The 71,566-nt window shown below is 47.5% G+C and overlaps 1 protein-coding gene across 3 annotated transcripts; it reads right to left on the reverse strand.

Annotated features, from left to right (window-relative positions):
- Positions 1 to 3,569: 3,569 nt before the first annotated feature.
- LYRM9 (LYR motif containing 9) lies at positions 3,570 to 20,819 on the reverse strand. Of its 3 annotated transcripts, XM_047708473.1 has the most exons (5): positions 20,756 to 20,778; positions 14,926 to 15,144; positions 7,988 to 8,131; positions 6,268 to 6,360; positions 3,570 to 5,114 (listed from the first exon to the last, which is right to left on the reverse strand). In XM_047708473.1, exons 3-5 carry the CDS (start codon positions 8,111 to 8,113, stop codon positions 5,097 to 5,099), a joined length of 237 nt encoding a protein of 78 aa, XP_047564429.1. In that variant the 5' UTR covers positions 8,114 to 8,131; positions 14,926 to 15,144; positions 20,756 to 20,778; the 3' UTR covers positions 3,570 to 5,096. The 3 variants fall into 3 exon arrangements, with proteins under 3 accessions (XP_047564429.1, XP_047564430.1, XP_047564431.1); XM_047708474.1 differs by lacking the exon at positions 14,926 to 15,144 and having other exon boundaries at positions 20,756 to 20,819; XM_047708475.1 differs by lacking the exon at positions 14,926 to 15,144 and having other exon boundaries at positions 20,671 to 20,779.
- Positions 20,820 to 71,566: the final 50,747 nt, after the last annotated feature.

Here is a 71,566-nt window from a genome sequence, read left to right on the forward strand (position 1 = left end):
CCAATGACAGTTTCTGTCTACCAGGACCCAAGGTTCAACCAACTTCCAGTCAATAAGGACCTAGCCAATCCCTCTCTCCGCCCGCAACAGCTCACTGAGTAACTGCAGTTTCCACGATGAGCACTGGAGGGCTTGCCCCACTTGATCCATCAGGGCTTGGTCACTCTTCCCAGTTTTCAACACTGAGAGCTTTTTACCCACTGTGGGGCGTGAAGAAGTCATCAAGAGAAGCCTGGTAGAAAAATTCAACTTCAGGTACCACTGAAGGGAAAAGACAATTGTTCCTTTCAACTGAGATAATCAAGAAGGTGAGAATTTTCTAGAAATTGGTGGTATTTAAGTGGTACCCTCCAGACACACTGATTTGTTTGGTTTTCTCCTGGCATTTGATGTCTTCTTGGCAGTTTTATTGAGATATATTTCATATACCATACAATTAACACATTTAAACTGTATAATTCTGGGTTACCTGGGTGGCTCAGTCATTAAGCGTCTGCCTTTGGCTCAGGTCGTGATCCCAAGGTCCCGGGATTGAGCCCCACATTGGGGTCCCTGCTCAGCGGGAAGCCTGTTTCTTCCTCTCCCCCTGTTTGTGTTCCCTCTCTCGCTGTGTCTCTCTGTCAAAAAAATAAAAAGAATATTTTTAAAAGTAAAAAATAAAAAAATAATAAACTGTACAATTCAGTGGTTTGCTTTTGTTTTTTGTTTTTGTTTGTTTTTGTTTTAAGTAGGCTCCACACCCAGCGTGGAGCCCAACAAGGGCCTTGAACTCACGACCCTAAGATCAAGACCTGAGCTGACATCAAGAGTCAGACACTTAACCAACTGAGCCACCCAGATGTCCCCAATTCGGTTGGTTTTAATGTATTCACAGAGCTGCCTAGCCATCACCCCGACCTAATTTTAAACTGTTTTCATCACTCCAAGAAGAAACCCTGTACTAGTGAGCAGTCACTCCCCTTCTAGAGAACACCTGTCCCTCTCAGCCCTGGGCTAATCTACTTCCTGTCTCCATAGATTCTCCTGTTATGGATATTTCATATAAATGGAATCGTACAATATATTCTTGTCTTTTGTGACTACTTCTTATACTTAGCACAGTGTTTTCAAGGTATATCCATTTCGTAGGGTGTATGAGTACTTCATGTTTTTTATTACCACATAATATTCTACTGCATGACTACGCTACATTTTATCCATCTGTTTATCAGTTGATGGACATTAGGCTGCTTTTTTTTTTTCTTTTTGGCTATTATAAAGTAAGCCACGAACATTTGTGTACAAGTTTTTTCTGTGAACATATGTCATTCCCCTTGGGTATATATACACAGACTTATGTACCGAATTGCTAGGTCATATGCTAACTCTATACTTAACATTTTGAGAAACTTCCGAACTGTTTTCCAAAGCAGCTGTACCATTTTACATTCCCACCAGCAGTGTCTAAGGGCTGCACGTTCCTCCCGCTGTGGTTTCTGATACAGCCAAGTATGCAAGGGAAAGACATAGCATCCTGAGCCAGAGCTAGCATGAAATCAACACCGCAGCCAAGATGAAGAAAGGGCTAAGAATGTTCCTTTACCTCCATACCTTGAGGCTGGAAGCTGAGGCTGATGTAGCAAGTTGTCCAAGAGGACTTGGACAAGTCCTCTTATCTCCCCAATTTGAGAATTTTAAGGATTTATGGTAAGAGGAAGGTGGCAATGTCAGAAAAAAAAACATCTTTTCAAAGTGATTCACCATTTTCCAGCCAGACTCGTTAGCAACAAATGTGTGTAAAAGTGGGCTAATATCTATAAATAGGAAAATTTTAGGGGCAAAAAACTTTTTCCTTGAAAAGGTTATGAAAAAGACTTCTAGATTCCCAGGGGTTATCACGGGTGCCTAAAACGAAATCTCTCCACACATTTCCAGAAACCAAACAGATCAGAAGGGGGGGCAAATTAAACCAACCACAATCTCACCTAGATGGAGACATAGATGTAATTTTTGGTACATACAAGGTGCTCAGTGTCTGTCCAATTAGTGAATTAGTGAATACATAAATGAATGGCAACACTACAGAGGAAATGAACCTATGAAGAATGGTTAACATGACAGAGGACAGATCCAACCAGTTTTCCACAAGAGAATGCGGTTCTGTGAATAAAGAAGTTTATTTAGCTCACATCTCAAATAATTGTGTGCTTTTCCTCCAGACAACTGTCCTACTTATGTGTGCAGTACAGGTGCTGTATGTATGTGTGCTTTTCAGCTCATTGCACAGAATATTTTTCCACTCAAGTGTTGAGACTTCACAAAATTAAGCATTTTGCTGTTTCATCAGGGACGTTTATGAGTGAGCCAGTGGTGATAATCCCTATCCCGATTCACGCTTAGGCACCAGCAGTTTTACTCATCGTTGCTTCTGTGCCATCACTGCAAATGTTCACGGACTGGCAAAGACAGTGTCTTAGTATTATTATGAACATAGTTTTGACTTTGAGGATCCCATCAGAGGGTTTGGGGGATTCCCAGGAGGCCATGGACCACACCTGAAAATCAATACTCCAGATATAATCTGAATAAAGCAGAATACAAGAAGGATTTTCACCTCCCTACTTATTGATCCCATGTCTTTCTTAATTTGGCCTAAGACTGCATTCATTTTTCAAGGAACCAGTGTCATCTGATTGGTCTGCATTCAGCAGTTAAGATGAAAAAAATCTTGGAAGGTGTAATGCCCCGGGGAGCAAATAACATCTTCGTAGAAATAATGCCTAAGCTCAGTCTTGACAGAGAAAAGATGTTTTCCAGGTGAATAAGGTAAGCGAAGAAGGGCACTGCAGACAGGAGGAGACGCTTAGGCAAATAACACAGAATGAGCAGGCTGGAGTGCTGGGAGAGTGAGGAATCCATGTGCAAGGTGCAAGGGTGCCAGAGGATGTCATGGACAGGGCAGGAGTGAGGTCAGCACTGGGGACAGGAAATGCACATCAATTCCCAAGAGTTTTTCCCTGTCATTCAACAAAGGTAGTCTGGGGTTTTTTGTTTTTGGTTTTGGGTTTGTTTTTTTTTTTTGCCCTGGATGCTCATGTTAATCCCCATCCCCCAGGGAAGCAAGATGGACAGTGGGACAGGTTCATTTAAGGAAGTTGGGAGAAGTTTGGGTCTTCATTCCTGACAATCCGTGTTTTGGAATAGGTCCTTTCTCTGCCTCAAGACAAACTTCTCGGAAGATGTCTGTGAGAGGCACCTAGGCCTGCCCATCATGTAGTAAGGGTAAGTGTTCCCCCCTCCAAATCAGCCCCTGAGCATCAGGGATAAGGAGAGGACTCCCGCACCCCCCCACACACACAACAAAGATTATTTCTTGGCCAAGAAATAATCACCACCTACCAGTTTCCCCCATTATTAGAAAACAATAAAAATCTCAACAAAAGAGAGCCATCTCCTCTGAAGATCCATCTCCCCCTGGGCAGCTTTCTATAGGCCTGTCTCCAAGTCCTCAACACCTAGTATGACAGCACACAGTAGGGAACAACATGTGTTTGGGGAATGTATGAGCACAGCATTCAAGATACCAGAGCTTTCAGAAATCAATATATTTACTTCATTATTTGCTGATCAGTCAAGTGCATACAGATGTCCGTGAGTCACTTTAAGTCCTATAATTCATTGCGGGATCATGAACGTGTTGGCTCATCCCTCTGGCTGAGAGTCCTTGGGGATACTCAAGTCCAGTGTGGCTTCTCCACTTTCAGCTGTTCCTCCTGCTCTGCCCAGTCACCAGTCCTTCCTGGATGCTTTCCCTCCCTTTGCTACCCCCTCTTCCCTCCCAAATCTGTAGTGTTTGGTAGATTCAGACAGAACTTGCTTAGTAGCCTGGTGACCTTGAAATGGAGTTCAACCCGTCCGTGCTTCCACCTGCCCATCGGCAAAGGAGGTCTCCCTAACCGTGGTACCCGGCCACAGCAGTGCAGCGGGCTCCCTGAGCCGGCTTCTGCAAGAAGGGCCTGGCCTGCGTTAGAGCTCAGTGCTCCTCACTGCAGCCCTGGCAGGTGGGCGGAGGCATCACTGCACTGGAGATGGGGAAACCAAGGCTGAAGCAAGCCAGGTAAGTTCCCCCAAGAGCAAACTGTATGGAGTTGGGATGTGACCCAGCCTGTTTCTCCGTGGGTATCAGGGTCACCATACCCCACAAGAATGCTTGCTCCCCACCTGCCTCCTTGCCTCTCTGCCTCCACCCTTCCTTCCAAGATGGTGGCAAAGCAGGGAAGGGCCAGCATGCCGGATCACAGGTTCACAGAAGCCTGCACGCTTGGGCATCCGCTGGAGCTGCTCTGCCCTTCTTCCTTGTCCACGCGGCCCGCGTTTCACCACTTCAGGGACACCAAAGACTCCCTGAAGGCATGGACCAGGACTTCACGGAAGGACAGTGCCTGGAGGAACGGCTGCTTGGTGGAGTGCTGGGCATGGTGGGGCCATGAGGGTTCAGGGACACCAAGCAGACGGGACGGGCCCGCACACTACCTGGGCCCGACGAGGAGTGCGCCAGAGAGACATGCGGAGCACTGTGGGCGGGGAGGAAGGAGCGGTAGAGGATAGCCTCCTCAGGGAGGGGACATTTACTTGCACCCCCATGTACCCTGCCCTGCATGAAGCTCTTCAACTTCCTCATACTTAATCTTCACACGGGAGGACGCTGAGCTCAAAGACAAGACCCTTGAAAAGCCGCAGAACTGAGATTCAAATCCAGACCTGACTGGTTCAAAAACCCATGCCCTGTCCTCTCTGGACAGCCGGAGGGGATGCCCACTCTGGGTCTCCAAGGACAACATCCAGAATACATGTGGCACCTTCAGAACAAAGTGACAAAATGTATTCTTCCCCAAACCTCCCATGGCAACGGCCAGGAAAGCGAACATAAAGGATGCCGGGAACACACACGTCGCAAGAAGAGCTGGCTCAACTGACGTCAGTTTCTCCTACCCCTGATTTCAGCCAACGAGGCCAATGGATATTCCAAAGCAGCTGCTGCTGCTGAGTTCCAGGAGAAGCAAGGTCTCTGCACTTCAATGTCTTCAGGACAGCTTCATTCTCTAGGCCTCAGTGTCTCAGTTTTGTTTTTTATACTGTAAGGCAGAGAGATCATTAGAAGTGGGTGAGGGAAGCCAATGGGGGAGGGAGGACCTAGGAAATCCTGAGAACCATGTTCTTTGGAGCCCTAGCTGCCTCCTGGGGGCTTCTCGGAGGTGATGAGGCAGCCACCAGACAGTCAAATCTCTAGCTGGCACACAGGGACCCTTTCTTCCTTAATGGAAAAGGAACCTGACAGGGTAGGAGGGCATACATAAGAAAGACAAAGAAGGGCGCCTAGGTGGCTCAGTTGGTTAAGCAACTGCCTTCAGCTCAGGTCATGATCCCCGAGTCCGGGATTGAGTCCCACATTGGGGTCCCAGCTCCGTGGGGAGTCTGCTTCTCCCTCTGACCTTCTCCCCTCTCATGCTCTCTCTCACTGTCTCTCTCTCAAATAAATAAATAAAATCTTAAAAAAAAAAAAAAGACAGACAGACATGGGAATGTCAGACAGGAATGTGGGGTGTGCCCATCCTGTTCTTTAAGCTACATCTTGGTTCAAAGAAAAAAAAAAATCTCAGGTAGAGGAAGACCCTCAGAAGTTATCAAGTCCAATCACTGAGTTTTAAAAATGAACCCCGGCCCCCACATCTGGAGATCCTGATTTAGAAGGATGGGGGCATGGGGCACGCTCCACCCAGCTCTCTGGGTTGTTCTAATACCAGTGGGTAAGGACCAGCAAGTTAATTTGTATTCCTGACTCCCTCCCTTCCTCTACCAAAATAGATGCTTGAATGTTTCCTCAATAACCCTACCTCACTATGAATACCCCTGGCTATGGGGAGCTCACTACACCCCAAAACAGCCTTCCCATCTGAGCCATCACAAGGCTGCTGCTAGTTCAGGCACTATTGCTTCCAAGAAGACCTTTCTCTTCCTTCTTCCTGCTACCCCGCCTTAGCTTATTCAGCACTGTTGGTGTTAGGGACTCAGAACTCCCCACCCCTGACAGAAAACAGATGCAACCAGAAAGGCATCTACCACCACCTCTGGGCTTCTGGAGGAAGGGAGTGGCTGGCTGGGGCTGTAGGGTGCCTCTGCCTGGCTGATCAGGCTCACGTGTGGGGCAGGGGCGACCCCTGGTGGCCACAGGGATTACTGCTGTCAAACCCCCCAGGGGGTAGGAAGAGCAGGGAGCCAAGCACTTACTTTGTTCATGATCCAGTCTGCATCTTCAATGGCTCTTTTAATAATCTGCTGGATTCTCTCAGGATTGTCTTCATCTGAATGAACCCGGAAACTCTGGAAGTTTAGGCATTAAAAAAAAAGGATGACAAGACAAAATTCGCAGGACCAGCATCTTCAGAGCACCAGGCACAGGCCAGACACACCATGGCCACTTCCCACTGGGCATGGCTCTTAGCCCTCCAGGGACAGTTAGAAGGATCTGTCCTACAGATGAGGAAAGAGGCTTGGATGCCCTAACCAGCCACTGTGCCTGGCGGCGGCATTCAAATCCCAGTCCATTCTAACTACACAGCCTGTCCTCCTACCTGCAGAGCAGCAGCAATATAGAAGACTGGCCCCCAAGGTACCCCAAATCAGGCTGGGCCCAAAGGTGATCAGGCAGCAGGGGCCCAAAGAAACTTCCATCTCTCGGTTCCATTTGTTCCCTACAAGGCATGATAGGAAGGAACAGTGCTGGAAGGCCAAGCAGAGTGGGGGCAGGGGACGAGTGACTAGAAACTCCAGCCAGGCCCAGTGCAGAGCAGCATGGGGCTGCTGTTTGCCTTTGACCAGAGAAGGAATGTGAGATTCAGGTTCACTGGTGTGGCATCAGAGCGCTTCACAAGGGTACCTGGTACCTCTTCTGCCCGGTCACTCTCGACCTATTTGTCTTCAGGAGCACCTCAAATGCTCATGCTGTGAAGCCCTCCCTGACATCCTCAGACAACTAGCTGCTTCCTCCTCCATATTTTCACAACCTGGCTGTTGCTACCTTGACTTTTTTTTTTTTTAACTTTACACATTACATTTGTATTCATTTAAGTTTTTTATTTTTTATTTTATTTTTATTTTACTTTATTTTTTATTTTTATTTTTTTTATTTTTTATGATTTTTTATTTGGAAGTAACCTCTAACCTACAGAAGCTTTTCTCTACCAGAATCACCAGTCATGAACATCTCACATTTGCTTTACCATTCTCTCTTTATATAGGTTTGTACTCAATTTTCTGGGAACATTTTGAAGTGGCAGACATCATGCCCTTGACCCCAAACACTTCCATGTGTTTTAACAAGGAGATTACAAAACCACAGTAGTCAAATTCAGAAAATGCCACATTTATATAATACTACCATCTCATCTACAACCCATATTCTAATTTCAGGAAGGTATCCAATAATGTCCTTTTTAAGCATTTTTTTTTCCTGTCCCAGAACCAATCCACTCATTATATTTCATGGTCATATCTTTTCAGTCTTCTTGAAAGCAGAGCATGTCTGCCTTTCTCAGTGCTTCCCGACCCTGCCACGTTGGATGAGCCAAGGCCACTGGTGTGGAGATGGTCCCTCCGTCTGGATTTACCTGATGTTTTCTCATGAGTATATTCAGGCTGTGCATTACTGGCAGGAACGCCTGTCAAAATGATGCTATGTCCTATACTCTACTTTAATTATCCATTTAGCTGCCTTATTTGAGCCCTGGCACAGAGCTGATGTGCTAGAGGATAAGCGTCTGTTTTCTGAGCAGAAATCAGAGAGAGGAGCTGGGCTATGGTCTTTGGTGGCTCTTACTAGTCTGCCACTCCTCCCTTCCACTACCACCCAAAAGACCCTCCCTGTCCCCTGCCCCCAACTCTGAAAGAGTCCTCCTGTTATGTGACACCTCCCCACCGCCACCCCGAGCTCAGTATCCCCTGCTCCCACCTGCCTGACAGCATGTTTGTAATGCTCCTGGATGCCCTTGGTTGGCAGCTGCTGGCAACAGCGCAGCAGATATCGGTAGAGCTGCAGCGGCCTCTGGACCAGCTCTGCCCCTGGTAGCGGGGCCATCTGCGAGTCCCTCTGTCCCTGGAAAACACAGAGCATTATTTCAAAGGCATCAAGCCAATCCCCGGCCCTGAGCCCCCTGTTCCACGGCTCTGTGAGCAGGTCTGATACAACATGGAGGCCCAGTCCCCTTCATGCCACACCGCACAGAACCCAGACCCTGAGCTTGGGCGGGGCATTCTGTCCTGCAGAAGCCTCAGCCCACAGTAGGCCTGCTGGGACCAGAGGCGAAATCACACAGCCTCATTCTTTCTGGAAGCCAACTTGTAGGGGGTGGGTGAGGTGGTGTCATGGACAGGCAGAGTAGGGGAGATGAGCAGGAAGATCCTGCACTGTAGACTGAGAAACCAGCAGACTACAGCCAACAAAGAGGAGAACGCCAGAGGTCTGAGCCTCACCACTCAAAGAATCGTCTTGGACCAGTAGCAGCGATGTCACCTGAGAGCTGGTTAGAAACACTCTTGCCCCAGATCTACTGGACCAAACCTGCCTTTTTTTTTTTTTTTTTTTTTTTTTAAGATTTTATTTATTTATTTGGCAGAGAGAAATCACAAGTAGGCAGAGAGGCAGGCAGAGAGAGAGGAGGAAGCAGGCTCCCTGCTGAGCAGAAAGCCCGATGTGGGGCTTGAACCCAGGACCTGGGATCATGACCTGAGCCGAAGGCAGCGGCTTAACCCACTGAGCCACCCAGGCGCCCCCCAAACCTGCCTTTTAACCAGATGCACCACAGGATCCTGCCTGGACCTCTACCACAGCATCTTGCCTGGTGTCTGTTCCCGTCTTTAGCCTGTCACTCTCCAGTCTCCTCCATGCTGACGCCAGAATGCCCACTGGAGCCAGTGGCCTCAGCTCAACCCCCCCAAACCAGCAAGTACCTCGCCTCTTGGTCTCTTGGCACAAGCAGCACCTTTAGCGTCAAGCTCCCCTCCTCTTCTCTGCCATGGGGGGGAACTCATGTTCATCCTTCCAGCTCCAGACCCGTGTCACTTCCTCTGAGAAGCCCTTCCTGACTGTCCTGCCCTGAGGAGCTACAGTGCCCTGTTTTGGAGCTGTTACAGTGCTTCCCACACTGCTGAGGATTCATCTGCTGCCAGGCCTGTGGAGCCTGGCCCAGGCACCAGGGCTTCGTGCCCTGTTTGTTGAGCTAGACTGAATGGAATCTGTTATCTGCTCTGTACAGATCGCCCCTCTCTGAGAGGGAAGCTCACAGTGTTCCAAACGAAGGAGCTAAAAGACCAAGATTAAGTGACTGGTCTTAGTTTTAAAGTGACATAAACAGAAGAAAGACAAAAAAGAAAAAAAAAAAGAAGACAACTCCCTCCCCCTCAAAAAAAAAAAAAAAAAAAAAAGAGAGAGAGAGAGAGAGAGAACCAGAATACTAAATCAGAGGTTCTTAAAACTACGAAAGGAAATTCATTAAGTAGCCGGTTTCAGAGGCTCCTTCATTCCATTTCCAGCATATTATCGTCCTGGCAATAATAACTGCCTGTTTCCACAGCTAAGTTTGCCAATGCCTCCCGGTACTCTGGGCTCCCGCCATGACACCGGGGCGGGCAGGTGGTGGTCTGCCCCCTATCTCAACCTTCCCCGCTTCTGCTAACAGCGCGGGACGTGTGACTGTAGATCCACCTCTCCCCTGGTCTCTGCCGACAGGTCAGGGGCTCCACGCCAGGTCTGACCAATCAGAGCTCTGCATCCACGTGGTCACAGGGATTGGGTCACAGGTGGGCACATGACGGAAGCTGGCCCAATCAGAACGCATCCCACTGCCTCTGCAGGGGTGGTCGGGAAGGCCTCCATTTTTTTCCCTCGATACTTGCTGCTGCAGGGATTTGTGCCTCTCTCCAGGGCGCCATCTTGCCTCCTCTGGAAGCCTGAGGCTGAAGCCACACAGCAGCAGGCAGAGCTGAGGGTGTGAGGGAACCACGTCTGAAGAATTCGTCTGAACCGTCCACCCGAAGGCAGTCCCACCCCTAGACTTTGTAATGACTTGACCCAATTAGTAATGCCCTTTGCCAAAGCAGCTTGGGTTACTCTGTCACTTGCAACCCAGAGAGTCCTAACTGATGGACAGATCTTGACCTCTCAAACTCTGCTTCCACGATGAGGTCTGATGCTTCCAGCTCTAAGGAACAGTACAAATAAGGCAAGGCCCCTAAGGTTCTCCTGCCACGAATATCAACCTGCCAGTCTGACTAGCTGTATTAAAGCACATCCCCCCCCCCCAAAAAAAAGAGGGGAACCCCATACAATGAGGGCAAAGACCTTCAAGGACCACTAGAGAGGACATACCACCGAAGTCCCCACCTGATGGGCAGACTCCACTGGCAGGCTTCCCCAAACTATATAAAGTGCTAATCAAATATTGTAAAATGCTAGTCGTGTAACAGATGGTTACCATCTGCAGGCTTCAAAATTAACATTTGGAAAGAGCACAACTTTGTTTCAGTAGATAAAAACCCAAGCAATACTTAGAAACCAACCCAGCAAGTATGGGCGGGAGATTATTTTCAGCTCAATTATAATACTTAGTCATTCTCAGTAATAAGTAGCAGAGAATGCATGTGTGGGTCCACTCAGAAGAGTTAAACTAAAAATGCTTTAATTTAATTTAAAGTGTGGGTTTGCTATTAAGGGGCAATGAACTTCACAGCATCATTGCTAAAACTGTAGTCAAACTCTGTAGCCCCTAACCATTACCTGGCGTATCTTGCTCTTTGCACTTGACTTTAGCCTCTCCTGAGCTCCCTACCTCTGTGAAGGTACCTCTGTCTTCTCAGGCAACCAAACCAAAACCATCACTAAGCCAACCTATACTTCTCTTCCTGCCTCAATCCCACGCCACTGTTTCTAAGTCCTATCAAATTCTACCTCTGAATGCCCCCTCACATCTGTCCCCACCTCTCTATTCCCACTGCACATCCTTGCTTCAGGCTCTTATCAGACCTCCCATGGACAACAGCCAGAATTCTGAGCAGGTCTCCCTATCTTCCAATCTATTCACCACTCAATAGCCATTGAATCTTTCTAAAACCTAAATCTCAGCATGGCATGTTCCTGCCTAAAACCTCAGATCTGATATCCACCCCTAACCCTGTCACTCATGACAACTCTCCCCAAATGTAGGAAAACTGTGAAATTATTTTAAGCAGTATATGGGTCAACATCTTTTTATTGTAAGGATTTTATATTTATTTTCATGTGTAATAAAAAAAAATCCCATAATTTCATAGGTAGTGTGGCTTAAATGTTTTAAAAAGGAATAGGAGTAAAACTGGTATTTTTAAATATATCCAGCAAAGAAGAATGCAGCTGAGATGTGGATATGAGAAAAATCATGAAAGTGGTACTAAGCTTTGGAAAGCACTGGCCTATGGAACAAAGTCCATACTCCTTCCTCCAAGGCCCCTGCCCACCCCTCAACCCTTCTCCCACCACTCCTCCAGAGTCCAGGCAAACTGAGCTCTGAGTGGCACATCCCATGAGTCTATGTCCTGTTTGCCTGTTATAGTCTCTGCACTGTGACAAAATGCCTGGCATATAGTAGAAGCATTAGAGTTCTCCAGAGACACAGAACCAATAGAATATACAGAGAGAATATATCTATGTTATATTCATATGTGTATACTATTTATAAGGAACTGGCTCACGTGATTACTGAGGCTGGCAAGTTTGAAATCTCACAGAGCAGGTGCCCCAGTTTGAGTCCATGTCAAACCAGGAAGAGCCAATGTCCCAGGCTGAAGGCCACCAGCCAAGAAAATCCTTTCTCACTCAGGGGAGTGTCAGTCTGTTGTTGTATTCAGGACTTCAAGTGCTTGGAGGAGGCCCGCCCACATTAAGGAGGGCAATCTGCTTTACTCAGTCTCCTGATTTAAATGTTAATCTTGGGTGCCTGGGTGGCTCAGTGATTTAAGCCTCTACCTTCGGTTCAGGTCATGATCCTGGGGTCCTGGGATCGAGTCCCGCATCGGGATCTCTGCTCAATGGGGAGCCTGCTTCTCCCCCTCTCTCTCTGTCTGTCTCTCTGCCTACTTGTGATCTCTCTCTGTCAAATAAATAAATAAAATCTTTAAAAAAAAATGTTAATCTCATCCAGGGGCACTTGGGTGGCACAGTCAGTTCAGCATCCAACTCTTGGTTTCTGCTCAAATCATGAGCTCAGGTCATGAGAACAAGCCCTGGGTTCAACTCAACGCTCAGTGCAGGGTCTGCTTAAAAGAATTCCTCTCCCTCAGCACCCCCCGCCCCTCTCTCCCCTGTTTAAAAATAAATGTTGTTAATCCCATCCAAAACACCCTCACAGACCCACCTGGGCATCTCATGGCCCGGTCAAGTTGACGTATAAATGGAACCATGATAGTAGATGCTTAATATTTATGTGTCAAATGAATCCTCCCACTCTTGCCCACAGTCTGCTTCCTGCAGGTCTCCTGATCCTACAACACTCAGATGATAGGTCCAGCACCTCCTCCTGGAAGCTTTCACTGACCCACCATCCCTGCTACCACGTTTAATGGGAGACCTCTGGAGAACCTCAAACAGGCCTCGCGACCCCACATCACTCTAGTTCGGGCTTCATCATGTGTTACCTGCATTACTGGGAGGGTACCTGCCTGCCCTTGGCCCCCTTCCAGCCATCCTCCACATGGCAGCCACAACGTCTTGTCAAACACCTTACTTCAAATCCTCCCACAGCTGGATGTGACGGGATATTGTGAATTATTATCAACTATGAATTTTCTCAGGTAGAACAACAGTGCGTCGTGTGGGAGAATGTCCTCATTCTCGGGAGACATGAGTGGAAGGAAGTGTTTAGGGCTGATGTGTCATCACGTCTGCAACTTACTTTCACATGGTTCCACAAGAGGCAACACAAAAAGAGAAAAGATAGGGTGAGAAAGATGTGGTGAAATGTTAAGATCGTGTTTAGAGGGCAGGAATAAGGGTGGACCTTGTGCTATTATTTCAATTTCTCTGTATTTTGAAATTTTTTTGTAACTTAAAGTTATTTTAGAAAAACCGTTCCACGACTTTCTCCTTACCTAGGGAATAAAGTCTTAAGCTCGTGAGGCTGGCACTGACTCCTAAAGCCTTCTTGCCCACCCAGAGTCACCCCTCAGCACTCCTCCACCTGCCAGGCACACTGACACACCACCTGTGGTTCCTTTAGTAATAATAACAAATCCTGAGCACTTAGGATGATTACGATCACAGCCTTACTGAGTATGTAGCATGGGAGAGACACTATTCTAAATGATGCACATGAATTAACCCCGTCTTCACAATAATTCATCAAGGAGGTTCCATTATGCTGTCCTTTTACAGATAAAGAAACAGAGGCAAGAAATTTGTCCAAGGTCACAGAGCTCTGAGCGCAAAAGCCAGGATTTCCACCTGGGAAGTCCGGCTCCAGAGTCCAGGTGGGTGCTACTCTTCCTAACGGCACCCCCCTCCCCAATTTCTTTTTAAGGAATGACTTCTTCCCATTGAGTCTGGCCTGCAGAAACTATTGTCTGTGGCTCCATCTCTCCTGGCCAACAAGGAGAACATGAGACCCAGGCGAGGCCAACTGAGTACTCCCCATCTCTGGAAACGGGCTCTCAAGCAAGGTTACAAAGAACCTGAAAATGAGTTCATGTGCTCTAGCAATGGCTGCATGACGAGCCTCTTCCTGCTCTGAACTGTCCTTGTAGCTCCTGCCTTCTGGCCTTCCAGAAATGTCTAGACTCCTGCCAGGTTCTCCAGCCTTCTCCCTTGATTCTGTGAGCCCTTAACACTCTTCCAGGAAATTTCTTTTTGGTTAAGTCTTCCTGTCTCCTCTTCCTCCCCACACAGAACTAGACTCTCTCCCTGATCTGTTTGCCCACAGCCTGTTGTGCCTGCTTAGATCAGCGGGAATCACCTGGGCTCTGAGTGTTTGCCTCTCAATCTTCTCTGACCAGACAGAACTCCCCTGAGGACAGGAACTGTGTCCGATTCCCCCATCTCTATTCTCTCAGTGCCAGCACAGTACAAGCTGGTACCAAGCACACTCCTCCATCAATGCTTCCTAGCTGATGAACCTCAGAATCTTCCAAGCCCTGAGTTCTCCTGCCCATCACCTCTGGCAGCAACATCCTCCCTTTCCTGCCCATCCATGCCAACCCTTTCCGGCCCTCTCAGCTTCCCTCCAGGTCACCTGCAGGAATTCCCTGCAGGCAACTGACGCCTCCTACCTCAGTCAGTCTGGGGAGGCCATCGGGCAAGAATATTTTCAAATCCCCTCTTCCATGAGATTTATCCTTGCCCGAGAGCTGACTGATGGGCTAAGAGAGGTGCTAGACATTTTTACAACCACCCTCGGACAAAAAAGCATTATCATTTTCACATTTTGCAGATGTGAAAACTGAGGCTGATCATGAATACACAACCAGGGAGTGGCAGCTCTGGGATGTGGACTCTGACTCGACTTCAGTGCTCTAACCTCCCTGAGTTCTTGAAGGAAAGGAGTCCCTCCTTTTCCTTGTCTCTGTTAGGCTCTCAGAGCCTCTCTCCTGGATTAATCCAACACCCCTTCTGACATGTCTCTTCTTCAATCCCTCTCTATGTGCAGCCAGAATGAGCAATGGAAGACAAAAATCTCATCTTTGAGCCCCTTGCTTGATATCCTTTAATGGCACACACAGAACAAGCTCTAAGCTCATCAGTATATGTGTGTGTGGGGGGGGGGGGTCAAGGCTTTCCCAGGCAACTGCCAATCTCTATCCCATTTGAAACCAAATTCCCCACTCCCTCCACCCTCTACCCAGCTCAGCCTCCTCTGTTAGGCGCATCTGGCATGCAGTGGTCCCTCAACAGAAGGGTGTCAGATTGAACCCTTCCTCTCTCCAACACCTTCCAGTCAACTCTCCCGAATCCGGAAGACTGAGTGAACACTGAAACTACATGGGCCCCCGATCATGGTGAGACTGATGGGAGGATTGAGTAAGGCATCATGCATGCCTGCCGGGCTCATGGCAGCAGCTCACTCAGTAGGGGGCCCTTTTCGGGGCCTGGAAAAGTAGCAAAAGGGAAAACAATACGTTATGATATCTTTAGGTGCTTCTATCTGAGACGAGACTGGGCTGCGGAAGGGAGCTGCTCACGCAAACTGACACTGGGAGAGGTGGTGGATTTCACTGATTTAGTGACCTCCACCAACATCAGAGAGAAAAAAAATAATCTTTTTTTCTTTGAAATCAAACTAAAGAGCACATGAAATTTATTTAGCTTTTTCCCGAAATCAGAACTGAACTCTGGTTATTCATGCTGTCGCCTCCGATGAATTAGAAAGTTCTAAAAATACTGAAGGTGGCATGGCCTGACTCATGGTAGACGCTCTCGGTCAGAGGTGTTAACTGAATGAGCAGAAAAGTCATCCAAAGTAGGGAGTCTCAAAACCAGAGCACCGAAGGCAGCCTTTTCCTATCCAGGGTAAAAGAAATCTCTTCTCCCCATCCCTGCCAGGGAGCTTTCCAGCTTTTCTCCCTTAATATGCTCCCTCGTGGCGGGGAGCTCATGACCTCCCAAGTCTGAGCTCTCCACTTCATTTGTGGATCTGAGCTCTGCCCTCTGGGGCTCAAGTCTCTACCCGCTCCCCGCAGCCCAACAACCTCCGAGGCCATTCTGTCATTGTTCAGTTAGTGATCCCAGCCCCGAAGTCATTCTCTTCCAAGATCCCCACCCTGAAGGTGCCACCCTCTCCTAGTGCCTCCCTGTCCCACTCACACTCTTCAGGACACACGCACCCTCAATATTGGTCTCCCTCTTAAACGTACTGTCCAGGGGGAAAGCCACAGTTCTGGATCCTGACCAGCTTCGTGGGTTCTGGAGCTCAGTGGGCAATGTCCCCTGCTTTACCTAGCAGTTCAAGAAAGGCTGCTCAGACGGCATTCTCGGCTCAGGCCCTCACGTGACTCTGGCATTCAGCTCAGAGGAACATTTTTTTCCATGAACACTTCTGAAATCTGTTTCCCACCTTGTATTTTACTAGTTCTGTCCAAAGTCACCATCTGCTACAATCTCTGGGGTACCTGACCCTGTCTGTTATCCAGCTCCACTCAATTCAGCACAACAAAAGCACAAAACAATCCCATCCCAGGCATGAATGGGGTCCAGAGAGAGAGACAGGAGCCCCAGAGAGCTGTGTCAGTCACCCACACAATGTCATTCAGAGAACCTAGCACGTGTATGGCTCTGGGCTCGGCCCTAGGACCAGAGACGGATGGCCTGGCATGTTACCTAGCTGTCCCACCGCGAGCTTTCTACACAGCTGATGCCATGTCGTACGACCTACTGTTCAGGGAGTGATCAGTAAGTGCCAGGAAGCGCCAGGACGGTGTTGAGCGCTTCATGTGTTACCCCGTGCACCCTCACAACAATCTTCTGGGGTATGAATCACTAGTTCCATTTTATAGATGATGAAACTGGGGCTCTGAGAGGGTAAGAAACTTGCCAGAGACCACACAACTATTAGATGGTAACGCCAGGAATCAAACTGAGGACTGTTGCCCCTTGCCCCTGCCTGCTTCTAACACCATCTGCTACGTCTGTATCTGAGCCATCCACTGAGTGCCGCCTGGATCCAGGCTAAGGACCCCACAGAGAACTCTCCTGGAGCCCATTCAGGACCAGGCCTGCATGCATGAAAGCACTTGACTGTGCTATTATCCCATACTTATTTTTCAACCTTCTCCATAAAACTTTGCTCCATGCTTTTCTGAAACCCAAGGCCATCATCTATAGCTTCCCACTGCATAAAGATGAAAAAAAAAAAAAAAGTCACAAGGCTGATGTCAATTACACAGACAAAGAAAAGGGGGCAGCTAAGGAAATACTAAAAAAGTTCTTAGGAAACCCAAAGGACACTATAACAGGATAAAGGAAAAGAGTGAGAATAAAGCCACAAAGGGAATTTCCTGGGAGCCAAGTGATATCACTGGTACAGATGCTGAGAAATAGGCCTACGGCCCCATTTAACCCCCCTCGCTATTTCCCTACCCTGTGCCCTGACATAAGGCACCTAAAAATAAGTGGGGAAAAGTCATATATTTAAAAAAAGAAAGAAAGGAAAGAATGGAACTACAGAACACGACCAGAAATTATGCCCTATTAAATACTGATACAAGGCTAAATTAAGCCTGTGCAGGCCATTGTTTAAATATGCAATTATTTCTCTGGATGGGGAAAGTCGCAATATAGAAGCAGAGTGGTCCTGCTCCCCCACCTCCCGGGCTCTAACTTGCACGTGCACGTTCCAAGCTAGAAAACAGGGCCGCAATTTGTGCTCCTCCAGTCCCTTTCCTTCGTGGTCAAGGCTCTCAAGACCCACCCTCCCCATCCTCAGTGACCACCCCAGCTTCACTCACCTGGACAGTACCTGGGCTCCTAGCTTTGGAACAATACCCTATTCAGACCATCCGACTATCACTCTCTCCAGTCCGACCGGAGGATACCTCCTCAAAAGCACACCGTGTCACTCGCCTTCTCCAGAACCTCTGTGGGGCGTTTACCCTTCTCAAATCTGCTTCCAACTTGTCTCGTCAAACTCATCTCCTGCTGTCTACACTCCCTACATTCTAGCCACATACTGAACTTAGAGGCTAAGTTTCTGGACCTTGGAGGCAGTCTATGTTCAAATCCTGGCTCCATCACTGGCCAGCGGTGGGACCTGGGCAAGCTTCTCAATTTCCACCACAGGGTCAGCTGCACATCTGTCCATTGGGCAACTAATGGTATCTCCCGCACAGACTCGTTGTGAAGACTCATGAATGCTCCTAAGTCACTAAGAACGATGCTCAGCACATATGAGGCACTTGGTAACTATTATTAATTGCATCTCTGAAACATGCTGTGCTCTTCAGCGCTTCTCTTTTCCTTACGCTGGATTCTTCATCTGCCTCAAGAATTCCTCTTGATCCTTCAAGATGTAGCTCCCACGTCCCTTCCTCAAGGCTCACACCCCACGCTGCCCATACTCCTCTATAAGATCTCACACTGTAATCCTTTCTATAAATGTGTGTTGACTTCCATTTACCAAAGAAGCCACTAAAGCCAGGAGGACAATGGCTGTCCTGGAATCACAAAGCCAACAGGTGGCAGAGCCAGGTCTCAGACTCGGGTCCTGGATCCTCAGCTCTTCCTCTCACACCTGTTGTCTCTCTCAGAGCCTAAGGAGCCACTCTGAACAGCCCTTGTGTCCGCTCAACCGCCCTGAGCTAGTTTGCCAGCTTCAAGTGAACCTGGTGAGCTAGCCCCATCAATGCAAACTGGAAAAATCAGACAAAAGGCAAACATGCTGATCTCAGAGCAGAGCAACCAGCAACATGAAACAAGTCATTGTGATGTTAGGCAATGGCCTCCCCCACACAGGCCACAACACACCACTGTGGTTTGAGGGCAAAAGAAGGAAACCATTACACATCCACCAGGTGTCTGCCACGTGGCTGAGTACTTCACGGGGGCTACTTACTCTACAACCCTAATACTCCCATTTTGCGGAGGATGAAAAACTGAGGCTCCGGGTCACACAGAACTGGGTGAGAGCGCAGCTAGGCTTTGTACCTAGGTCTCTACCCTCCTAACAAGCTCTTTCTACACATACGCAGGGCTCATCTCAAAGGACCCTTGAGCTGAAAGCTCCCGATTTACCCTTCTGTCACTCTCTCCCTTTCTCCCTTACCCAACAGCTCTTCCAGGCACCCACATTGCTCTGCCCTAAAGGAATCCAGGTCTCACTTAAGAGGACTTTCCTACCACTCCGCAGTCCCTTCTATCTTTCTTCCTGGCACTTTTCACCACCTGACATCTCTGTATTCCCCCCACTGGAATGTAAACTCCATACAGCAGGAAGTTAATTTATTTTGTTCATGGCTGTCTCCCTAATACAGTACGGTGCCTGATACATGGTAGGCATATGAGCACATGTATTGAAATAGTCACTGAGCATCAAGAAGGTCTACGTACTGGGGTTACAGAAACAAACAGAAGGCCCTGACCCTATATACCTTACACATTAACACAAAATTAAAACTAACTATTCAGTTATAATTGCTACAAAGGGGAATTCGGGTCCCTGAAAGAATGGCTCATGGGGTCCCTCACCCAGTCAAGGGTCAGAGGTTTCTTGAGAAAAGGGCATTCAATCTGAGGTCTGAAGAAGAGTAGGATTTGGTGAAGGGATGGTGAAGGCGGAAGGCAGCTCGCATGAAGGCTCAGGCCCTCCAGAGTCGGGGGAGGGGTGCCAAGGGAGAGCAAGAGCTAACAAGATGATGCCAGGAAGTCTGAGTCAGATCCAGAAGGGGCTTGGTAGGAGGTGAAGAGTTAAGATTAGTCCTAAGGTCCATCAACTGATGAATGGATAAATAAAACATGGCACATTCATAGTGGAGTATTATTTTGTAACATGGGACGCCTGGGTGGCTCAGTTGGTTAAGCAGCTGCCTTCGGCTCAGGTCATGATCCCAGCGTCCTGGGATCGAGTCCCACATCGGGCTCCTTGTTTGGCGGGGAGCCTGCTTCTCCCTCTGCCTGCCATTCTGTCTGCCTGTGCTCGCTCGCTCTCCTCTCTCTCTGACAAATAAATAAAATCTTAAAAAAAAAAAAAAAGAAATGAAGTATTGATACAGGATACAAAAATGGGTAAACCTTGAAAACATTACTGTAAGTGAAAGAAGCCAGTCATAAAAGACCAAATATTGTATGATTCCATTTACAGGAAATGTGCAGAATGGGCAAATTCATAGAGACAGCAAGTAAGAATAGGGATTGCCCAGGGCGGGGGTGGGGGAATGGGAGTTTGAGAGTGACAGCTAAAGGAGAGATTTCTTTTAGGGACAATGAATGTGTTCTAAAATTGATTCTGAGTGTGGATGCACAACTCTGACTATACTAAAAGACATTCGATGGTGCACTTTAAGTGAGTGAATTGTAAGCTATGTAAAACAAACAAAAAAACCACATGGTGACTGCTGTGAAATGTGTAAGCCTGAAGATTCACAGACCTGTAACCCTGGGGTAGACAATACATTATATGTTAATAAAAATAATTTTTAAAAATAAAAATAAATAAAACAAAACAAAACAGTCCTGAGGACCAAGGGGTTTCGCACTCCGCGGGACTTGACCCATCATGCAGACGCATCTATCAGAACGTGAAGGTCACTCCAGGCAAGCGTGCTCCCCGGGAGCTAGCCGGGGGCAGATGGGCCGCGGAGGGGCCCCGTCTGCTTTTATAAATGGCCCAGCCGAGACTGAGCGCGGAGGTGTGTGCCAGACAGTGGGCATTTCGCAGAGGTGTCTGGAGTCCCCCGGGCTCCCTGCGGCCCTCCCAGCAAACTGGGGCCTGCCCCGCTTCCCCGAGCCGCCCGGCGAGGCCTGCGACGGGCCCCAGCGCGGCCGGGAGCCCCACACCGGGACACCTGGCCCTCCGAGGCCACGAGAGCAGACGCGGAGGAGACGGGGGCGACAAGGAGCCCCGATGGGTCTTCCACGGGCCGCGCAAGACCGAGGACGGCCGAGGCCTCACACCCCTAGCTCACCCCGCCGCCCCAGGCGGCTCCGTCCCTCTTGCGCCCTTTCGCGCACGGCTCCTCTCCCGCCCTCCGAAAGCCCAGCTCGGCTCACCCGCCTCCACCGAGCAACGTCAACCCCGGACGCGACGGACGCCGCAGCCACGAGCGCGCCTGCGCCCCAGGATCGGCGCGGCACCGCCCCCGCCCGTCGGCTGTTCGTCGAGCGCCCTCTGCCGGCCACATGCGGGGCTGGAGTCTGTTTATAAGGAAACCCTACAGGCGAAAACAGTCTGGGTGCCCCTTGCCTGATCCAACCCCACCCAGCTGAAAAAGAAGGCTGTCCCACTAACAGTTGCCTTCTCTACCTTAAACACCCACTCTTCCTTCTGGCTATTGCTACCTCGGATATAAGCCCTGAAGGCAGGCTCTCCCCCATGTTACTGAATACGGATCGCTGCTAAAACATTAGGGGTGTTCAAGATTGGTGAAAAGGCTTGCTGGAGGACTTTCCCTAAACCTCTCGTGCTGATGACAGGAATTGTATTTGTAAGGGAATCTGCGTTTTGAGTCATTTCATCAAATTACAGTCCCATAACACCTGTCAAAAGAATAAATATGACAGTAATAGGCATGCTTCCTTTCAGTCCCATCTATAATTATAATTGAGGAAAAGAATACAGAATTTAAACTCAGAGCTACTGCCAGTATCATTCTTTGAAAATGAAATAATGCTGTTTTATTAAATAGGCTCTCCCCGCTCTCTAATGTTTAAAGCTAAAGTGCTTCTCTGAATTGATTTAAATACAAGTTTTATATCCTGAAAGAAATAAAGATGAGTCTTTATCTTAAGACAAACCCCTGTTCAATGATGCTGCTGATCTTCTCTCAGCTGTCTGAAAGAGAGTTGGGTTGTTAGTGGATAATATTGTTTCTGTTCACGTCTCACTTCTCTAGGGCTTTTTAAACCCATTTGTAATGAAAAGGCTGATTTCCTTACACAGACTGACTCCATGTGTAGCTGATTTAACAGAACAACTTTTTTCTTTTTTTCTTTTTCTTTCTTCTTCTTTTTTGAAAGGAAACTATTACTCCCTGGTAGCATCTGAGAAGCTATTTTTCTCCTTCTAGACTGAGAGAAGCAGGGGCTATTTCTTAACAGAAGTGGGGTTTTTTGTTTTGTTTTTTGGTGTAGGCTTTTCTCTCTTTTTTTTTTTTTTTTTTGCTAACTCCCTTTACAGTTTTTCCTCTCCGGTTTTTGGGTTTTTTTCTCTTCACCTAATACACTAGCCTTCACCTACCATACAAATCATGTGGGCGTTGCTTCCCTGAAATATTCTGATAACCCTTCAATTTATTTTCAATATGTAGACTTGGACCAAATATATCTGAAAGATATGATTGTACCCTCATAAATCAGCCCTCTTAGTTACACACACAGAGTTAGGGGCACATCATTAGTGAAGATCCAACCAATAAATCATTAAGCTTTTAAATCCCTTATTAGGAAAAATCTGCAGTATCCCCATCCATTGCTGTTTTCAGCCTTGGGATCGCTTGATTATTTTGAAGAAATTTCACAGTCTGTTCCTTGGCCCCCATCTCCTTTTTGTTCCTAGATCGCTGTGTTCCTGCATCAGAAACATTGTTCTAATACCTAGATCTCATAAAATATTTAAGATGCAAGCTGTTCACTCCACCTCAGAAAGACACCACCTCCAGAATTACTTGTGCCTCTTCTGTCCTTATAAATACATATAATTTTATGGTTCACAAAAATTCTTTATAAACATCCAAACAACGGGCAAAAAATAATCCAAAGTTGAAAAACCTTGTTTTTCAAAAATAATTGGATTATAATACTTTGAACTTGACAGCAGTCTTAGATTCTTGACAGCTTCAGTAGTAAAACTAAAGCATTCTTGCCGGGCCAAACACTACAATGACGCCGGGCCCCCTAATCTAATGAAAATCCAACCATTCTTACTATGTCATTTTCCTTTACGTTGAAATTGTAGCAGATGAACACCCTCGTGTTAGACAGTGCGGGATGTTTTACAGATAAATGGAATTGAAAGACTTCCTTGAGAAATTTGTCACCCAAGAGTTGACTGTCCAGGGGACATGTTCTCACAGGGGAGTTTATCGACTTTCCCAAGAAATACATCGCCACATTTCTGACATTTTGTCATTGAACCTGATAACTGCTGGTGTGTAACCAATATTTGTAGGAAAAGATACAAGTGGTGATGCTTCTTCCAGTTCAAACCTGTTTTTAGATTTCAAAGAGAAATGATACATTTGCATCCTCCGGTTAAATCAGGTTATTGTCTCAAAGGTTGACCATGTAAATAATTCAAATGAATTCATCACTGTACAATAGATTTAATAAGCATAATAAACACTTGGAAGAAAACACTTAGGACCCTCGGTCTGCCTTTGCCCTCACTCCCATTATCTCAGATTTCCCTGTGAACAGAATGAGTGTATGGTGTTGTTCCCTTCTATTTAAAATATGCAAAGTTGCTATTTACCAGTTTGCAATTTGCATGTTTCAAATCCTGCCAGAGCACAGGGTGGGGGGCATAGGGTGACTGGTGAATGTGCCAAAAGGGGACACCAGGGCAAAATTGGAAAACCCAGTGAACAGATCATCTCCATCTCAGGCTGTAGCAGAACATACCCTTTGTTTTTAAGACAACAAAAATATTGGGTATAAAAGGTTATGTGAATTCTCAGACACCGACTGTCTTTTCTTCTTTAATTGCTGGGCTGAAGAAGAGATTTCAAGATTTTTATAAAAAGGAGTACAAGAGGGATGCCTGGGTGGCTCAGTCCACTGAGCGTCTGACTCTAGATTTTGGCTCAGATCATGATCTCAGGGTGGTGGGATCGAGACCCACATGGAGCCAACATCAGGCTCTGTGCTCAGCGGGGAATCGGCTTGGGATTCTCCCTCTCTCTCCCTCTGCCCCTGCCCTTGTCTCACTCACTTCCTTTCAAATAAATAAATCAATCTTGAAAAAAAAAAAGAAAGAAAGAAGGAGTACAAGAGAGAAAAGAGAACAGTGATGACTGTTTACAACATATGCCAGGAGATTAATTTACAGCCTGGGTTTTAGCGTTCCTGGACCTCTGTCCTGTGTTACTTTCTGAATTAGTTCCCTAATTCTAAACTCACTGACTGGTATATATCATTCAGTGTCTCCTGGTGTGTTCTGTAAACATGTAGTCACCGCAGCCACACGTGAGAGCACATCGATGATCACATGTTCGTCATCTCTGAATATGAGTCTGAAGATGAGTAAGAGGGCCACAGATAAGAGTTCAATGCCCCAGTTAATAGAAATGGAGAATGCAAGATTTGATGAACTAGATTAAATAGGATTATTTGGGAAGAGAGGTGTAGAGGAAAAGGTAGGAAAGAGAAGAAGAGAGAAAAACAGGGCAGTGGATAATGAGAAAAGGTAGGAGGGAGTCATCGCTTTGGTGCTGTCCCAAAGAGAAAGGCCTAATAAAGTGGGGCATCGTTAATTAAGGAAAATCATTATTCATATCAGCCAGGAAATAGGGTGTTCTGGTCAATCAGATATGTAGTTAATAGTTGCCTTCCACTTCAGCAAATATTTGTTGAGACTCCATCCGTGCAAAGCCCTGGGCCCCTGCAGAGGCCTCCTGACCCCCTCTCTCCTGCTCCTTTTCTCCCCTCTTTCTCTATTTCTTGTTAGGGGCAGATCCCATCTTGTCACTGGCCAGCCTCAGACCTCTCAATGGCCTCTCAGTGTTCTCTGCGTAGATGCGTCAGACTCCTTACCTGCAGTGCCTGGCCTCTTGGGCTTCACTCCACGGCCCCAGTCCCCTTCTGTGGCCTTTCTGACCCTCAAATGCACCATGTTCCATTCTGCTCCTCCCTTAGACCCCAAGTCACAGGTGTCTTTCTCAACTTCCCTGATGTGCCTACTACTCCCATTTGACACTGAGGTAGATAACCCTTCCCCTCTCCCGGCCCCGGAAGAATAGCCTGTACCTTGCCCTGTGGCATGTGTCATAGTTTATAATGGTAGATACCTTACTTTGGAATCCCCCAGAAGAAGACTTGGAAGCTGTTAGTGAGGGCGGTGAAAACAGCCCCGAACTGACAGGTTTTGCTTTTAATTTGTGATCTAAACTCAAAGGCATACTGGATCCTGCCTGGGAAGAGAATGACAGTCTCTTTGAGCACCCACCCTCGCTCTCAGAGGATGACCTCAGTGAAAAGTTAGACACCGTCAGTGGGGTGCTTCCTCCTCTTCACACTCCCTCTTCTTTCCTGGAGAGTTGCCTTCTGCCTTTGAAAAACCAGTCCCTCTGCTGGTTCTCTGGACCCTCTCCCCTCTGCCTTCCTAAAATCTTTGCTTCTGCAGTTATTGCCTCTTTCCTGCTCCATTAATTTCCTTTTCTTCACCGGTTCATTCTAAGCAACATACCAATGTGGTCTAAGGGCTTTGCTACTCAACATGGGGTTCATGGACCAGGAGCTCTAGCCTCATTTTGGAGTTTGTTAGAAAGGCAGAATCTGGAGTGCCTGGGTGGCTCAGTTGTTTGAGTGTCGGCCTTCGGCTCAGATCATGATCCTGGGGTCCTGGGATGGAGCCCTGTGTCAGGCTCCCTGCTCAGTGGGGAGTCTGCCTCTCCCTCTCCCTCTTCCCATCCCCCTGCTCATTCTCTGTCTTTCTCACTCTCTCTCCCTCTCTTGTGTGCATGCTCTCACTATCTCCAAAAATAAATAAATAATCTTTAAAAAAAAAGGGGGGGGCAGAATCTTCCACTCTAGAGTATTAGAATCTGGATTTTAATGAGAGTCCCAAATATGGTTCCTAGGCATACTAAAATTTGAAAAGCATCGGGCTAGTCCTCCACTCTCTATTTTAGACAAACTTTTATCCATCCATTCAACAAATGTGTATAGAACATCTTCAAGGTACCAAGCAAACTGTCGGGTTCTGGAGATAAAGGAAAAAACAAACTAAAACCAAAACCAAAACCCACCACTAGAATCATATATGTGTGATGTCCCAAGGGCAGAGAACAACAAAGAAAGCAAGAAGATATGATCAGGTCATAAGTAAGTGCTTTGCAGAGAAATTAAATATGGCCACGTGATAGTGACCAGATGGCTACTTTAGATGACTCCAAAGAGGCGAAACTTACTCTGAGATCAAAATGACAAGAAGCCATCATTAGAGTTGTCTAGACAGGCTGTCTCACCTCCTCACTCATTCACCCATTCATCCTCCTGGCAGTACCATTGGCTCCCACCTTCATGCCACCAAAACTGCTCTTCGCATAGTTTTGGATGGCTTCCATATCGTCAGAAGCAACGGTTCCTTCTCTGTCCTTAGCCTCTACTTCTCAGCAGCCTTTGGGTCCGCTGACCACACCCTTCTTCTTGAAGCATTGTAAAATTAAGTTAGTCACCTGAGTAACATTTTCCTTCCATATAGTGTTCAATGTAGCTATTGTTAGGGGGAAAGAATGAAAGACTTTAATGAGGAAGAGAAGAGAGGGCAGAGAAGAGAAGGGGAAGGGGAATAAAAGAGATCCCTTTTGTTCCAGTGTTTGTGTGGAATTCCAAATCAGGAAAAAAAAAATACATTTTAGTTCTAAAACCCCTTTGTGGGGCACCTAGGTGGCTCAGTTGGTTGGGCCTCTGCCTTCGGCTTGGGTCATGATCCCGGGGTCCTGGGATTGAGCCCCACATCGGGCTCCCAGCTCGGCGAGGGCCTGCTTCTCCCTCTCCCCTGTGCTCATGCTCTCTGTCTCTCAAATAAATAAATGAAATCTTTAGAATAAATAAATAATAAATAAATAAATGAAATAAAACCCCTTTGTTATGTCAGGTGCATCTGGAAAGTGAGATAGGTAGCTGCTTTGATGCAGCTCACAAAGGAAAAAGCTGGTTCAACATGCCTCTAGGGCTGCCTCTCTGAGCTCAGAGCTAGGTCTCAGGGAGTCTGGGTGGGAAGGAGACCTGGCAGGGGCTCTGGGGTTTCCCACAGGACCACCAGTCTAAACTCCAGACTAGTCCTGGAGGGCAGGTTGGTCTTGTGAGGGGCATTGGGGGTGGGCAAAAGTTGGAGAAGAGGAAAGTCACTCGCTGGAAAATGTATCGCCTCACAGGAGATGGATGGAAGTTATTCTTAGCTGCTAATGTGCAGAGAGACCTTATGAAGCACAGGGAAGGTAACTGAGGGAAGTCAGTGTCTAGCATCTAAAGTGTGGGGTCATTAAAGCAGAGGACGGTCTGAGTACCACACACATATGGTCATAACACTTGACCCAAGTATTTGTTTTTTATTACCAAATACTGTCAAGCCATTGGGAGCACACAGCCCTCATGGGACCCTAGTGCTGGATGCTGAAGCTTGGTCCTGGCCCACAGCAATGAGCATAACACCTGCTGAGGGGCGTGTGCACCCTTAGTGACACCCGGCAGGTCCAGACTCATCAGCCCTTGGCTCTCTGCTTATGGGGCTAGGGCCAATGGTAAAGAGAAACTCTACAGGTTAGAAGATAGTTCTAGGGGCACCACCTGGGTGGCTCAGTGGTTAAATGTCTGCCTTTGGCTCAGGTCATGATCCCAGGGTCCTGGGATCAGGGTCCTGGGATGGAGCCCCACATCAGTCTCCCTGCTCAGCGGGAAGTCTGCTTCTCCCTCTCCCTCTGCTGCTCCCCCTGCTTGTGTTCCCTCTCTTGCTGTGTCTCTCTGTCAAATAAATAAATAAAATCTTCAAAAAAAAAAAAAAGGAAGAAGAAGAAGAAGATAGTTCTAGCTTCACATCCCTGCCCCACCCCTAATAGCCGGGGATGGTTAGTACAATCAAAAGAAGAATATTTTGTGACACGCAGATATTTTACAGTAGTCATATTTCAATGTGGACAAGTCGAGTTTTACTGGAACGGCCATTCATTTACTTGTCTGCTGCTGCCTTTGTGCTATGGTGGCAGAGTTGAGTCAGCTGGGAGAGAGACCTCATGTCCCCCTAAACCTAAATATTTATCGTTGGCCCTTTAAAACACAAAAACAAAAACAAAACAAGTTTGTCGGTCTCTGGTCTACAGAAAGCGTGCCTCTTCTAGGTTCTGCTTGGTGGAGCCCTGTCCTCCCTGCATAGCATTATCTGTGGGGCTTTCCTTCACATTCCTTCCTGGAATGGCTCTAGTAAACATATTGTTCTTCATTTAAATGTCATGCTATCCCTCCTCTGTGTTTTCTCCCTGCCGTTCCTCTTGTCTGGAAGCCACACCCAATACTCTCGATTTGCTTTTATACGAATTTTCCCCAACCTTCAAGCAGGCCTTCCTGAATCTCTCAACTATAATTTATTTCTCCATCCTCTTTTGGCCATAATTCTTTCTGTACTGTCTCATGACAGACCAGTTTCCTACTTTGCATTATAATTATTTATGCACATGTTTTATTCCCCCTCTAGACTATAAACTCCTTGAAGAATGCATTGGCTCATTACAAAATTAGCATTCTGAGAACCCTTATTTGCATCACACATAAGATCTCTTGTCTTCAGCAAAAAGAAGTATACTTATGACACATTTAATTGGCACTTATCACACAAATCAATGATAATGGGGAACAAGGGCAAGACGGTTAATTAAAACCCACAGAAAATTCCTCCAAAACTCATTTTTGCCCTTACCATTTTACCAACGTGATACACACTGGTTTGGACAAAATGCCCTTTCCACCTACATTGTGGATGTGTTGGCCACAAGGCAGTTAGTGGGAGCAAAAAGATCAGAAGTGAAGAATAATCCACCAACCGAAATCATCAGGCATCCAGTAATGGAAAGCTTTTGGGGCATCCTTCCAGGGGAGGTTATGAGCCTCTGAACTTTCCACCCTGAGGGCTCCATAAAGATTCGAATTTGTGTGTGTGACATTTGGAACTTAGACATGGAACAATAATCTTTCAGTATGGCCTGGGTGCTCAAAAGAATAGATAGATTTCAAGTGAAAGAGAAAGAAAGAAAGAAAGAAAGAAAGAAAGAAAGAAAGAAAGAAAGATAGAAAACAATCAAGTTCCCCGCACATATGCTTGATTAAGCAAGCCAAATATTCTCTTGCAAACATTAATTCAACAAGAAATGATAAGGCAATAAAATACATACGCAGTGTAACCCTGCTTTGCCAAAGCAGCATATGCGTTTGGGCTGATTCTCTGCACCCATGACTAGTGTACACAAATATTGTGTTAAACCTCTCCTCCTAATAGCCTCATTTCTCACATGCTCTTCAGAGGGAAAAATGTGATGCTAATTTAAGATGACTTATCCTGCTAAGCACATAAATAAAAAATAGTTCAGAATCCAGAACATGACAGAACTCCCCTTTCACGTCTAATTAAGTACTTTTAATTGGCAATTCAATTGGCAGACTGTATATTTTGTGCCAGAGAGTGGAAAGCAGAAGAGACCCCTAGTAAGATACAAAAGAGATGTGGGCCGTGGACAATTGCTCTACCGTATGTGATGCAGAGAAGTTATGTTAGGCATGGGGAAAAAAAAAAAAAGGCAGCTATCTGTACATCTGGGAAGGAATTAGCAGTGAACAGGGCAAATGCTAGAGGATCTGATCATGATTATAAAATGTCATTTAGGAAGATATTTACATTGTTAATTAAGCAATGAAGCTGATAACTGCTGCTCTGTAAATTGTGCTAATTACCCCTGTGCCTTGGAAGGTTCTCTAATCAGCCAGATCAATAGGTTCCTGGTTTATGCTAATAATACAGCGTCATCGTCCTTCTGAAGTGCTTTGCTTACAGCATTCTGAACTCGGTACAGCTCCCGCCCACTGTCCTGCGCTAGAGGCAGCCAGCATTCATCTGTCTGCCCACATCACAGCGGTGAGGCTGATGCGCACTCACCCCCAAGGCTCACAGCGAGAAAACAAGAATCCTACCGTGCACTGCGTCCCCATCCATTGTTCACGGGAGTGCCCTGAGCCTTTGTGTTTCATGAGATTTGTACGTGGTCACAGCCCCATTTTCTTCCAACAGTTAGAAAGAGCCCATAGTCCGGGGGGGGGGGGCGGGTAAGGGCCACGAAGGAAGACCTAGATTCGAGGGTCCGCTCTGCCATTGACTTGATGGCATGACCTTGAAGCGGGACATGCCAGTCGTTTTGATGAGCATGTGTGTGGATCAGGAGGATCAATTCGGTTCAGCTACTGTGTGGACTTCCAGGGGTTTTTGTCTGTTTTGTTTTTCGCTGAATTGAGGGGTTGTTAGTACAAACAGACTGGGCTTTTGAACCAGAAGAACCAACCTCTGTCATCAGTATCTCGAAGGTACCAGCATGACACTAGGCGATACTGAATGTAACACAGGCCAAGACAGTGTCATGCCAAGGGTTCTCATGGGTTCGCCGGGCTCTTGGTCATCCAAAGGAATGGGGAGCATGTGCATGAAGGAGACCTAGAGACAACTGATGTACCTCATTGCAATTTACAGTTTCTCTTTACTCCACCAAACCTCAAACAAACAAACAAAAAAATCACCAGCTGGTAGCCAAGCGTCCTGGGTTGAAGATTAACTTATTTGCTTTCTCTCTCATTTCTTGGTAGGTGGCCAAATGAACAGTCAAAATCCCACCTGGAGGGGAACAGGGTAGAAAACAGAATTAGCCAAGGCCTCGGGGAACTCATGGATTGGTAGCCAGCCCCCAGGTAACTAACTGTGAGCGGATGACCCAGGAGCCATGGCCAAGAGCAGGCTTGGGGGGGAAAAGCCAATGTGAGAGGGGTGCAGGAGCACAATTAGGGTTGGAAACAGCTGGGATCCATTTCTTCACTTGAGAAATAAAACTCCTTCCGTGCACCTCTGCGTGGGACTCCAGAACTTTCATCGCTGGCCACCCAGCCCCCGCGGGCAGAGCCTCGGAGTTCAAGGCCAGCTCCCGGGCTGGGTTTTGGGATGGAGCCAATTTGTCGAGTTGTTTCAGTGCTTTGATGTGTAAACTAATCATCCGTCATTGTGCTCTAATTAAACCTAAGTGGTGCAATGGATTTGCTGTCACAGAGGCCAGGGCCCTTCCCGGACTGGGGGAGGGAAGGGCAGCATCCGCTGAAAAGCAACCCAGCCCCAGGAGAGCCAGAGCAAGGAAATGCCAGATATGAATATGAAAGAGCTGGAAACCCTGTCCTGGTCTAGGAGGGCTGGAAAAAATGTAACAAACCAGAAATCTACGTGTTTCTGATTCCCTGGGTGATGTTGCCCTCGGTGTGAGCGTCTAGACATAACAAGCTCAGGTCAAGTGGGTAATCACAAGGTGACCTTACTGTTTGCCATGGTAACAGACCTCGCAGGGGCCAGCGGGCCCTGGCATTGTCAAAATGCAACCCAGTTTCATAAGGCGAATGAGCAATTTCCACCGCTACTCCTAAACCAGATGACTGCAATGTAGAGGGAGGGCGGCTTCAGGACTCCTTAGAAAATGCTGATCTTTGGGACTATTTTCCTTTTCCCTCCAAATTTTGGCATCCTAACTCAAAGGATGTGCTTCTAAAATTATGAAAGGGAGAGTGGACCCTCCTTAGGAAGGAGAGCCAGGGGACAGGGGAAGAAGATGGTGGTGGTACAGTTGACACTATGACATGGGTCCTGGGAGTTCAGCCACCTAGACTCAGATCTGACTCTTCCTTGGCTCAAGTGCATTGCCAGAGAGGGCAGGCAAGAGGAGGTTTAGGTTCCTATCTGCTCCACCATTTTGTGAGTTCTCAACGTGGATAATGCTGATTTATTCATGCCCTTGGCCCAACACAATCGACAAATCCAACTCCACAGGGTAATGGCGTAATGAAGAAGCTCGACTCTTCGTCAACCATGTATCCATTCAGCACTACTGATTGAACATCTCGGTACAAGTCATGCTGTAAGCTTGAGGCTGTGCAAGATGCAGATGAAAGAACTCAAGCTCTCAGAGGACAGATAAGATGACCACACATGACTGGACAATTGCAAGTAATTCAATAGTCAACGTACCTTGGAAATAAAGAAATAGGTCAAGCATAGCTTATGGAAATATCTGGATGCCTAGGACAGGGCAGCGTAGGAGAAGAAAGTGTGGCAGCCGCTGCCCCCATCCCTGCCCTCCCCATGCCTCATAGTCTGCTCTCCCCTTCTTTGGTCATAGAAATGTAGTCTTCAGTGGTTGCTCAGGTACAAAACTACCTTTCCCAGACCACCTTATATAGCTAGCTCTGGCCCCACGACGAGGTCCCAAGAACGGGACCTGAATGGATGTGATATGTTCTCTTTTCAGTTTGCACGTTTAAAAAGATAGCAGCCTGTCTTCCCTTCCCTCTTCACCCCTTCCTGAGGGTGAGAACGCAGATGTGATTCAACCATGCAAATGAAAGGCATGTACTAGGGGGAGGGGGAGGTAGGGAGCGACTAGCTGGCACGATCCCGGACAGCCTGCCTCACAAAGGCTCTACAGCACTTTGGACCACTTCTACTCTTATTCATCCATGGAAACAATACAATACACTATGTTATTGAAATCACTGATGTAGGGACACCTGGGCGGCTTACTCAGTTGAGCATCTGCCTTGGGCTCAGGTCAGGATCCCAGGGTCCTCAGATAGAGTCCTGCATTTGGCTCCTTGCTCAGCAGGGAGCCTGCTTCTCCCTCTGCCTGTTGCTCCCCCTGCCTGTGCTTGCTTTCTCTCTCTCTGACAAATAAAATCTTTTTAAAAAAAAATCACTGATATAGGGGTGCCTGGGCTGCTCAGTGGGTTAAAGCCTCTGCCTTCTGCTCAGGTCATGATCCCGGGGTCCTGGGATCAAGCCATACGTTGGGCTCTCTGCTGGGTGGGGAGCCTGCTTCTCCCCTTCTCTCTCTGTCCACCTCTCTGGCTACTTGTGATCTCTCTCTGTCAAATAAATAAATAAAATCCTTAAAACAAAAATCACTGATGTATTAGCCTTTGCTGTCTCAGGTGTATCCTAACCAAAACAGAATGACACAAACCAAATAGCAAAGAGGTGCCTAGGAGAGGAAAACCATTATGAAAAACATTCAGTTAGTCCAAAAGTATATATTTTTTTAATCAAATACCTGTTATGTGCCAGGCACTGTCTTGTCCCTGGGAATTCATGCGTGGATGAAACCAAGTCCCTGACCGCAAGAAGGAAACACCCAAAACAATCATTTAATGTGGCAATAACAGTGATAGAAATAATCACAGGGTGTCACGAGGGAGTGGGAAATGGACAACTGTTTTGGCCTAAAGGAGTGACACATTTCTTTAATCTGGGCCTGGAAATACCAGGTTGGATTTTCGTGGTGCAAAGAGCACAGGAAAACCTGCTGGCAAGAGGCTGCCTCCTTGACTGGCCTGTGTTGGTCCCCTGCCGGGAATGGATGCCTGGGGAGTTCTCCAACAAGACTGAGCCACTAGCTTGATGGACTTCTCTCTCCATTGAGATGAAACTCCTCCAGCGCTGGAACGATGTTTTCTGAAACTCTGCGCATTGCACTCAGCACATGGCCCAGAGCCTGGAACTGGGAGCCCAGAGCAATGAAAAGAGAACTTGGACTTTGGACTGAGGCTGACCTGGGTTTAAGTCCCAACTGGCTGTGTGTGACCTTGAGCAAATTACTTATCCCTCCAGGCCTCACCTTCCTCCTACATGAATATAGGAATAGCAGAACCTATCTGGAAGAACTGTTGTAGCTACTAAATAAGATAGTGATTGTAAAAGTACCTAGCAGAGCGCCCAGCACAAAGATAATTTCTTCTCTTTTGTAAAATAATTATTTGTTGGGATGCCTGGCCGGCTCAGTCAGTAGAGCCATGCAACCCTTGATGTTGGGTTGGTGAGCTCAAGCCCCACGTTGGGCATGCAGGTTATTTAAAAATAAACAAACAAGGGGCTCCTAGGTGGCTCAGTGGGTTAAAGCCTCTGCCTTTGGCTCAGGTCGTGATCCCAGGGTCCAGGGATGGAACCCCGCGTTGGGCTCTCTGCTCAGCAGGGAACCTGCTTCCCCCTCTCTCTCTGCCCGCCTCTCTGCCTACTTGTGATCTCTCCGCCTGCCTCTCTGCCTACTTGTGATCTTAAATAAATAAGATCTTTGAAAATAATAGTAATAAACGAACAAGTAAATGTCTTAACTCTGCACATTATATTATTTATTAGAAACTGCACTATAGGGATACCTGAGTGGCTCAGTCGGTTAAGTGTCTGCCTTCAGCTCAGATCATGAGCCCAGGGTCCTGGGATGGAGCCCCGCGTAGGGCTCTCTGCTCAGTGGAGAGTCTGTTTCTCTGTCTCCCTCTGCCTCTGCCTGCGGCTCCTCCTGCTTGTGCTCCCTCTCTTTCCCCCGCCCCCTCCACCTCTGGCAAATAAATAAAACCTTAAAAAAAAAAAAACCCACCCCAACGTACAAGCACTCTGCTTATTCACATTGACAACAGTCTGAGGAGTTTGGGAGATTCCCCTCTATACGGCCTAGATTCAACTTGTTTAAGTGTTATCATTGTTGCTGGTGCTAATCTGGAGAGATGTGTGTTGAACATGTGAGAGGCAGAGAAGGGGAGTTTGCTCGTCAGTCCTGGACCTTGTTTATAAAGTCGGTTATTTATTAAGCCTTTAGCACTTGCCAGATTGGACCTACAAAGCAAAGATTGTTGTCAGCAACCCAAGCTGGGAAAACAGATCATTCACGTTCTGTGTGCCTCCTGGAAGCATTGCTCTTGCAGAGAAAGGAGATAAGGCACAGTATTTGCAATTGCCTGGCCTTGAGTTTTTTTGATCCCTCCCCAACACAGTCTCCTACCACCCCCACCCCCAAAAAACCCTATCCGTGCCCTGGACTTCCCTGTGTCAATAAATGGTACCACCATCTCCCAGTTCCCAAAGCCAGGTACCCAGAATTTGTCCTTGCTTCTCCTTTCCCTCGTTCCAGATAGGTCCTTCAGGAAGTCCTGTCAATTCTATCCCCGCCTATCTCTTAAATCCATCCTCTTCTCTCCATCCCTCCACCAACCTGGTCCAAGCCCCCGTTGTCCATAGTTTGTTAGAAATGCAGAGTCTCAGGCCCTGACCTAAACCTAGAGAATCTGAATCTGTGTTTTTTTTTTTTTAAGATTTTATTTATTTATTTGTCATAGAGAGAGAAGCGAGAGTGAGCACAGGCAGACAGAGTGGCAGGCAGAGGCAGAGGGAGAAGCAGGCTCCCTGCCAAGCAAGGAGCCCAATGTGGGACTCGATCCCAGGACGCTGGGATCATGACCTGAGCTGAAGGCAGCTGCTTAACCAACTGAGCCACCCAGGCATCCCTGAATCTGTGTTTTAATAAGATCCCCAGGTGATTCGTTTGCACATTAAAGTTCAAGAAGCACCCCAAATCCTGCAGGAAACTAACTGGTCTCCCCCTCTTTCTGGCTGCCTCTAATCCATTGGTTTGGGATCAGATCTGCCAATCCCCACACTGTTCTGCTTAATTATTTGACTCCACCCCTCCACGTGGCACCAGATTGAGATGTTTTATGATTCTTTTTTTATGCAAGACAAAGACAAGATTTCCAGCTTTCTCCCTGGGTTGCTGAGGGAAGGCATTTTAGCCATTTCATTAGGGGATGGGGGACCCCTTTGAGGGTCCTAACTTTATGAAGGGTTTCAGTTCTAAGCCCTCTTTATAAGTAGGTCCAACCCAGTCCCTTGTCCCAGCACAAGCACAAAAACTCCAGCTCATACCCATTAGGGTTTGTATTCTGGAACTTTTCTCCAAGCCCATTCCCACCTCCAACCAGCCAGAATCCACTTGGAATGATCCTGCCATGTCTTTAACTCCCCTCTAACCCTCTGCCCCAAGATAATTTGGATTTCTTTCCATCAAACTCAAATACACAGTTCAGTTTAGTTTTGTTTAGCTTTGTTTTTTAAATGAAGGCATTTCTGTATGTTTGTGGCAGGGAGGGGTCTCTAGTGACCCAATTTACCCCGTTACCAACCAGAGCCACCTTTTTAAAACTGAGATCAGATCCCGTTTAAAACAGATCAGTTGTTTCTCTTCACGTTTAGGAAAAATCCAAAATCCTGAGTAGGCAGTCTGGTCCCTGCCTACTCAGCTCTTCAGCCATTTATGCCCACACAGCCGTCCTTTCCGTATCCCCCATGCCGAGGGCTTTCTGGCCTCTGGGCCTTTGCACTGCCTCTGACCTCTGCCTAGAAAGGTGTGCCCCCTCCTCACACTGCCGCTTCCTTCTGCCCTTTGGGTTCTAGCTCAGATGTCCCCTCCTAAGAGAAGTCTGTCCACTCCTTCTGCCCAACATGTTCAAGCTCAAGTGTCCCCCCAAGTTACTCGGACGTAACTGTTCATCAAAACCTATAATCACCTTGTATGTTTGCATGTTTACTTTATGTTGTCCTCTCTGGAATGTAATTCCACAAGGTCTCAACTGATGTAACGCCTCACAGGTGCTCATATTCGAGAAATGAAGCTGTGGAAAGAGCTGCGGTCTATAGCTATGTCATCCACTACAACGGCCACTAACCACACAGGGTTTCTGAACATTCAAAATGTGGTTAGTCCAGACTCAGTTGTGTGCTCAATGCAAAATACACAGTGGATTTTGAGGACTTAAGATGAAAAAAAAAGAATGTAAAGGGCGGCTGGTGGCTCAGTTGGGTTAAGCATCTGCCTTCGGCTCGGGTCATGCTCCTGGGTCCCACATCGGGCTCCCTGCTCAGTAGAGAGCCTGCTTCTCCCTCTCCCTCTGCCTGCTGCTCACTCCCCCTGCTTGTGCTCTCTCTCTGTCAAACATATAAATAAAATCTTAAAAAAAAAAAAAAAAGAATGTAAAATACCTCAAAAATAAATTCTCATATTTTTACATGTTGAAATGATAATATTGGGGATCGTTGTGTCAAATAAAATGTATCTTTAACATTAACTTCATCTCCTTAAAAATAGAGGATTTTATTTTTATTTTTTTTAAGATTTTATTTATTTGACAGAGAGAAATCACAAGTAAGCAGAGAGGCAGGCAGAGAGAGAGGAGGAAGCAGGCTCCCTGCTGAGCAGAAAGCCCGATGCGGGGCTCGAACCCAGGACCTGGGATCATGACCCGAGCCGAAGGCAGCGGCTTAACCCACTGAGCCACCCAGGTGCCCCCAAAATAGAGGATTTTAAATGATGCTTGTGATATATTTCTATCGGACACTGCTGTCCTAAGAGTGAATGAAGTCCATGGAACCCAAGGCGATGACAGGTATCATTTGAACTCACACCATTTCTGTTTGTTCGAGTAGTCTCCTTCATGCCTCTGGGAGGCCCTGTGATTTGGGAAGCCATTCATTCCATGGACATCTAAGCTCATTCCTGACTGTGTTGAGGGATGGACCACCTCCGTGGGGGGAAAAACAAACAGCCCCATCAGGCTTTGTTCTTAATGCTACTCCTAAGTGCTGACGATACCCCTGCTGGGTCCAGCCTCCAGGGGAAACAGTGGGGAACTGATTGACAGCCATTAAGAAAATGGAATCGAACATCTCATATCAGACATCGCGGCAGAATCTTTATCAAGCAAGCCCTTGTCGGCTCTCCAGCTAAGAGGAAGGCTTGCTTGCCTTAAGGAACTTCCTACTTGGGATTATGTGATAGTCTCCTCTCCTATTTAATATTCCAGAATTAGAATTGTAAAAGGACGCTATTGTGTAACTGCTTGCCATTCATTAGGCGTGTAGGCAAGTTAGTTAACCTCTGTGTCCCTCGGTTTTCTCACATGTAGAGTAGTGATAATAATTGCACCTACCTCACTGAGCCGGTAAAGACAAGGGGGAATGCCAAGCAGTGCCCTTAGAACACTGTTCAGTACACACTAAGTGTTTGATAGAGATCAGTTGCTTTCATCATGATTGCTATTTATGTTTCATATGAAAACTTACATAGGGGGCCTGGGTGGTTCAGTTAAGTGTCTCACTCTTTGTTTTGGCTCAGGTCATGATCTCAGGGTCCTGAGATTGAGCCCCGCATTGGGCTCGGCACTCTGGGCAGCATCTGCTTGTCCCTCTCCCTCTGCTCCTCCCCCTGCTCTCTCCTTCTCTCTTTCTCTGTCTTGAATAAATAAATAAACAAAATCTTTTTTTTTAAATCTTAAACTAAAGCTGAGAGATGTGCTTCTTATAACCCCGCAAGCCCGAGAGCCTTTTCTGGAGGCTGGTGATGAATCCATCCAGAAACATTTTGCGAAGAGAGATTCAAATGAGGACTTTTCTGCTACTGTAATGGTCATAAACCATTTTGGCTGTCACACATGCATACCCTTTTTCATAGCCCCCCAGTTTTCTTTTGGGAAATAAATCTCCCCTCCTGATGTAAGCGCACGCCTCTCTCTGTGTCCAGGGACCGACTGCGGCAAGAACGTGATCTAAGCTGCTCCCTGGACCAATGTCCTCCTGGGCACCTTGCCTAAAGGAGAAGGGGCCAGTTCCAGCTTAGTCTCTGCAGTGGCAGCGGCCTCACCAGGCTGTCCCTGCCGTGAGACCATTGCTAGGGCTCTCGTGATCCAGCCCTAGGGTCTTTTTCCTCTGAGCTGCCCGCCTCCATGCTATTCTTCTCATCCTTTCCTTTCTGGGTAACTTGATGAAAGTCAGTTTCTGTTGCAACCCAAAAACCCACTGATAAAACCCTTCTTCCTCCCTTTTCTCTCTCCCTGTTCCCCACCCCACCCTTTCCTTCAGATGCCACCAGAATAGAGAGCAGAGCAGATGGTCAGAGGAATTGTACTTCTGTCGGTTCTTCCGTCAGATTTTGAGGGTGAGGGAGTGGTCCGTGCTCCATCAACAGCCCGAAATCATAGGTCTTCTCGCCTGCAGCTGAAATGTTATGACCAGAGCGACAGCATCTGACGTGGGAAGTCAGCTTTGTAGTGAGAGAGACAGGGTTCAGGTCTCAGCTGCCCCTTCTTGGTTACATGACCCTGTGCAATTATTTTATTTCTCGGATGGTCTGTTTCCTTACACGTCTACCCACACACACTCACATCCACACACCCATGATGGTGAGGGTTGGTAAGGCTGGAAACTAGGGCAGGAGTTAATGATGGATCCCAAGGCAGAATTTCTTCTCCGGAAAACCTCAGGTGTTGCTCAAGACTTCAACCGATTAGATGAGTCCCACCCACGTTATTGAGTGTAATGTCCTTCACTTAACTGATTGTAGCCACTAACTATACCAGCAAAGCTCTCACAACACCTAGATCAGCGATTGAGTAGCTCGGTACTAGAGCCTAACCAAGTTGATACATAAGAACCTTCATAGGGATCATAAGACAATTTTGTATCCTTGAGGGTGAAGTAAGAAATGCATATAAATGGGCACCTGTGTGGCTCAGTTGTTAAGCGTTGGCCTTCAGCTCAGGTCACGATCCCAGGGTCCTGGGATTGAGTCCCACATGGGGCTCCCTGCTCGGCGGGGAGTCCGCTTCTCCCTCTCCCACTCCCCCTGCTTGTGTTCCCTCTCTCCCTGTGTCTCTGTCAAATAAATATATAAAATCTAAAAAAAAAAAAAAGAAAAGAAAAGAAAAGAAATGAAATGCATATAAAGTACTTAGCACAGTACCTAACATTTAGTAGGTACTTAATTAGATGGTAGACACTATCACAGGCAGGAAAGAATAATGTCATTTATGCAATGTCTTATACTCTGGACTGTTCTAAACAATACAAATATAATACAATACAATACAATTAACTTTTTAAAGTTTTTTTTTAAATTTTTTAAGGTTTTATTTATTTATTTATTTGACAGAGACATAGTGAGAGAGGGAGCACAAGCAGGGGTAGTAGGAGAGGGAGAAGTAGGCTTCTTCTGAGCTGGGAGCACGATGCGGGGCTCGATCCTAGGACCCTGGGATCATGACCTGAGCTGAAGGCAGACGCTTAATGACTGAGCCACCCAGGCGCCCCCAAATATTAATTCTTAATTTACTTTCCAGCAACCCTAGGGCTCAAGTGATATTCTTTAAATGATGAATTAGAGGTCCAGGGAGGCTAGGTAAGTTGCCTGAGGCCAAATAGCTGGTATGGTAAGCCCGGATGCATGAAATTGTCCCTCTGAATCAGCTCCCCCCCCACCCCTGCTGAGCTATTTCCCCAGGATGTACAACCCAACTCAAAATCCTCACCTATAGTGTGCCTTGCCTTGTCGTTTTAAGTAAAGCCTCACCCAATCCCACAAACATGGCCAGATTTAGCTGCCAATATGTTTTAGAATATTTTAGGGTAGAATATCCTACCCAGCGACCCTCCCCGCTTCACTCTCACCCCCTACCCACGATGATAAAAAGCCATCACCTTTCCATCTATGAAAACTTGGCAGCAGTCCCCACACACATGACGAAGGGCTCCTTCTACCCACTCCCACCAGGAGCCACACACAACAAATGAACTTTCCAAACAAAGAAATGTCAAGGCAGAAATAAAATCACTGGTTAATTGTGATTTTTCTGGAATGGATGACTATATAATATCCTGATCAAAGAGTTGGAACCATGCTTGTTTAGATAAAGGCTTGTTAGAAAAAAGATGGCCGTAAAAGAAGTCTTGACACTATGGGTACTTCTCCCAAGGCCAGTCTCCACTGATATGGGCAGGTGCCCAGCAAGTGTCAAGGTGTCAAATTTTGGTCAAGTTCAGGACTCTAGGACTCCAGCAATGTCCCCTTGTGTCTACAGGTTCTTTCAGGGGACCCCAAATTCTACTTCCACTGCAGCCATTAAAGCCTTCAAGCAGCTCCCCTACCAATTTGCTAGAATCTTCTCTCATAGTGGTGTTTCTTTGTGTTTTTGAGAATGTGCTGGGAATTTTTTTTTAAAGATTTTATTTATTTATTTGACAGAGATCACAAGTAGGCAGAGAGGCAGGGAGAGAGAGAGAGAGAAGGAAGCAGGCTCCCTGCTGAGCAGAGAGCCCAATGCGGGGCTCAATCCCAGGACCCCGGGATCATGACCCGAGCCAAAGGCAGAGGTTTTAACCCACTGAGCCACCCAGGAGCCCCTGTGCTGGGAATTTATAAATTAACTTATATTAATATTAATCTAGGGTGCTTGGGTGGCTCAGTCGGTTAAGTGGCTGCCTTTGGCTCAGGTTATGATCCTGGGATCCTGGGATTGAGGTCCATGTTGGGCTCCCTGCTCAGCGGGGAGCCTGCTTCTCCCTCTCCCTCTGCCTGCTGCTCTACCCATGTGTGCTCTCTCTCCATCTCTCTGCCAAATAAACAAAATCTTTAAAAATATATATTAATTTGTGCTACTAGTCAGTAAGATTGAATGCCATGGTGAAGATGTTTAAAATCAAGGGCCAAGGAATTCTCTTTTTTGTTTTTTTCAAGTTTTTTTTTTTTTTTTTTTTTTTAAATTTGAGAAAGAGCGAGAGAGACACAGAAGGAAAGGGAGAAGCAGACTGGCCGCTGAGCAGGGAGCTTGATTTGGGGCTCAATCCCAGGACCCTGAGATCACAACCTGAGCCGAAGGCGACACCCAACTGACTGACCCACCCAGGCGCCCCAACAACCAAGAAATTCTTAAATGTGACTGCTTTTATTTGGGCAGAAGACAATTCCATATGGTGGGTGTGGGATAGTAAATACATAAGCAGACATTCCTATGTGTTACTTTCCTCTCGGAATAAGAAAGATCTCCCACAGACCATGGGCCATGCCTGAGTGCAACCATGAAATACAGACAGCTCATCTTTGTCCAACCTCACTTTTTTTTAATGCATTTTTTAAAAGATTTTATTTATTTATTTGACAGAGAGAAAGAGAGATCACAAGCAGGCAGGCAGGGGAGCGGGAAGCAGGCTCCCCACTGAGCAGAGAGCCCTATGTGGGGCTTGAACGCAGGACCCTGGGATCATGACCTGAGCTGAAGGGAGAGGCTTAACCCTCTGAGCCACCCAGGTGCCCCAGCCTCACATTTTTTAATCTATCCTTGTTCCTCCCTGACGTCAGGCTTTGTCTCTTTTCCCCAGAACCTAGACTTGGGAGCCCCAGATCTCGATACTGGGGTTTCTAGTTGGGCAAAGAGCTCCACTGGGTGACAATTCCAGAAGTTACTCTTTGCTTCCAGACCAAGTTGTGGAAATTGGGATTCCAGGCTGACATGATCCTGAGAGCCCGAGAATTAATTTGGTGGAGCTTGAATGATACCAGTTACGCCCTGGGGTTTGGCTTCTCTTGTGTCTTTATCTGTCAATGTCAGTGTCAAATTAGGGAGAGAAATGAAATAGGACAAGCCAAGGGCAGCCTTTCTGGGAGTTATGCCAGGCTGGCAAGATAAGGCAGTGTGCTGGCAGGAGGTCACGACCAGGTCAGATGACAGAGAAAGAGGTGTGTGCAGGGAGAGAGACAGCGGCGCTTTGAGTCCAGAGGACCGAGTTAAGGTCAGAGGTCGGGGTGGGGGGCGTGATAAACTGGTGTCAGCAATTCAGAAACCCAAACTGGAAAAGAAATGTGTGGTCTAAGCGTGAGCTCCAGGCCAGTCACGGAGAGAAACAATCGCAATGCAGCCACGCTTTCCAGGCCTAGGGACAGAGAGAAGACATGGAGCACGTGAATAGTAAGGGAACACATATATTTATTTATTTATTTATAATTTTATTTATTTATTTATTTGACAGAGAGAGGGAAAGAGTACAAGTAGGCAGAGAGGCAGGGAGAGGGAGAGGGAGAAGCAGACTCCCCACTAAGCAGGGAGCCAGATGCGGGACTCAATCCCAGGACCCTGAGACCATGACCTGAGCCAAAGGCAGATGTTTAACCTGACTGAGTCACTGAGGCGCCCCACGAGGACACATTTCTCTTATTCTCATTCCTGTCAGCACCTTCAGCAGCACAAGGGGCCCTGCAAAGATTCTCCTAACCCACTTCCCAATCGTTTCCAGGAGGCCAGAGGGGTTCTCAAGTGGTAGCCACTGAAATCAGTGGGAGGGCGACCATGAGGCTCTCGTTTTTCCCTCTTCGGCCTCGGCCCTCCGTTCTGCAAGGTTCCCTGGAGGAACCCCCACTGTCCTCACAGCAGTAAGCACTCGCTTCCTCACCAGCAGCCCTCACAGGCCAGGCAAGCTGTCCCCCCACTGCACGCCATGTGCCTGGCTCTCTGTGGGACCCTCAGGAGAGTTACGTTCTGGTTTTCCACAGCGGTACCTCAATTAATGCATCTTTCCCTGCCTCCTTTCCCTTCCCTGTCCCACTTCCCTGCATCTGTCCTGGCCTTTCTGGGACCCCTCCCAAATATACTTCTCACGCTAAATTGCCTAACTCAGGCTGTGCTTCCAGGTGACCCCATGGTACGTCTCCACCCAGCCTATCTCCCTGCCCTGTCACTGGTGACTCTTCACGTAGCAACCCGAGTAGCCTCTGATAACATCCAACAGAGCAGGTCCCCTGACTTGCTCAAAACTTCCCAATGGCTTCTCCTTACATCTAGAGTGAAAAGGTAGAGACCGGCTAGAGAGCTGCAAATATTCTGGGCCTGGGTCATCTGGGTGTGTTTGCACGGGTTTAAACATATATAAAAATGGATCGGGGTGCACATTTAAGATATATATACAGATAAGATGTGTGTAAATTACATCTCGATAAAAAAAAGTGAGAAGAAAAAAGAAGAAGAGAAAGAGGACAATAGACTGAGGAGGAAACTAGAATTTTCTAGAAACAGCTCAGTTCTCACGTTAGGCCTAATTAATATCAGAGCTGCTATGGATATGTTGGCAAAGAAGAAAAAACTGAAGCTGAAAAAAGGCTCTCACAATGATTTATTAATTGCAAAGGGAAAATGATAGCTTCATAGTAAAAAACAAAAGCCACCAAAGCTAATCCCCCAATACAGAACCAACATCCTACGTCCACTGATATAATGCCCTAAGAAGGACACAATATCACTTTACTGATGTTTCTGCCAAAAAATGCAGAAGCTGAATCTGATCATGAGAGAAAACCAGACAAGCACAAACGTAAGTACGTTATACAGCATAACTGGTCTTTAATCTTCAAAAATGTCAAAGTAAAAAATACAAAGACAGGCTGAGGAGCTATTCCAGATTAAAGAGATGTGATAATTTAATGCAGTGAGTGATCCTGAAATTCATCATAGACCTGGGAACATATCTATAAAGGATATCATTATAATAATTGGGAAAAAACTTGAATATGAATTACCAAGTAGATGACACTTTTGTATCAATATAAAATTTCTTGATTTTGGTTCTCACCGTGGTTATGTGGTTGTTTTTAGGAAACATACACTGAAATGTGCAGATATGAGAGGGACGATGTCTCCAGCTTACTTCTTTATGGTTTAGAAAAAAAAGCAGGGAAAAAAAAGCAGTGGGGCAGAATGTAAACAATTGGTGAATCTGAGTGAAGGTCATATGGGAATTCCTTGTCCTCTTCTTACAACATTTCTGTAAGTTTCTTTTTTGTTCGTCCACTCGCATTTCTGTAAGTTTGAAATGACATCAAAACAGAGTGATTTTAAAAATCTAAAGCAAAGCAAGATGATTTAATGAACAAAACAACATCTGTCTATATAAATGTAAAGACTTTTTTTAAAGAAGGGGATTGTGAATTATGTCTCCCTTTCCCTGTACCATTACTGTGGGAAGCGCAGGGCCAAGGCCGGGTTTACCAAGGAAAGGGAACACCATTTCTGCCCAGGGTAATATGAATTTCCTCGCTTGAAACAGGAAATGAAAGAGGCACTCTTGGACCAGCATATCTGGACAAGCAAACAGAATACAACAGACAGCTGAAGGACCAGGCCCTCAGCTTCAGGGATTTCCTGGCTAACCTAATAAGACATTACAACATTTTCTTCAGTAATAATAGCATAAAAAAAAAAAAAAGTTTCTGCAGCAAAGGACTAGCCTGAGACCAAGGTCTGTTCATCCTGAAGTGACAATATCTCAGAGTTACACGCTAAATGTTAAAGTTACATCCCTTGGAGGAGTTTGTTTGCTCTGGGTTTAAATGCAGGCTCCACCACTTATGACATGGATGGCCTTGGGGAAGCCCATTTGATCCCTGTGGGCCTCAGTATACTCAGCCTTGAACCAAAGCTTTCAATAGTATCTATCTCTTAGCCTAATTTGAGAAATAAATGAGAGAATGAGCAATAGGCACTCAGTACCGTGGATGCCACATAGAAAGTGTTCAATGTGGAAACAAAAATATATTAAAAAAAAAAAAAACCCACAAAAACAATCCTGTATGCCCGGGTTGCAGGGTCAGTTAAGCACCAGAGTCTTGGTTTTGGCTCAGGTCATGATCTCAGGGTCGTTGAGATGGAGCCCCGCATGGGGCTTGCCATTCAGCGCAGAGTCTGCTTGAGTTTCCCTCTTTCTATCCCTCTTCCTCAAAATAAATAAATAAATCTTTAAAAAATAATAATAATCATCCTAGGAGTCAGATGTGTTCAGAAAACTGGTTAGGGGCTGAAGCATTTCCTAAGAATAACTCATAATATTTATTAAATATTTACACCATGCCTGGCAGATGGAAGACTTCACATCATTTAATTTTCACAACCACCCAATGAGATAAGCATTGTTCCCATTTTACAGAGGAGAAAATAAGACCTAGGATGATTAAGTCACTTGCTGGAAGTCACGCAGCTAACAGAGTTAAATCCACTCTAGAAAGTTAAGGCAACCTCGTTTGGTTCAAAGACAAAGGGGTGATATGAACACAGCCAACTCTCTGTCTCTGAGGTTGTCCTTTAGCAGGTTACCTTGAGGGTCCTGACCTTTACTTGGGGATCAAGTGGGCTCCAGGTTCAAGGGGGCCACAACGACTTTTAAAGAAAAAGCCATTGCTTATGATACCCCAACCTGGGCTCTAGAAGCTTAGACCACAGCCAGCGATGACTCAGAAATGGGTCTGGCTGCAGCAGGAAATGGTCTTCTTGGCACAGATAGAACAGCTCTCAACACTGGGCCCTGGCAACCTCAGCAGAGATGCTGACAGGCACCAGCCGTCATGTATCTTTGGTTGGTATCAGCAGGAAACACCTGGTGACAAGCTGGAGTCCTAGAGCAGGAACACAGGGCTAGGGTGGGAGGGTAGGACAAGAGGACCAGACCTAGTGACACATATTAAGACCACTGCCGGGGACTCCAGTCACAGTGGGAGAGGAATCAACCACAGCTGGACCTCCTCAGGGCAAGTGGCAGGAGACCAAGCAGTATTACTGCTGGGTAAGAGGATCGTATTTTTCACCCCGGATCAATGGAGGCCGGACGATTAATTATAGCTTACATATCAGAGAAGAATTCTGACGCTCACATTATACTAGCCAGACAGTAGACAATCACCAGACCATTCATTTTTCTTGTTTCTTACATTAGTGAAAGGTTCAGGGTTTGTCTAATAACAGTCTTCATTTAGGTCTTTGCAAACAGCGTTGAACGAGAAATGTCCTTACAGGTCTGGGAATATACTAGACCCAGAAGGGACTTTCTTGGGGTGAGACTTGCCCATTGAACCTCAAATACATGACTTCTTCCTCTTGGCTGGGTAGGAAAAAAATAAATCTCACGGGCTCTAACTTTTAAAACAGGACATTGCTGTTTTTAAGACCTGCATTATGGGTAAGAATAAAGACAATGCTTGCCCACTGGGGCCCAAGGACCACCATAGCAGCTTCTTAACACACTAATTTACATGCAGGCTTTCTTATGTACCTGGGTATGCCTAAGACCTCCCCTTATGCACAATGATCCAGGCATTGCTTTGTGGTCCACAGGGGAGAGAGGCCTTACAATGACAAAAAAACACAAATTCCAAAAAAGAAAACTGGTAACTTGCATTTGCCAACAGATCAGATATACCTTTGAAACCAGGGGGAGTTGGGATACTCTGAAGAAGAAAGGGGAGCATGAGGTTAAAGATCTATGAAGTGGTCATGATGGTGGTTCAGAAGAATAAAATATTCTAAATCATTTCTGTTGGTTTGGTGGGTTTGTTTTTTTTTTAAGATTATTTATTTATTTATTTATTTGACAGATAGAGATCACAAACAGGCAGAGAGGCAGGCAGGGGGTGGGGGGGCTAGGGAGCAGGCTCCCTGCTGAGCATAGATTCCCCATGTGGGGCTCAATCTCAGGACCCCAAGGCCATGACCTGAGCCAAAGACAGAGGCTTAACCCACTGAGCCACCCAGGCGCCCCTGTTGGTTTGGTTTTAATGGAATAGGTGACATCACTGATTTTGGAGTAGTTCATTTCCTCATCCCCTTCTGTGATCCTGCACAACCAAGGATTCATTTGCAGCCTGGATCCTAGCCAAGGGTAATTCTTGGGGAGGGGGTGCGGGATACAGGTGTGAGATGCGTCCTCCACCATGCCTGATCCCCATGGCCACAGTGCGGATGGAGGCAAACAAATGGTCCTTTGGTCCTTCAGTCCTTCAGCTAGGCGCCCCAGCTGAAGGGGATACAAAGAAGGAAACAGCCTTCCACATAGCAGCCCAGTTCTTAAAGTCTGAGCATTGAGCAATTAAAGAACCAAATTCTTGGTGCTTGGCTTTAATAATGAAGGTCCGGGAGGGAGAGGCAGGCTCAGACAGCTCAGGGAAAACCAGTGGGAACCCAGAAAGAGGATTCTGGCTGACTGGGAACTGTTCCCACAGCCATTCCAGGCCATCAGGACCCCCATTCTTTAGAAGGGGGGATGGGCAGGTGCCTGCTGTGGGAGCCACTGTGAGGCTGGATCATTTATAGCCTATAAATATGTATCACACTCCACTTCTAGGTCTCATTTTAGAGTGTGGTCTCTCTCACGCTTAACAAATCCTTTTGTCATTTTCAAAAAGTCTCAGCCTAGAGAAAACTTCTACTGTTACAAATGGGCACGTAGACCCAAAGAGCCATGCCTGCTAGGGTCAAGATGCTGGTGGTGACAGAAGGCAAAACCCCCTAGCTCTTATCTCACAGAATATTGTTTTAACAAAACTAATCTCCATCAGGATGTGCTAGGTACATGTATACGACATTTTTCTTATTTTTATTTTGTCACTCGTGTGTGTGTACCAGTCAGGAATCTTTCAGTTGCCAATGACAGAAAACCCAATTTAAACTGGGTGCCTGGGTGGCTCAGTGGGTTAAAGCCTCTGCCTTCAGCTCAGGTCATGATCTCGGGGTCCTGGGATCGAGCCCCACATCGGGCTTTCTGCTCAGCAGGGAGCCTGCTTCCCTTCCTCTCTCTCTGCCTGCCTCTCTACCTACTTGTGATCTCTGTCAAATAAATAAATAAAATTTTTTTTAAAAGTATAAACTGGCTTAACCAACAAAGGGATTCTATTAGTTTATGTATTCCACAAATATTTATTGACAGCCTACTATGTGTCAGGCAACTGAGAAATGTGAAGGTAGTATTAGCTTCAGGCAAAGCCTGATCCAGCAGCTTAAAATGTTTGACCAAGAGTTTGGTTTGTCTCTTTGTCTCTTGGCTCTACCTTTCATTTGTTCGTTCTTAAGTCCCACAGGTTAGTTGTTCCACTCTTAACTTCTCACCAAGGAGCTCTCACCAGGAGCTTCACATTATACTGCCCTGTAGGTGAGTCTCCCTGGATATCTCCCTTAAAATTCTGAGGACTCACTGTGGCCTGGTGCCCATTCCTGACCCTTCTGGGTGGCTGAGGATAAGATATGCTGATTGGGGGCGCCTGGGTGGCTCAGTGGGCTAAAGCCTCTGCCTTTGGCTCAGGTCATGATCCCAGGGTCCTGGGATCGAGCCCCACATCAGGCTCTCTGCTCGGCAGGGAGCCTGCTTCCCCCTCACTCCCTCTGACTGCCTCTCTGCCTACTTGTGATCTCCATCTGTCAAATAAATAAATAAAATCTTTAAAAAAAAAAAAAAGATATGCTGATTGGCCTACACCAATGAAGATCCACCCCCTGAAGCTGGGAATGGGGGCCGCACACACCCAACCATGTGGAATGTGGAGAGGGGGTGATAGATTCCCCAATAGAGAATAGGGAATCTGTTGGCTAAGGAAAGGTAAATGAATGCTGGAGAAGCAAGCAACAAAAGGTCATCTCTGCATTCTATCCCTGTGCCAGCTACATGGCTGAAAGCACCAACTGGAGCCAACTGCCCGCGTTGGAATCCTGGCCCCAGACTCATGCATTGCGTGACCTTGGGCAAGTTACTTAACTTCTCTGTGCCTCAGTTTTCTGTAAAGTGAGGGTAATGCTGGTATCTGTCTCATAGGAGCATGGTGAGAATGATTAGAAGTTAGTATTTGTAAAGCAGTTGGAATAGTGACTGGCACTTAGCAAGCACTTCTAACCGTTTGACAAATAAATGTGGTCAGAACTAGTGCACGATGGTGCACACAGCAGGTGGCCCAATAAATGCTTGTAGAATGAATGGAGTGAGCGACAAAGCTGGCGGGAATTCCCACTACTTTCTAGATTTTTCTCTCCCAGCCCCTTCGTCTTTTAGGGTTGGCCCTCCTGCCCTGGGGTCCGTCGTTCAGAAACTGTTCTCCCAGGAAAGTGGCAGCTGGGCAGAGAGGGGTGCCCCCCTTCTCCGCGTTCCATGATTAAGATGGCACTGCCCCAGAAGGCATTGTTAGAGCAGCAGCCTTTCCTATAAATTGACAAGAAATCTGTAGGGTGGATCCTGGGGGCCCATCAAGGCACTTCTGGAATAAATGATCTACATGTGTCACGATCATCTGTATGACAATTTGGGGCTGGTTTCTCCTCAGCCTGTGACTTTTCACGCTTCTCAAGCTGTATAAAAATGAACTGTAATCAGGCTGATCTATAGATAGACAGTTCCTGTTTCTGAGCCTGCTGAATGAGGGTGGGTGTGTTTATACATTTGCATAAAGCTGATGGATGTAGAGGGCTCTGGTGTTTTGTGTTGCTTTTTTAAAGAGGGGATGGGGTATCCTCCTAGAAGTGGAGCCAGAGAAGGAGAGGTGGAAATAGGGGAGGCGAAAATTGGGAGAGATGACGGCTTTTCCAAATAATGAGGGAAGGGAGAATAAACACAACATAAAGTTTATCAGTGGTTTGTCTGCAAGGAAAGAAGGAGCTGGTTGAACAAAGAAACTGACCAACAGGTGAATGTGAGGGACAGAGGAAGGCGGGTATGATCTCATTTTCCTGTCTGCCTCTTCCCTGCCCTTTTCCTGTATATGCATTAGGGGAAGATGGAATCGGCTCTGTTTTCTATGTACAGGGATATTTAGATATGTAAATGAGCACAGCTTGTTAATGAGCCAAGGGTGATTACACTGCAGGGAGCTGCCAGCCCCGCTGAACAATAGGTAAAGGGATACCAGGTGTCTGCGAGGGGGAAATGGATTATTCTGAACACCCTCCCCGCCCCTGCCTCAATGTCACAGAAACGTCTGCCAGATCAAAGCGGTGGGTCAGTGTCTTCCTTCTGTTCATTCTAGCTCCCAGATTCTAAATCTAATAAGGTAAGATGAGAAGAAGTGGAAGACCAGGTAAGACTTGGGGTCTAATCGGGAACTGCCCCAGAGGCTGCTGAACTTGACTTGCAGCAAGAAGGGTGCACAGGCGGCCAATGAAACACGAGGCTTCCTCGCCGGGAAGAACCGCCTGCCAGGTGTGTGGCAGAACAGCGGCAGAAGTCTGTCCCCGTGGAGTGGGCAGGTCCCTCGGTGCTTCTTCGGGCAGCATTTGGCTCGAAGATGGTGATTGGGAATCCACATGCTTTTCAGAAGTCAGGGCAAAGTTTTGCAGTGGGAAACAGGAAAAAAAAGAGTCTGCTTTGGATTTCTGGGGCAAGAGGCTCAGTGTTATTGAAAAGGGCATGGACTTTGTAATGATACAGACCTGGGTTTGTTGAGCCCCATCCATTGGCTCTGTTTTATCCATGGACCATGGCTGACTGGGTGCACAGCTAACCCTCCCCTGTTGATAAAAGGTGCCCTGTTCCATACTATTGTCCTGAAACTGCTGGCGGATTGCCTAGCACAGGAGGCAATTCCAGAAGAATCTTGTGCCCACTCACGCAGATGCCTAGCCTGGACAGCCTGGTCACCAGGATTGTTCCAAGCCCTGCCCGCTCAAGCAGGATCTGCAATGCACTCTCTGAGTTCTGAGTTCTGAGAGCAGCAGAACAGGACACCACCATTTCCTGTTAGTCTCTCGATCTCCATGATACCCAGATAAAAAGCAGGGGCTTCCCCCCCCCCCCCAAAAGGTGAGATGTCTCTGCTTGGACTCTTTCTTTCTTTTTTTTTTTTAAATAGGCTCCACCCATGTGTAGCCCAACACAGGGCTTGAACTCACAACCCTGATATCAAGACCTTAGCTGAGATCTAGAGTCAGACACTTAACTGACCAAGCCACCCAGGCGCCCCTCTGCTGGAACTTTTATAGACCCCATTGAAAGGCTTGAAACTATCTTGGAACAGCAGAAGTCTTTGTTAGGTTCCCTCAAATCTCCTCCATCTGCCACGTGCCTGGATTGCTGCAGGACAAGGACACGTCCCTAACCTTCTGTTAAGGACATCGACTCTGCACCTTCTCACGACAGCATTACTCAACCCTGTCTATAAATATGGATGCTATGCTAACAAGACTTATTGCTAATTTAATGGCAGTGGAGTACAGGCTTGCGTGCTGCACACATACGCAGAGAATGGTATTGAAAACGGGAAAGATAATGAGAGTTTAATAAATGGTAATTTGCTCCTTGCTGCTGTGTATGTCAGGGGTTGGGGAGGGATGAAATAGAGCGGGGCCTTCCAGAAAGTGAAATTTAGATGGTGGGTCTACCAATGAGGCTTCATTTTGATTCTAATATTGCCCAGGACTGAAGTTCATTCTCATTTACCTACGAGAGATCCTCTTCCCTGAAAATGCCCCCCACCCAGTGGAACATGAATCAGAGAAAACAACTAGATCAGAGGGGACCAAATTTTAACTAGAAGTCATAGAATGCAGAGGTCAGGGCTTCAGAGACAAAGTGAAGCTGGGAATTAAAACAATTATCCGGATTGTTCAGGAGGGGGGAAAATTATCATTTTTGCTTGAATAAGTGTCTGAACTATCCGAATAATTGTTCCCACCCTCTTTTTGGTCTAGTGGCGAAGACCTGGCCAATAGACCCAGTAGCAAAGAATGAAAGTTGTGGGTAGCAAAGAGAGAGAGGACAGGAAGGCTGGTTAAGCCTGAAGCCCCCTGGCTCCCCAGAGGGTGGTGAGCAGAGGCCGGGCCAGTCAGGAGCTGGGGCGGGGGGTCCCTTGGAGTGGGTGGCAAGAAAGTAAACAAAGCTAAAACCAAGGCCCAACAAACCAGAAATGCAGCCTGCAGGGGACTGGATTTGGTGTGGGAAGTCAAGAAGCTGGAAGATCAAACCAAACAGAGCCAGATGCTGGGTGTGTGTGTGTGTGTGTGTGTGTGCGTGCGCGCGCACACACGCACGTTTAGGAAGGGTGAAACTGTCTACACCAGGGGTTCCCAAACCGGACTGCACATCACACACCCCTGCAAGCTTCTCAATACAGATTCTTGGGGTCCTCTGGTAGACCAGAAGAAGTGGAATTGGGGGGGCAGGGGTGCACTGCTGGTGTGCAAGTGGGAAGTATGATGTCATTCAATGGACCTTGGAAGTCTCCCCTTTTCAGAGACAGCTACTCTACTTAAATGCCCAGTAATCCATCCCTTGAGATTCATTCATTGCCTCCTTGTGTGTTCATTTGTCAAACACAAATTTCCCCTGGAAGGCAATCCAAGTTTCCAAGCCTGCCATGGTAATTAAGAAGAGCTAATTGTTGGGGCACCTGGGTGGTTCAGTGGGTTAAATCCTCTGCCTTTGGCTGAGGTCATGATCCCAGGGTCTTGGGATCAAGCCCTGCATCAGGCTTCCTGCTCAGCGGGGAGCCTGCTTCCTCCTCTCTCTCTGCCTGCCTCTCTGCCTACTTGTGATGTCTATCAAATTAAAAAAAAAAAATCTTAAAAAAAAAAAGAATAGCTAATTGCAGTGGATTTCAAATTCCACAAATCATTTTCTCCTTTCAAGAGATGGAACTTAATTTCCCTCTCCTTGAGTATGGGCTGGACTTAGTGACTCACTTCTAACAGAATATAACAGAAGTGATGGTGTGTAACTTCCAAGATCAGGTCATAAAGGGGATGGTCGCTTCTCTCTTGCTCTCCCTTCTGGATTGTTCACTGGGGGAAGCCAGCTGCCATGTCATGAGGACACTCAAGCAGCCTATGAAGGTGTCCATGTGGTGAGGAACTATGTCTTTCTACCAACAGCCATGTGAAGAAGCCATCTTGGAAGTAGATCTCCAGCCCCAGTCAAGCTTCCAGATGATGCAGCCCCAACTGACATCCAATGGCAACCACATGAAGGACCCTGAACCAAAACAAATTCCAGGGGAGCCACTCCTGATACCTAACCCTCAGGAACTGAGTTACCTAATAAATATTTGTTGTCTTAAGTGGCTAAATTTGGGGGTAGTTTGTTGCTCAGCAATAAAGAATACACCAATCATAGATGAGATTTACTGAACATCTATAGACATTCACATATGTTAACCTATTTAAACCTCATAGCACTCCTATGACATAGTTACTATTATCAGCATTTTTAAGATGAAGAAACTAGGGGCGCCTGGGTGGCTCAGTGGGTTAAGCCTCTGCCTTCAGCTCAGGTCATGATCCCAGGGTCCTGGGATTGAGCCCCGAATTGGGCTCTCTGCTCAGCGGGGAGGCTGCTTCCTCTTCTCTCTGCCTGCCTCTCTGCCTACTTGTGATCTCTCTCTCTGTCAAATAAATAAATAAAATCTTTAAAAAAAAAAAAGATGAAGAAACTAAAATTTTCAAAGTTAAATGCAGTGGATACCGGTTAGCCCCCTTTCCTGGGTAGGTGCCACCACTCCCCAAGTGCTGAAAGTGTTGGCTTCTAGGGGCTCCTAGGTGGCACAGTTGGTTAAGTGTCCAACTCTTGGTTTTGGCTCAGGTCGTGATCTCAGGGTTGTGAAATCGAGCCCTGCATCAGGCTCCACACTCGGCATGGAGTCTGCTTGAGATTCTCTCTCCTTTTCTTTCTGCCCCTCCTCCCCTAAAATAAATAAAATAAATCTTTTTTTTTTTTTTAAGTGTTGGCTTCTAATGACTCACAGCCTCCCCCCTCTCCAGAGAAATGTTCTTGGCCAAATTGGCCAAACCTGGCCTTTTTCCCTATCGTGACAGCCATTAGCCAATGACTAACAGTGATGGGCTGGGACTCTACAAGGTGGGACTAAACTCCATGTTACAATTTCTTGTCCAGAGCTACCTGTGGGGTCAGTTGCAAGACTCTAGCTGGGATTGGATCCTTGCTCAGATCCATCAGCCTCCCCTCACCTGCCTCCCGCATCCCATTTTTTCCCAAGAGCACTCTCTCAATAAATCAAATGTGCTGAAATCCTGTCCCAGGCTCTGCCTTGAGGGAACCCAACCTAAGTAATTTGCCCAGAGTTAGCCAGCCTGGATTTGTACCCAGCCTGGCTGACTCCAGGGTCCATACTCTGATCAATGCCTCTGGTAGAGAAACTAATATCAGTAGATACTGAATTCTGGACCTCTAGTCTACCATCAGACAGGTGGAATCTGGCTCAGTTTGGATTTTCAGAGGTGCTAGTCCTGCCTACACATGTCACAGATAACACCACATAAAAGCCAGCCCCCCACCCCAGCTCCACGGTCTTCATCTCTTACCACCCCTTGTCCTCTGCCCTTAACAATCTGATCCTCATCCTTGCCACAAGTTTTAGCCTCCTCCCTTGGGAAGAATTTAAACTTTCATCCCTGTAAGTGGTTGAATTGTGTCCCCCACAAAAAGATATGTCCCAGTCCTCACCCCAGGCCCCTGTGAATGTGACCTTACTTAGAAATAGAGTCTTTGCAAATGTGATTAAGGTAAGATTCTCAAGATAAGATCATCCTGGATTTAGGGTGGGCCCTAAGTCCCAAAACTGGTGTCCTTATAAGAGAAAGGGTAGAATGGAAACAAAGAGACCCAGGGGGAGAGCCTGTGAGGCTAGGCAGACTGGAGTGGAACCAGACCCGCAGGAGCTCAGAGAGAAGCAAGGAACGGATTCTCCTTTAGAACATCCAGAAGGAATCACCCCAGTGGATAGGTTGGTTCCAGTCTTCCAGCCTCCAGAACTATGAGAGTAAGTTCCTGTTATTTTAAGCACCCCCATGCCCTGGGTTGTGTCCAGTTGTCATGGCAGCCATGGGAAGCCTCTTGGTTTACTAAGCACACATTTATCTCACTTGGGTCTAACCGCAACCTTGTGATGTTTCTTAGGTAGGACAATGTTATTATTACTCCCTTTTCCCTTTCTTCTTCTTCTTTTTTTAACAGCTCAGGAAAAGGGCCCAGGAAATTTATATGATTTGTCCAAGGTCCCCCCAAGCGGATGGCATAGAGCCTGGAATTTGGATCTCTGGATTCTGAATTCTGACCTCTTCAGTCCTCAACAGGAGACTGGCAGGAATATGACAAGGACACTACTAAAGTCGGCCTGTTCACTGTCTACAATCCCTCACTTGACAATGTCGATACTGAGTGGGGCAGGCAGGGAAGTGGGATCAAGCTTACCACCCTTCTGCTTTGCACAGAATTGCAAGAGACCTTTGAGAGCATCTAATATTTTCCATAAACTGCAGCAGCAAAGCCTAACTTAAACATTGAAGTGACCTCTTCAAATCCTTAATGATGCTGTAAACACAAACCTGGTGTGATTTATACAACTATTAAGATAAACATTACTACCCTCAGTGTATGTTTACTTGCATAACACAGGCACAAACTTACCTGAAATGTGCAAAACACGAAGCATGATGATAAAGGCAGGGAAAGGGGTGGCACGCAAAGGAACAGGGTGTTTGCATGTCTTAAGGGCGTCTTCTTCTTTTTTTTTTTTTTTTAAAGATTTTTAAAATTTATTTGACAGACAGAGATCACAAGTAGGCAGAGGGGCAGGCAGAGAAGGAGGAAGGGAAGCAGGCTCCCCGCCAAGCAGAGAGCCCGATGCGGGGCTGGATCCCAGGACTCTGGGATCATTACCTGAGCTGAAGGCAGAGGCTTTAACCCACTGAGCCACCCAGGCGCCCCAGGGCGTCTTCTTCTAAGGAGAGGTGGTCTTTCAGCCTTGAAGCCCTTGCCTCGCTTCTCGGTTTGGAGAAATGCCTCTGTGGCCTGATGCCCAGCTGCCACTCCATCCATGAATTTCAAATTATGCATGGAGAAGCACTTTTAAAAATGCGCTCCCCAACTTTTCCGCATGGTTCAGCTCACATGGAAAGCCTCACTTGGGTCTTTACCATTTCTCATGTCACAGAGATATCTGTAGGGCCTGGGACCACGGGAGGTTAGGGAGCAGAAGAGGGGCAGGATCAGATTTGTTAATCACATCTTGAGGCATGAGCTTTGGGGGCTCTATTGAAAGGAGGCATGAACCCAGGGCCTGAATTTAATTCATCTTCAACATTACAGTTATTTGATCTGCTACGTTTGTTCATTATGTGAGACAGGACATTTGAGAAGAAATTAACTAGGTTCTAGCCAATGCCCAGGGGTCAGGGGACTCAATGAAGAAGCAATGTTCTTGTCCCCATCTTGTTCACTGTGACAACACCTGGCACACAGAGCAGGCTGGAAATTGTGCAGAAGGAAGGGAGACAGAAAGGAAAGAAGGGAGGACAGAGGAGGAGAAGAAATTCTAAATAATCTAGGGCACGCAGAGACCCAGCTTCAAGCCCCAGTTCCACTACTTACTGGCTACCTGACTTTAGGAAAAATTTCTTCATTTCTCTGAATCTCTAGTTCCTCCTTTTGAACTGAGGATGACAGTACCTTCCTATCATGAGTCTTACACAATAGCTGTCATATAAGAATATCTAGAACAGTGCCTGGCACGGATTAGGTGCTCTATTCTATAAATGTTTGGTAAATGAAAGAAAGAAAGGAAGATGGAGTGAAGGAAGAAAAGAGAAAGGAGGTCGGGGAGGAAGAGAAGTAGGAAAAGAGGGAAGGAGGTAAGGCTAGAAGGAAGGGAGGAAGAAAGAAAGTCCAGTTGTTTCCCTGTGGATAAATGGCCCTGGAGCATGGGGGCATTGGTCTGGCACACAGAGCCAAGTCAATCACATCCCCGGGAGTGTCAGTGGAGTGCTGCCTGCCTTGTTATTTATGTGCCAGATTTCCATCATTTACCATGCACACTTCGGGGATTCATTGCTGGGGAATTGCAGCCTGTAATGTGCCAGCTAGTCAGACAACAACAGATAAGAGGAGCTAAGGCTGTAATTCCTATCTCATCGACAGCTCCTCAACAAAAAGAGGAAGAACGGTTCAACCGGAAGCTTCCATTCAAAGTCAGTAACAGTAGGTTGCAAGGGAAACCATGGGTGCAGGGCAAGCAAGAAGTGGGCAGGAGGAAGGTGGGGAACCAGCCCCAGCTCTTTGTACCAGCTATGAAACAGAGGGTCCAGTCAACCTGACCACCATGAGCCTGCTTGGATTTTAGGCAAATGATTGAAATTTTCCAGTTTAGAGAGAAAAAAGTGTAAGAGCTTACTTCTTTCTCCTTTTCTGCTCAGTACCTTTGGAAGGTCTACAGCTGTGGCACATGGAACACAAAATGTTTCCGCTGCTGTAGAAAAGAGTCTGGTGGTTCCTGAAAAAGTTCAACATGGAATTACTCGATGACCTAGCCATTCTGCTCCTAAGTTGGAAAGAGATTCTCAAACAAGTACATGCATGCACACATGCATAGCCAACGCAACTCACAATGAACGAAAGGGGAAAACAGCCCAAATGTCCATCATCAGGTGAATGGAAAAACAAACTGTGGTATATCCACAGAATGGAGAAGTATCCAGCCATAAAAAGAAGGAAGTACTCACTCAGGCTACAATACAGATGAAACTCCAAAGCATTATACTAAGTGAAAGAAGCCAGATGCGAAAGATAGGATTCCTTTTATACGGAATCATATAAAAACGAAAAATGAAGGGATGCCTGGGTGGCTCTGTTGGTCAAGTGTCTGTCTTCCACTCAGGTCATGATCCTGGGGTCCTGGGATCGAGTCCCGCATAGGGCTCCTTGCTCAGCTGGGAGCCTGCTTCTCCCTCTGCCCGCCGCTCCCCTGGCTTGTGCATGAGCACTCTCTCTCTCTCTCTGACAAATAAATTTTTAAAAATTTAAAAATCTTTTTTTTTTAAAGAATATGAACTATCCAGAATAGGCAAATTGAGAGAGGCTGAATGAAGATTGGTGGTAAAATGAATGTACTTATTTTATTTATTTATTTATTTATTTATTTATTTATTTAGATTTTATTTATTTATTTGACAGAGATCACAACTAGGCAGAGAGGCAGGCAGAGAGAGTGAGGGGGAAGCAGGCTCCCCGCCAAGCAGAGAGCCTGATGTGGGGCTCGATTCCAGGATCCTGGGATCATGACCTGAGCCGAAGGCAGAGGCTTAACCCCCTGAGCCACCCAGATGCCCCAATGTACTTATCTTAATACGTGCACAAGATAAAGAAAATTCCAATCCCATGGATGGGTATAAATGAAAGATAGTTCTCCCTTCCACACCTGACCTTCAGATTTGACGATTTCTTTTTTTTTTTTTTTTAAGATTTTATTTACTTGTTTGACAGACAGAGTTCACAAGTACGCAGAGAGGCAGGCAGAGAGAGAGAGGGAAGCAAGGCTCCCTGCTGAGCAGAGAGCCCGATGTGGGACTCGATCCCAGGAACCTGAGATCATGACCTGAGCCGAAGGCAGCGGCTTAACCCACTGAGCCACCCAGGCACCCAGATTTGACGATTTCTAGAGACTTCTGTGTTCCTTTCAGAGATATTTGAAGCCTTTGCAAGTATATATATATAATGGAAGTACACTATATACACTGTTCTGCAACGGAGAGTTGTTGTTTTTTTTAAAGATTTATAATTTATTTGAGAGAGAGAGTGCACACATGCATCATGGGGAGGGGCAGAGAGAGAGGGAGAGAAAAACCTAAGCAGGTTCTGTGCTCACATGGGGCTTGATTCCACAACCCTGAGATCACGACCTGAACCGAAATCAAGAGTCTAATGCTTAACCAACTGGACCACCGAGGCACCACTGCGGTGGAGAAGGTTTTTTCATGGGCCTTAATCCAGATCCAATCAGAATTTTTAGGGATGGGCCCAGGATCTGTTTTTACAAAGCTCCCCAGGGGCTGTGATTGTGCAGGTGGTTGGTAGGGATGGGGCTGGCCCAACCTGTGGCTTCCCTGCCACTCCTGGGTTCCCTGCCTTCATCTTGGTTGGCCTCCTGGGGTCTTCTTAGAGCTCGCAGTGCGCATGGTCCCTGGCCCTCCGTTCTGCTCCTTAAACATTCCTTGTACTCACCAGCTCCCTCAGATCACCTTCTACCCCTCCAGGAACTTGGCTCCCAGGGATCCCAACCCACTGTGGCCTGCTAGCCTCCCAATTACTCAAAACCAACTGTGGCCCTGCCTGTTGGCTTCTCTCAGGCCATTTTCCAGGGTCAACATCTTGGAGGCTGACTCTCTAGAACCTGACGGAATTCTCCCCTTTACTCTGTTGCTACCCAATGTCTAAGACACCAACTCACAGAAGACCGATTGACAAATCAGAATATTAATGAGTTTCAAAAATGTCTACCATTCATTGAGCCCCTACTATGTGCCTGGCACTGGGTCAGGCATTTCTTACAGTAGCTCCCTTAGGGTAGATCTCATTAAAACCGATTTTACAGGCAAGGAAGGAAACTGAAGCTTTAAGAGGTTAAGGAGTTGACAGGCAGGGGTGCCTGGGTGGCTCAGTCAATTAAGTGTCTGCTTCAGCTCAGGTGATGATCTCAGGGTCCTGGGATCAAGCCCCAAATTGGGCTCCCTGCTCAGCGAAGAGTCTGCTTCTCCCTCTCCCACTAAAGCCCCCTCCACCCCAGCTCGTATTCTTTCTCACTTGCTCTCTCTCAAATAAATAAAGAAAATCTTAAAAAAAAAAAAAAAAAAAGGCAGGGGGGAGCTGGCAGGCTAAGAAGTAGGAAAGCCAGTCTAACCCTACAATCCATATTCTTTCCTCCACGTTGCCCAACGGTCCAAACCCTGGCTGTCACGATGAGAAGTAGACCTCAGGAACAGGAATAAATATGTCTGTATCCAGGACAGCCCTTCCTGCTGGTGAGCCCCTAGAAACTCAATTATAACCTGAAGATGGGAGTCAAGGAAATAGAGCATCTAGAAGTATTGTCCACAAAGCTATAGCCACAGTAATCTTGACCGACAACAGAACTCTCATCTCCGCGGAACTGAATATTGGCATCTCCCCATCGCTGTGAACCCTCCCTTTGCAGAATGCCAGGTAAACCCTGGCAGATTTCTGTCTTGTTTCTCTTCCATCAACATACAGACCAGCCCGATCAGTGGGGAAAACAAGCTTTGGAATCTGCGAACCCAGCTTCAAATCCCGGCTCCTCCATTTATTAGCCATGTGACTTCAGACTCAAGATGCCTCACTTCTGCTCTGCCCTCCAGGGTCTCCCTATAGCGAATCCTCCATGATGTCCGGCACAGTGAATGTGTGTAAAGCTCACAGCCGGGGAGGTTAGAGGTGCTCCCCGCCCTCTTGCAGACACAGCGTTCCTCCAGGCTCTTTTCTTCTGCCACATTCCAGTCCCAAGGGCTGTCTCCAATCATGTTTATGGGACTTGGGTAATTCTTAATCCTCTCTGTCCTGGCCCTCTCTCCCCTTTGCCCTCAATCCAAACAGGCATATGATCAGGTCCTGGCCCAGACACAGGGTAGATATAAAAAGGACATTGTATCTGAGACAGGGAGCTTGGAGCTCCTCGGGGGTGGATTTCTACCTCCCACGGCTCACTAACAAGGCTTGGGGTGTCACATGGGGACACGTGACCCACCCCACCCCACCCCCAGCCCAGATGGCCTCCCATCTCACTGCAAACTGGACAAGCTCCCTGGGACAAAGCAGCTTCCCACTGTCAGACTCCTGGTTAGCCTCACAGCAGGGCTTACCTGAAATGCGGGGTAGCATCTGAATTCATAAATGGAAACCTCTCGTATGCCTAATCATTATCATTATTCCAAGGGGTCCTTGGCCTTGGCTTATATTCACCAACCAGACTGTGTCTGCTTAAGATATGGGGCAGAACTAATCTGCTGAGTGTTTACAACATGCTAAGTGAATTATACATGAGTTATTTCATTTCGGCCTCAAAACAATCTTGGGGGAGGATATTGTTCCTATCCCCAGCTCACAGACAATAGCTAACATTTATATAACACTGTGTAGCAGGTCATTTGTTAGTACTGTAGGCTCATTAACTCATTCTATTATCACTGCAGTCTGACTGAGACTCAGAGAGGTTGAGCAAGTGGTCCAGGTCACACAGCCAGCAAATGACAGAATCTATGGTTCGAGCCCAGGCAGTCTGGCTCCCGAGACCCCCAGCACTCTGCTGCACACCCTCCCGCTTTCTCAAAGCAGGTTCCACATGTAATTTCAGCAACCCACAGATACCATGACAAATCAATAGAGTTTGAGCCAGATGAGGCCTGGCTCAGCCATACAGGTTCCCGAGGCGCTGAAGGACAGACCACACTGATTGATTTCTCGGCTGAGTCTTTAAATGTCAGCATGTGCGTGACCACCTCAGACCTTGGGCACAGAAATAAAATCCAAAAGGAAAGGGCATTCTAATGCGGGGGATGAGAAGGAGGCTGGGCAACAGGAGAGCAACGGCTTGGGACACACATTGTGTGGGGACTGGTGGGCATCCTGGGCCGTGGGGAGGGGTCCCTTGTAGGCAGTGGGGGAATGGGAGCGGGGCGGTGGGGGGGCATTGGTGAGAGCTGCACCCTTGACTTTGGGCTGCTGGGAAGCCATTTATAGCATGACACCCAGCCATGAGAGCCGGGTCTTAACCTGATTTAGCTCCTCTATCCGTATTGATCGGTCACTGTTAGCAACTGCTCATTTAGACCAGCCTGGCTGCTGGAGCACAGCTCATCATCACAGATACAGTGTGGAAGAGCAAAGACAGCTTGCCCTCCCTCCCACCCCTGGAATTCACCCAGACCCCCTCCTGTCACCAGGCCCCACTTCAGGGCCCTCCTGGCCTGCCTGGTTCAATCATTCACCACTCTAGGAGCTGAGGGGACAGACCCACCCATGACAGAGATGGCCCCACCTACTCTCATGCAGCCAGACTGGAAGGGGAGACTGGCAGGACAAGGAGGAAATAGAAACATACCTAAGATGAATTTCAGATGTGTTGTGTGCAATAAAGAAAATAAAATGAGGTGAGGCAAGAGAGAATGGTGTGGGGGTCGGAGGGGTGGGGAGAAGGCAGCCCAGGAAGGCCTCTCCAAGGAAGTGACATTTGAGCTGAATTCTGAGTGCTGGGGAAAATGGACCATTCTGAAATCTAAGGAAAGAGTTCTCAAGGCAGAGGGAACCACAGAGGCAAAGGCCCTATGGCAGGAGCAGACTCAGCCTTTTGGACCATGAGAAGATTAGTGTTGTGAATGGCAGAGAGGTAGGTGGTAAGAGGGCAAAAGGAGGGTGGGATCAGATGGACCCCGGATCCCTGGTGCTTTGTCCCTATGGGATGGCAACTCACGTTCATCACCAGGACTCAACACCAATGGACCTCTTTCTCCTCTTCCCATCCATGTTCCTGGATACAACTTTGGGTTGACCTTTTGTGGTTGTAGTCTGCATCAAAGATTACAGAAAGGAGATGACTCTTGCCCAACCCTGCCTTAGAGGGAGATCCAAAATGGGAGGCTCAGAAAGGACCCTGGGGACCTTCCCCACCACTTACACATCCAGATCTGCCCTAGGCTCTGTCTCCAGGCCTCTGCTCCTGCTGGCCCACCATTGGCAATGACCTTGCCCACGTTCCACTTAGGGAAATCCTTTTCATTTGCCTAGCATAAATGATTCTGACTCTGTGTAGCCTTTCATGACTCAAATCACATTTAATTGCTGGGCTGGGTTTGATTTTTTTTTTTTTAATGTTGGGCTGGGATTTGTTTGAAGATCTATTTGATCTTTCATTTCCTTTTGTCTTACATTATAGTTTTCTGAATACCTGTCTCTTCCATCATACCGCAAGGTCTGTGGAAAGCAGAACATCAAATATCCTGGCTGTGATGCTCTAGGTCACACACTGAGACTTTCCAGACTTCTGCTTCCTTTGATTCCTGCAAACCAGGATTTAATATCAGAAATTTACCAGGAAGTGATCCCAGGAAATCCCAGAAGGCAAATGGAGGAGTGACACAGAGAAAGGCAGAACCCCAAAGAGGGTGCGTTACCAAGAGATTTACCACACTGGACACCTGGAATTCAATTCTGCTGGGCCACCTGGGGAGACAAAGGAGAAAACAAGGGCACAACTTGGCTGAACATGGTGATCAGTACGGATACCTCAGTTCCACCCATGGAGATTTGGAAATAATTGGTCCGGGGTATGACCTCGGCATCAAAGCCTTTTTTTTTTAATTCCCCAGGTTATCAAATACACAGCAAAGCTCAAGATCACAGGTGTAGCACACACCTGAGAGCTGAGTTGGGAGGTGAAAAACATGGAACGTTAGCCACCAACTAACTCTTCATTCACTGCTGATTGAAGAGCTACTTCCCAGCTTATTCTGTGAGTGGTCTTAGCATGCCCCCTTGGCCAGAAAAAAATAAAAATAAAAAATAAAAACGAAAACCCCAAACTCCCAGATGTTGGTAGTCAGCCGTCTTAGGGGCCTGAGGGTGAATGTGGGTAAGGTGTGGACAGCATTGCTATACCCTTCATCTCGAATATGGGGGCTTTTTAAAAATAGTGAATTTTTGAGAGGATTAGCGAATGTCTGTTCAGTGCCGGGCACACAAGAGGCCCTCGGTAAATGTTGGTATTATGATCTCTGCCGCTGGTTATTGCCGTATTCCCTTCGGAACCCGTCCTGGGGCTTTGCACAGTGACTGCCCAGTATCAGATAATTACTGATACTCTAAGACAGCCGCGCTGGAAACCGATGGGGCTGCTGGGACGCATCTTTCAATTCTGCAGTTCCCGAGAATCTGAAAGAGCGTCTTCCCCTGCATGAGCTGATGATACTTTTAACCTTAGAGGCACACCGGACTCACCCGAGGACTTGAGGAAAAAATCTGCACGCCTGGGTCCCGCCCCCAGAGAGTTCTGATTTAATTGGTCTGGGGTGAGGCCTGGGCATTCCGGGTTTGTGACGGCTCCCCTGGAGACTTGCATGGTGCAAACGTGGTGCTTATTACCCAAGGTGGGAGGGTGGAATCAGGTGGAGGGGAGTGGGGGATGAGCAGGGCTAGGATCGTGGTATAATTCTCCCCTCCATTCCAACCAGAGCCTGCCCTATCCTCTGTGACCTGGGGCTTTCAGAGACTCCAGTGTCTAGGAAAGAGGCGGGATTGGGACCCCGGTGGGCATGAGCCTGGCTGTTCCCCTCTCGAAGGGTGGGCACTCACCAACCAGGTAGCTTCTTGCTCAGGCTGATGTGTGTCCTCCTGCCCCATCTGGCTAACATGGCCTCCAGCCCACCCTGCAGGCCCCCGCTGGGTGTCCCACCTGCCGGGTGCTGGGTGAGGGGCAGAGGCATAGGGATGTCACGGGCTTCACCCACCCGGCTCCGGAGAAGAGAAAAAGCAGGAAGACCCACAAGTTCAGAGGACCTCAGTGGCAGTAGGTCTCTTTGCCGTAAGGCACAAAGGATGGGAGGAGAGTACTTAAGGCACGTTCTATAGAAACCCTTTGAGAGTGGTAGCGATTAAGACCTCTCTATTCAAAGGGCACCTGGGTGGCTCAGGCTGTTGAGTAACTGCCTTCCGCTCAGGTCATGATCTTGGGGTCCTGAGATCGAACCCTGCATGGGGCTTCCTGCTCAGTGGGGAGCCTGCTTCTCCTTCCCCCTCTGCTCTTGCCACTGCTTGTGCTCTCAAGCACGTGCTTCTGGGGTCTCTCTCTCTCTCAAATGAATAAACCTTTTTAAAAAATCTTTTTTAAAAAATCTCTGTTCAAAAACAAGGAGGGCACCTGGCTGGCTCAGTCGGGAGAGCATACGGCTTGGCCAGGGTTGTGAGTTCAAGCCCCACATTGGGCATGGAGCCAACTTAAACAAAATAAAAGGAATTGAAGTCATCAGGGAGAGGGATGGGATAAACCAGTCTCAGAGCCTTTACGACGCTCCTTCCAGGCACTGTACACACATCATTCATAAGAGTAGTCACAGCTCACCCAAGCTGCGGGCCTGCTGGCTGTCAGGACTCTTAAGCGCTCATTTCATCCCCATTACTCCCACGATGCAGATGCTGCTGTAACCCCATTCCACAAACAAGGAAACTGAGACTTGGCAAGGTGGAGTGACTCACGCAAGGTCACACAGGGGTGGTGCCAGGAGCACAGCCCAGGCTGCTGGGCCTCCTGCCTTAACCATGACATCCTCGGACTCCCATCACCTCCTTGCCTTCCCACAACACAGTGAACGAGCGGTTGTATTGTTCTTATAATCAGAGACGGGAAAGAACAAGGAAGCCACGGTCACACCGTGGGGACGGTGTGGGCTCTGAGTCCAGTCCTGGCCTGCCCAGTTCAGAAACCCTTCCTGGTCCTTTGCCCCAGCCTGTTCCCATGGCCCCGCCTTCCTTCCATGCCCCATCCTGTTTGGACAATTATGGGCTCTCTTAATCATCTCCTCGATGAAGACCAGGCCTATGCAGCAGACCCCGCCAGTTGCCTGCTTAGCCTCGTGGGGTCTCAGCCACAGCCAGGTCTCCTTCCCCACTCAATGAGCTTCCACAGTCATCAGGCCCACTCAGCCCAGAATGGACATCTCTAGCCCCACAAGGATGGTGCCAAAGGGTAGGCCCTAGGGTGGCCTGATATTCCTTCCAGGGTGTCTTGCTGTGTCCCATTTCCATCGTATTTTTAACCAGGGCTGAGGGGACACCGGGAAAGATGTGTTTTGCCGGAGTGAGCCCAGCCCAGCCAGTCTCAGGCACCCACCAGCTCCTCATACCCCACTGGGCAGAGAGAGCAGGACTCTCCCTCTCCTCCCAGGCTTAGATCTCTGTTCCTTCGCGAAAGTTCAGGGAGGCTGCTTTGCACGCCAGTAAAACACTGTTAGCAATCCACGGGCTTGTAATGAACCAAATTATGCTGAATTAATTGGTTGTCATTAGTAGTGTCAGGGAGGGGGCTGGGAAGCAGCAGCCTCCACAGAGCCTGGGAAAGAGAGAGGAGGAGGCAGGACAGCCCACAATACAAAACGCGCCGCACAGCTTGGGCGGGAGAAGAGTTCCTTACTGTCAGCTCTCGCCAAAATAGCCAAGGCACACACTCTCGCCTCTGACAGCGCCTCTCTTCTGAAACTGGACTCCCAGCCTGTGGCTTGGAACACTGGGCCTCCAGATGTTTCTGTCCCTGTTCACAAGAGCCATGACACAGCCTTGATGATAAGAAAGGGGCTGTACCAGCCCCCACTGCCCTGGCGGGCCACAGGGTCATATTTCAAAGGAATCAGGAGGCCCCATCTCTTGGCTGTACATCCTCCTTCCTGCCTTGATGGAACAGGAGGAGCCCCCAAGTTGGTAATCACATCTAGTTAAGGGTTCTCAGGAAACAGAAGACAGAGGCTCCGAAGAGCACACGTGATCTTGAGCTGGGGCAGAACAGCGTTGACGTAGGGGCAGGAGCACCTGCCAGAGGGACTCAGGACCAGAGGTCTTCTCCTGCCTCTGCTACTGACCAGCTGCGTGGCCCTGGACAAGGTCCCTCCCTTCTCTGAGCCTCAGTGTTTTCAACTGAGGAGCGTGGAAATGAAGAACTAACGTTAATCCGTGGGTCTCAGACACTGGGAGGAGGCAGTCTTGCAGCCATCAAAAGATTTAGAAATCTTTGTGTGTGTCCTACAAGCACATGTCTGTGCGTGGGGAAAAGGATAGCCTCACACTCACATGTACTATCGTTTTTCTTTTTTTTTTTTTTTTAAGATTTTTATTTATTTGAGAGAAACAGCGAGAGACGGTGTGAGCAGAGGGAGAGGCAGATGGAGAGGCAGACTTCCCCGCTGAGCAGGCACCCCGATGCAGGGCTCGATCCCAGGACCCCGGGATCATGACCTGAGGGGAAGGTGGACACATAACCGACTGAACCACCCAGGTGCCCCTGAGTCTATGTTTTCTAATATCAGGAGTTTAAAATCAACCTGGTAATTCTTTTTTCTAGAATGAAGATAAATCAAAGTTTACCTTCAAGTTTTTTTTCTTTTCATAGGGTGGGAATGTGGAGGGAGAGCCTACAGGAGGAGTTAGCACAGAAGTTGGAGTAGTGGTTTCCTCTGCAGGCCTGGAAAGGGCCCAGAGGAACCTCGTGGGCAGCAGGAATTGTTCTGTATCTTGATCTGCCGGTAGTTACATGGGACGCATGTGAAAATCACTGAGCTGTTCAACCATGAGTTATGCACTTTGCCATATGTTTCTTCTACCCTGTTTATCCTGACGTGATTTTAAAAAGGGAGTGAGCCGTCAGTTCAAAAGGGTACAAAGAACAACATCACAGGCAGGGATGGCCCACATCTTTCCCTGGGCCGGGTTGTTTCCTGTGAGGGTATACCTTGCTTGTACAAACGGGGCAAGATCTGTTCTATCCTGAAATCATGCTGGGTATGGATCATTTTTTTATTCATTCGAGAGAGATAAACCATGCCTTCTTTGAGCCAGGCCCTTATAGAAGTCCCTGGAGATGCAGAGAGGGTCCCTGACCTCCAGGAGCTACATCAACCCTCGCCACCTCCCTAAGCCACCTACAATGAACACGGCCAGGCTCTGTGCCGCCCCACCTACAAGCGCCCACTGAATCTCAGCTCCCTTCCTCGCAAGCTCTCTCAGCAGAGGTCATCTTAAAGACTCTCTGAGGGCACACTGGGAAGCTCTGGCCAGATGATCACCACTAGGGAGTAATCCTCTTTGGCAAGCAAAACAACCTCTACTCCTTTATAAACCTGCTCCTCTCCAAACCCTCTGATCAAGGCCTCTTGGTTTAACTCTAACTGGGTGGTGTTGCTGGTTATCTGTTTCTGTTTCTCTAACCGTGAACTTCTGGAAGACCGGGACTTGCCATAGTCATCATTGTGTCTGTTACATTTATTGAGTGCCAGATAATGTGGGTATCGCTGAGTCTGGCACATGACAGTTGTTCACACAGTTGACTGAAGGGATAGGTGAGTTTATGAGTGGATAGATGGGTAGAGGAGCAGCGAGGCCCAGAGTGGCCACACAGCAGGCCGAGGATCACACAGCTGTGGCTGGACCGCGGTGACGCTCATCTGGGCCCACCTTTCTTCTCTTGGCAATCAATAACCACCCCATAAAACTTTCTGTCTATCCCTTTGAAGAGGTGAGTGTGATTTACATCAATTATCAGGCAGCAAAAATATGAGCCTTCCAACTTTCATTGCCTTTTTATTATTCCTGGTGATGCACAGAAATATCATCCAAAACATTAGCAATTACTTTGAAGGTGTGTGTTCCCGAGGTGCGGGGATGGGGCGTTTTCTAATTTGATAAGTCAGGGTGTTTCTGCCAAGCGGGTCCGGGAGCCTCAGCAACACTGGAGCTGATTCAAAAGCAGAAATGATCTTTCAGGCCTCATTTTCATCTCCATCAGCACCCTATCAGACACCTAACGCCTGAGCCAGTTCCCATCCATGTATAATTTATACATTTGATTTCAATAGATTAATCTCTGCCTCATTCACAGGGAGGTGGAGCAGGGAGAGCTCCCTCTTTTATTTTTCATGGTGAGCGATCATGTATATTTCCATAGATTTCATCCTGCTTCTGCCTGGAGGATTATTTTTTTAAGACTGATTCCAAACTCATTCTCTTATTTATTAAATTTTTAAGAATAGGGGAATGGTGGCCATGTATATGGTGATTTCGATTTCTGCTGGGGGTGAGCTCATGGCAGACAGACCAGCCTTTCACCTCCTGAGGGGCTGGAACAGGGATGCCAGGAGAAGGCTGAAGCCACGCTCTCCTGGCACCAGGGAGCCCACTGACCTCCGACCCGAGTGTAGTTCCCCATCCCCTAAGCTCTCAGGGCCCTGCTCAAGTAGCTAAAGTAGGTCTCCTGGAAGAAGACCAGAACATCACCAGACAAAGACTAAATGCTATTTCTGAAGCCCCAAAAATCCCCATAATGCCAGACTCTGGGATTTTTCCCTTTCTCTCCATTTTTCTGCCCCATTGTCCCCTATGAGAATCTAATCCAATTTTGGAGTTCCAGAGTTTCAAGAACAACCTTGGCCGTGACAGAACCCCCTCTCTCCCACCTCATACCCAAAGCGTCTTTTCAAGGGACTTGTGCTTCTGTGTACACTAGCAACTTCCCACCTGGCAGTCCAGCCAGAACCTTCCTTCTGAAAATTCTTCCTGGTGTGGTATCATGGCGGATGGGATTTTCCAAGATGGCTGCAACAAAGTTTCCCATCCCCTCTGTCCTTACACAGCGACACCGATGATTCTCCCATCCAGAGACGAGGTCTAAGTTTCCTCCATGCATGTCTAGACAGACTTGTGACTAGAAGTAACAGTTTGGTTTCTACCTAGTTCTCTTGGAACTCTCATTCTTAGAACCCAGCCGCCATGCTGTGAGGAAGCCCAGACCACACAGAGAGGCTCCTGCTGAGATCCTAGCAGACGACCAGCATCATGTGAGCAAGGAAGTCTTTGATGTGACTCTAGCTCCCATCTGACTGTAACTGTCCAAGTGTTCCTGGACAAGAACACATGGCCGAGGCCAGTTAACCTATAGCAGCACAAGAGATAATAATAAAATAATCATTGTTGTTTTAAGCCACTACTTCTGGAGATGATTCATTTCAAAGCAACAGATAACTGAAAGATTCCCAGGGAGCAGAGCGAGGAAAGATAAAATTGCGCCTCCCGCAGCTTTTCCACCTCCCCAGCTATAAAAACACCCCACATTTATACAAAATCACATGCACGTGAGTGCCGGCAGTCGCAGATCCTCCCTTAGCAGACGTTTGGAAAGGAGGACAAGGTGGGGAAGAAAGAGAAACAATATCCATTCGGGGCCTGCCATAGACGAAGAAAGTGACTTCTTGCCTATTACACAGAGGTAGAAACGGGATGTCCACAGCAGTTAAGTGACTTGAATACGGTCACACTGGTCTGCATAAGTAGCCTATGGTTTAAAATACTTTTGGTGGAAAGAGGTGCTCAGTACATATCAGCTGAATGAATGAGTGAGTGAATGCACTCCGCTTGCCTTCTCCCTCTGGCCTTTTCCTGGCAAGTTGAACAGCCCATGAGACAACCCACCTGATTTGCTTTTCCTAGAAAAGGGAAGAGAAGGCAGAGATTTGCTCTGAGCTGAACCTAGGACCCCACCATGGCTGGTCTCACAGAAATAGGCTGGCTTTCCTGCCAGGCGACAGTTGCCATCGTGTCCTCTCTCTCTGGCTGGGGCGTCGGGGCTACCTCCTCTGTTCTCAGCTCTCTCGGAGGTTCAGCTCCCTGCCTGGGGTCCCGGCTGCCCCTTCAGGAGCACCTCAACCCCATCCTGGCTGTGTGTGCAGTCTCTGGTGTCGGTTCCCAGGGCAACACTAACGCCATGGCGATTGCCACCACAGGCAAGCAGGGCAAGCAGACTTCTCTGCGCACGTTTGTCCTCTCCAAGAACAACTGGAATCAGAAATAACTTTCTCCATTGCCACAGGTGTTTAAGGAAGGCTGCGGGCCCTGCGGCTTCACTGCCTTTCCCTTGCTCACTTTTTATCCACCCCAGACAATCATATTTTTCCAGGAAAGAAGGAGAAGACAAACATGCAGAGGAAACGCCCCCAGACCATGAGGACCATGGGCATCTACCATGCCCAAGCACTGTATAACGTACACGTATCCTCTCATTTGATTCTCATAATAATGCTACAAGGTACATATTATTATCTCTATTTTACAGATGAAGAAAGTGCGGCTCAGAGAGGTTAAGTAATCTTCCCAAAGTCACCCAGTCACTGTGACCTAGAGTGGATTTCAAACCCTGCCAAGCATGTATCTAAAGCTCTTTTCCCCTTTCCTGGAAAGAGAATCCTCTTGCCTCTGAAGCCTAAGGGACCATTACAAGCCCAGGGGATAACCCCATCTCTGCCATCCAAATACGGACCTAGGGCCATAAACACTGGCAAAGATCACAAGCACCTGGCTCAGCCCTGCCTGCCCCCTCCCCTCCCCCGTCACCCCTTCCAGAGAACCAGGAAGGGACTGGCCAGGAGGCCTTTCCACATGAAGGAGGATGCTCTTTGAAACTGGCCAGGTGTGGCCATAAATAGCTCACAACCCAGCTGTACCCCTGGTTCCCTTCACGTGTAAGACTGTTTCACCACATTCAGGCCTCGCCTTGAACCCTCAGATCATTTCCTCCAGCTGCCTGTGCCTGGCCCAGAGGCAGTGCCCCACCCAGGGAGCTGGAGAAACAGCGACTCATTATTTTGCCTCCTCCCCTCCTCCCCTCCATTAGGACATGAATCACTTCCCCAGAAGGGACTCCACAGCCTGAGGGTGAATTGGTGACCTGAGCGCTCAGTTCACTAGGTTCCAGGCATCCCAAAACGCCAGTGACCTTTTCTTTCCCTTTGATGGGTTGATGGGGGGCTTCTGGGTCAGAGGTCCCACCCCCAGGCTCCCAGACCCCCATCCCATCCAGGTGCAGAACCACTCGGGCACATCAAGGGATTCTAGACTCTATAAATGGCACAGGTTAAAGTTTTCTGCGTGTGTTT

This window comes from Lutra lutra, chromosome 16 (assembly GCF_902655055.1).
Source record: "Lutra lutra chromosome 16, mLutLut1.2, whole genome shotgun sequence".
Classification (NCBI taxonomy): domain Eukaryota; kingdom Metazoa; phylum Chordata; class Mammalia; order Carnivora; family Mustelidae; genus Lutra; species Lutra lutra.

Excerpts from the sequence above, each read along its gene's own strand:
- LYRM9 (XM_047708474.1), bottom strand. The coding sequence starts at position 8,113 with ATGGCCCCGCTACCAGGGGCAGAGCTGGTCCAGAGGCCGCTGCAGCTC. Across the intron at positions 6,361-7,987 it reads ACAAACATGCTGTCAGGCAG|AGTTTCCGGGTTCATTCAGA; the intron begins GTGGGAGCAGGG and ends CTAAACTTCCAG.